Source organism: Protopterus annectens, chromosome 4.part0 (genome assembly GCF_019279795.1).
Source record: "Protopterus annectens isolate FY-2018-M chromosome 4.part0, PAN1.0, whole genome shotgun sequence".
Taxonomy (NCBI): Eukaryota; Metazoa; Chordata; order Ceratodontiformes; family Protopteridae; genus Protopterus; species Protopterus annectens.
In genome coordinates this window covers 498,179,460-498,251,548 of record NC_056733.1, presented here as the reverse complement: position 1 = coordinate 498,251,548, position 72,089 = coordinate 498,179,460, and positions in this window count along the sequence as shown.

The window sequence follows — 72,089 nt, the reverse complement described above, 5'->3', positions numbered from 1 at the left end:
GCTACTGTGGAATTAATCAGTCACATATTATGAGGCCAACCACAGAGCATTCAAAGCTGTGTCATGAATTCTAATGGCAACAACAAGACCTGCTGTGCTTCACAGCACTATGGCATGAGAAGTACTGCACCTATAGAAATAGCACTTGTGTATCCAGATAGGGTCTTGGATAACCTAATCCCACTCTCACCCCCCCAACAGGTACACATATTTATATATTCATGTACACTACTGTCCCTGTAATAACAACACTGCAGTCCAAGCTGCACTCTCTAAAGCTATACATACAGTTTGCATGGGATCTGTCAACATCCCAGGGTGTATTTTACACAAATGTCAGAACAATTTGCTCTCCACATACACATCATGTTCAATCATAGCTTCATATCAGGCTGTGTACACACTGAATGGTGCACAGCAACAGTTATCACACCCCACAAAGGGGGAGACACCACTGATAATGGGAAATAGTGCACTACTACCCTACTTAGTCTGGTCTGTAAGGTCATGAACCTTGATCAACTTATTTGATGTAGTTAGCACAGATATAGATGACAGTAAGGTTGATTCACACAGCATATCTTGACCTTGCCAGGTCTTAGGACACCATCACCCATACTGTGTTTCAGCTACACTCAGTAAACTAGGTGTATATTCCTATGTCACAGGATTGGTTGGCAACTGGACCACTGGCAGAACCAACACTACAGAAGGAGTCTGACTAATACATACACATCAAACCAGTGCCAGCTACAGTAATACAGGGTTCATTCCTGGTATTCAAGCTAGCCATTGTCCCATGTGTTTCACATGTGTAACACAGGTAATACATGGCAGGATGCTATACTGCTTTACAGTGCCATGTAGATGTATATGGCAAAACACATATATGTAAACCTTTCCATTAGCAAGTCTGCAGGGTCACAGGTCATGTCCCTTCAGGCTGTGTATGACTATATATGTGACATATATAGAGCATTAAGGTCTCTTGCATTAATGTGAACACATCCAGCCATGTGCTGATAGGTAAATACACCAGCAGAGGCAAACAGACATGCCCACATCAAGACAACATCCACATGGAGTATGAGCAATGTCAACACTTGACACACACATATATGGTGATAACATTAAATCACCAGTGTCAAATGTGTGTGAGTTAAACATGTCAGTGGTGTTCGTGTCATGCAGATTTGCAAAGACATATTTGTAATCAAAATAAATGTGATACACATGTATGTGCAGCTGTACTTCTGTACTTCTCTGTGAGTTGCTGTGACCTGTCTCCATCATTATGTCTTCCAGGTATGCCACATGCCAGGCTGCCACCATATACCTGCATGGAGGATGAGGTCCTCATTCCATATCTCCTTGACAATCATGAAACACTCTTCAGCCATGTGCCACAGGATGCACAGCACCGGGATGCCCAGTGGGATGAACTTTGCAGGAGGGTATATGATGTTGGCGGCCACATTTGCACTTATCAGCAGGTGCGCTGACACTGCACTGACTTCATTAGATGGGTGAAACAGCATGAAAACGCAATCGCCAGGGAACAAGCTGCAACAGCTGGGGGAGCTGCTAACCCAGCCCCCATTCACACGTACTGAGGAGCTACTGGCCAACCTGGGGACACCTGCAGAACTCCATCCACAAGCTTTAGCTGGTATTGTAGAGGTCGTGTCTCACAATCACTGAGCCAGGAGTTGCCTGGTAATTCACTACTGCACATATAACACAACTATATTTAATATAGTTACATGTTACTGTACAATATTTAACGTATCATCATATGCAAGGCATGTATGCACACATGCCACATACTATAGTTTGCTACTCTATGTATGCACATATGTGCATACTCCATAGTATAGTTTATTGTACTGGCTTATGTGCTAACATGCACATTGCACCCTGTAGCTATCACACAGGTGTGGATAATGATTTTACTGCTGTGACACTCCTATTTAGGTACCTCTGGCATTTTGCAGTGAGAGCAGCCTGTTGCTGGTAAGATTGTTGTTATTTATCAGGCTTGATAATGCACAGATCATATTAATTGCATGCTATCTACCATGTGGCCATTTAATACACGTACACATAATGTATGGTGGTCCTGTTAATATATACAGGTCAGACCTGCAATGCATCACAGTGGTTACCCATGTGGAATAATTGAAGACTATATGAAACACCTACACTAAACCTTACAAACTGTCATTGCCAGATGTGTGGACAGCTGTAAATACAACTGTGGAGGTGTGGTTCACTATAGGGACATGTACTACAGATCAGCATTACACATGTGGGGAATACAAACAGTACTATACAGAGAGCATATGTATGCACACACTCTTAATGTTTTGGAGCTGGAGTATGACCAGACCACAGGATTCACCATTTTGGATTATACCCTTGCTATGAATGTCACACAATGTCATGTGCTATCTGACATGTCCATGACATTTTGTGGGCTGACTGCAACACTGGTTAACTATCCTGCAAAACATGATATCTCACATCCCAAACATACCACCCTTTGTCTGCATAACCCTGTCCTCAGTGGAGCATATGCCATCTGCAAGTGTATGTCATATGGGACAACACTGACATATGAAATAGATGCCCATCACAACCATTGGACAAAACATGTTTACACATGGCCATGGAGGATGGCCAGAGACATGAAGCAACACACACAGTAGAAGGGATGTACATGTGTGCACACCATGTTGTACATTGGCTCAACACAATACAACTATGGCCTTTGTGTAATGGTGATATTGCAGATGTGACACACTAAACATTATACAGGCCTGTGCACAGCTTGTGCAGGCATGACATCAAACCACCACATAACATGTCTTGAACATCTTGAGTGTGTCACGGCATGAAAACTTTCACCTATACAGTATCCAAATACATATTTGTGTTGCACAACATACACATACAACCACATCAAGTCACAGATACAGTACATTCACCTTGCTGGTGTCAGACATCACTGTCATGGTTGTTCCTCATGTGTGTGAGGTACACAGATGGCACGTGGGACATGGAGTACTGCTAAATTAGCCATGTCTGGGCATAGTTGCCAAGCATCAGCAATATGGTTGCAGATGTCATCTGTATATCCTTTAGTGACCTGTGTCACACATTCCACATTAGGGTTTAGTGTGTATACACCTCAGTGATGTGGGTTACATTCCACATTAGATATGTACTGTATCTGAACACAGTCATGGCTATGAACTGTGTCTGTAACTCACACTGTATAGCAATAGTGAAGCCACATGATGCCCTGCAATGGCAATGCACATCAGCTCAATGTGCAGTATGTCACTGTATATCTGTAGGGTGGACTGACAATATTGCGTCAGCTGAAGGTCCATGTTAGTATAACATGTCCCTGCATTGGGACATCATTACCTCACTGCATATTTGAAAGGACACCATTGTGTTAAACATGTATGCATGTCATTCAACACTTCAGCAGAAGATATGTCATAATACATGTGATTGGCAAGGTCATATGCCACACATCAGGCAGGTGTACTGTTAACCTGTGCTGATCTGTGGCATCATTGTAAAGTAAGGACAGCCATGTCAAGCATGTGTGTACAGCCATATGCACATTGTCTGTAGACTCAGCTCAGGGGTAAACAGAATAATGTTGAACAGACATGCACTGTTTCAGGGAAGATATGCAAGCTAGGGCTCAGGCAAACATAGTTTTCACTCAACATACCCTTCTGGTCATGTCCTCCTCACACATAGGGGCAGTGGCCAACACAAAGTATCAGTGGCAGATGTACACAGGTCAGCAATCATCTGTTAAAATATGGGGTATGTTGCACAAAACATTCCAGTGTGGTGCAACGGTGCATAGTGCATGCACTGTATTGCAGGTTTGGGGCATAACCTACTAACACAAATGGTGCAACACAGGGATGTATTAACTACTACTATAATTGTGTAAGGTGCATGCCTTCTGCTATAACACATGCATGCTGCTGTATGCAACTCAGGGATGTATGATAACTACCACTATTATTGTCTAAGCTGAATGCCTCTGCCATATCGCATGCATGTTGCATGCCGTTGGTGCCATATCATGTGTCTGTCTGTGTCTGTCTCTGTGTGTCTGTCTGTCTCTATGGGTCTGTGTGTCTGTCTCTGTGTGTCTGTCTCTGTGTGTCTGTGTGTCTGTCTCTGTGTATCTGTACTGTGATGTATAACTTGTAATGTATAGTTCTTGTCTGCCCCTCACAGGTGTTGCTGTAGGTGCGTTGACCTCCTGCAGTCTACCTGATGTTAGTGTCACCACAGACTCTAGCAGTGATGATGAAAGTATGATTGAGGAACAGGCAGGGTTGTCAGGGGTTGAATCTGTGCCATTGGTTGCCATTCCACCTGTACCCTCCTCATCCTCGGACACAGTTCTCATGCCTACACATACCCCATCACCATTGGCCATAGTGGAAGGACAGTTGGAGGGAGGTAGCATGGAACAGGAATGTGTGGAGACTATGGAAGGTGTGCCTTCACACCATGATTCCAGCTAACTGACTGGTGATGTCCCACACAGGCATGTGCCCAGGGCTGCTCGTAGGAGGTCTTTTGGCCAACATGCCCCTGCAAGACAGAGCAAATCATCTGGTGTCACCAGACGAACGTTTCAGGCTGTAATGGAGGCACAGGCATGTGTTGAATGGCACAACAGAGAAGGTCTAAGGCTTCAGAGGGCTGCTGTCCGTTCTTTAACTGACAACATTCAGACAATTGCAAATGCTTAGCATCATCTTGCAGAAGTTTTGGATAGATGATTGGGTGACATGGTGGGAGTCCTTGACTGTGGCATGTCAATCCTCAAGCGTGGAATGTCTGTGTTAGAACATCTAGTGGGAGTGAGGTGTCGGGCACATGAAAATGCTTCTTCACATGCCCACTCCCATAGTGGCGGTAGGAGCAGCAGTGCAGCTTGTGATGTGCTGTCCACACCGGGACACAGCAGGCCATGTGCACATGGTCCTGGATGGTCCCAACAGGGACACGGTTCCAGTGGATATGTGTCATCAAACAGTACCCAATCTGGACCTCAGCCTGGTAGTGGCTGTGCAACCCCTGGCAGCCGAAGGTCACGTGGCTGTGGCCAGACACCATGAACTGTATAACCTGCCCTGTACAGTCTGCAGCTGTCAATATTACCCCTGTGTAGGCCAGCCACATGCCAGACCTGTGTGCATACATGCACACACACACCAGAAACAAATGTAGGGCACCTCAACACACACACGCATAACATCCACACATGCCCAATGAGATAAAAAGCCCTAACCCACACACATGATGTCATCCAATGGTGCAGCCTAGGCCTCTGGCAAACATTATCACCCTGTGCATATGATGATGCCTGTGCTGCATCCCTGTCATCCACACCATCGGTGCAGGGACATGCTCATATGGTCTTATGCACAGGGTGAACATACTATGAAGACAATTGTAGATTACCATTTTTGAGTAGTGTTGACAGGCAGCAGACATACCATGTACTATCGTTTTAGAATGCATTTTGTACTTTTGACAGTATGTATCATGTGTAACCACAGTAACTGCATGTTGATCTTGATGTTCTGCCTTCCTCTTTCAGGTGTAATTGCATGTGCCGGGGGGTGTCAGTGTTTTCAGTTAGTGTCCCATATGTAAATGTAAACCACTCACAGGTCTGTATGACAATACCTGCATGCACTTTGTAGTTTCCACATCACAGTTATAATCTCCCAAATTTCAAACATGTTTACTGATCTAATGATCCAAGAGCATGATAGCTGAGTAGTAAGCTACTGTGGCCAAAGCCGTCACATCCATAGTGGGTGACATCACAGGTATAGTTACCTGGAGTGGGGAGGAGGTAAAAGAGTGGTTTAGCAGATGACAAGGATAAAGACCAGCGGAAAATGTGGTTTCTCATTGGGAAGCAGTAATACCCACTCTCATGACAGGATGCAAACACACATACACACCCACACACTCAGGGATTCACAGACACAGTAACACACCCACACACTCAGGGATTCACAGACACAGTAACACACACACACACACACACACACACACACACACACACACACACACACACACACACACACACACACACACACACGCACACACACACAACTGCCAGTGTTGGGATGTGAACCCCTGCCTATGTGCAAATCATCATTATAATACTATGCAATTACAACACACGCCACAGAGATTACACATGTACAGGTAGTCAGAATGGCATAAGATCGAGGACATCAACAGGGATACTAGATTGCGGTGAGTGTATGTGGGGAGGTGGGGTTCATCAGTAGGCTATGGAACAACAAGCCTCATCCCAGGGCTTACACATTTACAGGTGGTTAGAATGCCCTTCTATGATTGATGACATCAACAGGGATACTAGATATCATTGAGTGGATGGGGGGAGGGGGTCTTATCATTTCACTATGGTAAAATACAGCCTCACTCCAGGGATCAGACAGTCACACACACACACACACACACACACACACACACACACACACACACACACACACACACACACACACACACACACTGTGGCATTCACAAAGATATACACCTATGTCACACACATACAGACACTTGACATATGTGAGATTGAAACCCCTGCCTATGTCTTGCCTTCTACACTTCACTCTGTATAGATGTCTACAACAGTCTACAGGAGAGTGAAAAATATTTGGGATGTATTCCCCACCATACATGACATATATGGACACACGTGCCAGTATTGTAAATCAAACACCTGTCTATCTCATGATAGGTATTACAGAGTTACAGCACTATATCACATGCTACGAAGCATACTGACTCTTTCCTTTGCCAACTGTGCTAATATATGCACAATGTATGCACAGGGGAGGTATTACTGTTACAGGTGTCAAGAGGTTTGCCTTCAGTGTCACCCTTACTGCATTCTAGGTTGTGTGTCTTCCCCTTCAATTAACAAAACCATAGCTTAGCTTTTACACAGGTTATTGTAGGAATGGTTGTAACACACCTGAGAGCTGTTCTCAGTAATCATTCATCTGCAAAGTAGCCCCACCACTTAGTAGTTATGTCCAAACATATGTCCATAACTAAAGTACAGCTTACTGTACTTTGAGCATATCACCATATACACTTGGCAATGTTGAGGCAGCATTGCAACTGCATGATGTACTAAGAGAACAGTCACCTTCAAACATCAGACACTGCACACGCATGGAATCTGAACACACATCAATACATGTACACATATGTAGTCTCCATCAGTAAGTGGACTAGCAGGTCAAGAGGATACATTCCACACTTTCCCCACACCATGCGTGAAACCTAGCTGAGCATTACACCATAATGGATGTAGTATTCATGTGCTGGCAGGACACACAACCACCTTCACTGAGTAGCTAAGTGTACATTTATGCCAACAGCACATATCAGCAAGATACACACACAGCAATATTCCATGGCATGATCCCACAAACTGTTAGTTGACAGTTCCACTGTTAAGCCAGGGCACTGTAATGGTCAACAGTGAGCACATCATATTTGCCACACACACATCATATTTGTCACACACACCTCATGATTACTGGAAGAGTGCCAGCAATGTGCTCTGTTTGAGCTAGGCATTACACTTGTTCAAGCATGTGCGAGGTCTGTGGCTTATAAACATCTCACCCCAGCACGTTCTGGCTATTGTGGTAATAAGGTTAATGTCCAGACAGCACACAGCATGCATGGCTTGCAATTGTTGACATGGGGTATATGTAGGAGCTGTGGGTCACACATGGCTGCACATGTCATGGACATATCACCTGTAACTACTCAGGAACATAGAGAGCATAGCTGTATTTCCCTGAGTCTGTCAATACAGGCCATGTGTGTAGGTCCTACAATCCTATTATTTGGGTATGTTTGTAGGCATTGCATTTGGTGGGCTTGTCTAATGACATATATGCTACATGGATTGTTGTATGATATGATAGGTGTCATGGGTGACAAGTAGAGTGGGAATATTACCTCTGTCAACATAGATATCAAATCTTATGTACTGTTAGCATTCAGCAGCCATTGACCTATCTTCCATGTGCATGTGTGTAATGAATGTAGCCACCTGTATGTACAAAGGACAACAACAGCTATGGTATTTTCATCTATGTTGTATGAGTGTGGAATGTACATATGCAGGGCAGGTACATCTAGATCATATCCAACCATGAGGGTGTGGTTTACTGGTGTACAGCAACAGTCAACTGTGTTACTGCTGACAGCATCTGAGGGACCCTGGTGTATGTACAACTGACCTGGTTACAAACAGTGGTATTATTGCATTGTATAACACATTATGCAACTGTGTCAGTACATGAGTACTTTGCGCAGTTGATGTAGGGCTAGGTACAGTCCACCAGTCAAAGGTTATTTGGGATTGTACCATAATATTTCATACTACATTTATGGATGTGTGTTGGTAGTCTGAGGACATGGTGGTGGATGTACATGAGGATACAACCTAGAATGCAGCTTTTGCCACTGTCACCTGTACCTGCGTCATCTGTGATGAATTATGTTGGAGTAGTGGTCTTTACTTGTGAGTAGCCTTTATGAATATGTGGACACCACAACCTGGAGTAGTCCATACCAGTGTTATGGCCCACATGTCTGGATCTGAGTTATATGGTGGTATTGCTATTGTGCACTACAGAGCCTTCAGCCAGGCATTCCTCACTGCACAAATGTCAGTATTCCCCATTGTAGGTTCTACATTGAGCAAATAGATTATGAAAGCCACACATCTAGCACTAGTTAGCATAAGCATCCAATGCAATTGTCTTGTAGGTGTCAGGGTGTTACTTCTGTGTTTAGGACATTTGCCTTGGAATGGCACTATATGGGTAAATGCAGCCTAGGTATTATCCACACTGCCTTGAATCATGGATGCATGTGATCTGTGACAAAGGATTGTTTTCTTTCAGTCATGTCATCCCGGAATGACAGACACTGGTCAACCTCATAATTACAGCAGGACATTGGCTCATTGTTTTGGTCAAGCATTTGCCACTCGTAACATAACATCATTGCAAGTGGCAGTATTGTGCTTGGTATCAAATGCTACATCTAAGGTGATGGAAAGCAGCAGACATTGTATAGATGACCAATGTCAGATATACTTAGTGGAGCGGTCCTGCTAATAATGACAGCTACAAACACAGCTGGGTGAGGACATCTTGATATCTGCACCTCAGTACCATTAGACAATGGTTCTCACATATTATGCTTGCACATGCCACTGTTCCAAGTATAATGCCACTGTCCACAACCTGATATCAATGTATGCCTTTCAGGGCAGCAATGTGTGTGATACATGCTGTACTTTGCATCCACCTGTGTGTCCCAGTTAACCAATTGTCTGTCACTTCCACAAATGCATGATTGTGTATACTTTACATATATATGGCAGTATTTCATGTACATGTATGCATGTGTAACACACAGCACAGACACAGATATATAATTTATGGGCCACATACAGGTATCTGTTAGTAAACCTGTATGATGTGCATATATACTGTCAGTTAAGATGTACATAGCTTTAAACCTGTGTGTTTACAATAGGAGTCCATTAAAATGTGTTCTGTACATCTAAGTGTATGAGCATGCCCACTGTGGCCCTCTGTGGTTAGAATCAGAGTGCATCCCAAACAGCCCTGTGCTACTCAGTGTATGAGCATGCCCACTGTCACCTTGTGTAATTAGAGTCAATGCATCCAAACAAGTCCTGTGATTCTATGTGTATGAGCATGACCACTGTAACCCTGTATAGTGATAGTAGTTGTCCATTCCACAGATGGGCATACTCCAGTTCAGGGCTTGTTGTGCTACAACTATACCTCTCAGGCCTACCTATGTCTTACATGCAGAAGATGTGTCTTGTTTGTGCATACAGGTTGTAATGGACTCCTAATTTAAACACACAGGTTTACAGCTATGTACATTTTAACTGTCAGTATCCCTGTTGATGTCCTCAATCTTAGAAGGGTATTCTGATTGCCTTGGCATGTGTAGTCTCTGTGGCATGTCTCACAACTGTGTAGTAATATAATAGCGATCTGTAGATAGGCAGGAGTTCTGATCCTACCACTGGCAACTGTGTGTGTGTGTGTGTGTGTGTGTGTGTGTGTGTGTGTGTGTGTGTGTGTGTGTGTGTGTGTGTGTGTGTGTGTGTGTGTGTGTGTGTGTGTGTGTGTGTGTGTGTGTGTGTGTGTGTGTACAAATGCCTACGTGTATGTATTTGTGTCTGCATCCTGTCATGAGAGCGGGTATTACTTCTTTCCAAAGAGAAACCAGCTTTTGCACTGGCCTTTATCCTTGTCATCTACTAAACCACCTTTTTCACACACACACACCCCCCCCCACTGCAAGTAATCAGTCCTGTGATGTCACCCAGCTCAGAAGCAGAATCAGGTTAAGTGTAATTGTATGGTTTCTGTTGCACATACCCCAACTGCATACCACTCTACTAGTTACCTTTATATAGGCAAGACTTGTAAGCACAGTACTGGCAAGTGTGTGTGTGTGTGTTTGTGTGTGTGTGACTACCCTGTAGCCAGGCATACACATGTGTTGTGTCTTTTAGCATTCTGCCCACCATGGTAGTCATCTGTGGTGAGTGGAGTCTACAAATTATTACATAGTTAGGAATAGAAAAGAATAGACAGTCAAGAATGACTACTGTTGGGTATGTTATTTTCCTGTGCCACTGTTGAGCAGTGACACAGATGTGGTCCCTGGAGTGTATTTCCATACCCATCATTCCCCCACCCAAACTCCACAATCCTCGGGGTATATTTCCTTAGCCATCATTCCCACCCCAAACTCCACATACACAACAACCATCCCTTCTCTGGTGAACTGATTAAGATTTAAATGTTATAATACAAGAGTTGCCTCTGTTTTGTGTACATGTCAATTCCTTTGGAACCCTTCTGTGTCACAAACGGTGTTCAGACATGTTTATCTATATGGCTATAGCTGTTTCTGTGTATATGTGTATATATATATATATATATATATATATATATATATATATATATATATATATATATATACATATATGTGTGTGTGTGTACAAATCCCATAAGTGCATGTATGTATTTAGTATTTATTTATAACAGTTGTACATATGTAGACTTGTCTATGTTGTTTCACAGAGTACAGTACATTCAAGGGTACTGTACATATGTACACAAAGTAATTGTCCCATTTGTTTTCAGTACTGTGGAATACCTGTAGTAAAATGTGTATTCTAAAAACCATGAAACATGTATATAACTTAGATGGCTTAGTGGTATGTCCAGTGACTATGGTATGCATGGTTCAGGTTTCAAGACCTGCAAGGGTTATTAATAATATAATTCAGAACTGAATAAGCCACTTTTAAGCAGGTGTAAATGTGTTTTTGTGACAGTAAGCAGCAGGTACACATGGTTAAAAGACATGTAAAACTTGCAGTACACTTGAAATGCCCTTCTTTGGTAATCCTGCTGATGTCATTCATTGTGACATACACCTTTGGTGAAGACATACTTCAGTAATGTCTGTGGCACGTGCTATAACTGCATACTGCTGTAGTGTAATAAACTAGTTAGGTAGGGGTTCAAATACCAGATATCACAGGTGTGTGTGTGTGTGTGTGTGTGTGTGTGTGTGTGTGTGTGTGTGTGTGTGTGTGTGTGTGTGTGTGAGACTTGCATCCTCTGTAGTGGTGGTTGTAAGTGTGGGCAATTATCACAATGTCAACCATACAGGGATAACAGATGTACATTAGCTGTGAGGCTGGAGTGCAAAGCCATACCCATACATGTGACATCAAGGCCAGTCAGTCACAGTTAACAACCCCACTATTACCCAGAGCACACACTCAACCCATGTGTCATACGCACACACATGCATAAGCAACAGCCAATATGTGGGTAGTATACTGCATATTGGCCACTGATAGTAACTATGCAGTGATAGCAGTAGGCTACAGAGGGCATATCACCCTGGCCATCTGTCCAATATGCACGTACATGCACACAGTGTACCTCCACCAAGTTCCCCTATGGACACCTGCACCACCTATGGTGCCTTCACATGTGACTCACAACGGACATACCATGTCTGCCAACATGCTTACATCTGCTTTACAGTGCCTTAATCACTCTCTATCCATTGGCCCTTGTTCTGCCTAGCAACAAAATAAACAATCTCTGCTAGGCCTGAACCCAGGACCACGCACAACATAGCCAAAATGATTTACCTCTAAGCCACCTCTGATATGCATAACCCTGCTGTATTCACAAACATATCATCCGGCCCAGTCATTCAACAGTACAGAGTATGTATTCTAACATGCAGATGCATGTGTGTGTGAAAATATATTAATGTTTACACAGATACAAATGTATGATATAGATATATATGGATATATATATATATATATCCACATATGTGTAAGCAGATATTTATATCTATATAGGTATATATGGACAATCATCTGTAGATAAGGTGGGAACATAGAAGAAACATATATGTCCACATGTACCATGAATGGGGCTGACAGGCACAAACAACATATGTCATGCATGAATAGGTATCCCCCCCACAGCAAAACATGTCTGACCTGCAATACACTACCAACTGTTACAGATCCCATAACCAGGACCTTACACAACAAGGCCACAAGATGTTAACAGTACCCCATCCCACCTGTATGATGTCAGGCTGGTATCAGTAACATATCATGCAGTACAGCCAGGCTCATAATGACTCTCATTTTGCAGTCATCCTTTGTTAGCCAGAATCCCATACTGTTGGCCTGTACTATAGAGATGTAGAATTCAAACAATAGTGGTCCCAGGACTGAACCCTGAGGTACTCCACCTGTCACTTGTCTGGGGATGGATTTGGAGACAGTTACACCTACAGTTTGGGTTCTGTCAGTAAGCCATGTGGCAAACCATCGAGTAGCATAGGGATGTATGGCTGGATTAGTGTGTTAATCTATGTTTCCAGATTGGTGTATGATATTGAAGGGCTTGGCGATGTCCACATAGGTGTTGTGGACTGCCTTGCCCTCATCAACAGCTATGCAGATTGAGTCAAAGCAGACAATCCATTTCAAGAGGCAAGACTGACCCTCCATGAGCCCAATCTGTGTGGGGTCCAGTGTTTGAGGGTTGCCAATGTCTGTGTTCCCTGATAATGCATTCCATGGCCATGCAGATCACGCTCATCACACTGATGTGACAGTAGTTGCAGGGATCCAAGGTGGATCTCCCCTTGAGGAGTGGGATAACTGCAGCTGTGCACCACTCAGTGAGCACCAGGCCTGATGCGAGGTTATGATTACACATGACAGTCTGGTCCCATGGATGATGTATTCTTAGCTGTGGATAGTGCAGTTTCTGCCTGTGTGGCCATGATTACTGGCCAATGGAACTCTGTTCATATTGCTATTGGCCCTTTTGGAGGTGAGAGGGGGTGACTGTTTCACTAAACCAATTCGCCAGGATATTGGCACAATCTGTGGGAGCAATCTATGTAATGCCATTCTGTTGCAGCTCAGAGCACTTCTCAGCATTGCCTGTTAGATTCAGGACATAACTATAGAATGGTGTGTGGTTGTCTGTGGAATCTGTGGTGATTTTAGTTACATAACCAGCTTTGTAGGACTCCATGGGGGATCTCAACAAATTACTTTGGCTGGTAAGGGAGTTGTTTGCATCCTTGGAGTATCCTTTTTGCTTCAACAGTGTCTACCTTCTGTTGTATACTCTGTTAATGGCAGGAGACCACCAGACTGGCTTGCTTATTTGGGAGGTGAGCATTGTGGTTCAATGTGGGATGTCAGGAATCATGCACAAGTGGATGTGCTCATACAGTACAGGATTCATCTGTAGAACTGTCAGCTCCTGTGTCCATGGGTGTCACAAAAAATGTCACTTCTGCCTTGTGTAGCATAACGCTGGCTTTGGGGAGGTCTTTTATGGACAACTGTATATACATTCCTTTCACATGTTCACTTTGATTAGCCTATACTGGGATTACTGTGGTGAAACCTCAGTCTCATGTACTGTTGTGATAGCTTAGTGGTTAGTTACTGTGACTATAATGTACAGTGTCCTGGTTTCATGACCTGCAAAGGTGAGGTATTTTTGTCTGGCCAGGACAGCAATTAATACATACAGACTAATTGTGGAAATTAGGTTAGTCACACTTAATACAATTCAAATGCCCTATACTGGCAATCCTGCTGATGTCAATCACTGGGGAGTACACCTTTGGCGAAAAGAGTACTGCAGCAATCTCTGTGGTGTATGTTATAACAGTGTAATGCTGTGGTGTGATATAGAACTCTGGTATGGGTTGTAGTCTCACACATGGGAGTTGTGGATTCTTTGGTGTCTGTTCCTATGCCTCTGTAGAGAGTGCTGCATGTCTGGCTAGTCACACTCACTACAATTCATTGGCCCTACTTTGGCAATCCTGCTGATGTCACCCACCTAGAAAAACACCTCTGGGACTACTGTAACCCAGTAATCTCCATAGTGCGTCCTGTTACTGCGTAATGCTGTAGTGTGATACACTAGTCTGGTAGGTGTTCTAATCCCAGACTTGCCAACTGTGTATGTGTGTCTGCCTGAGAAGGGAACAATGCTTTTTAGAGTACTCACACTCCTTACAATTCATATACTCTACTTTGACAAGTCTGCTGATGTCACCCACCTAGAAATACATCTCTGGGAATGCTGTTACCCAGTAATATCTGTAGCACGTCGGGTAACTGTGTACTGCTGGAGTGTGATTTAGAACTGTGGTAGGGTTCCATCCACAACCATGGCAGTTATGTATGTTTTGTGTGTGTTTCAATGTCTGTGCAGGAAGCAATGCATTATAGCCTACTCGTGCAGGACATTTACAATGACCTACTTTGGTAATCCTGCTGATGTCATTCCTTGTCAAATACACCTTTGGGGAATAAGTTCCCTAGTAATCCCAGTGGTGTGGCCTATAACATCTCCATGCAGTAATGTGATATAGATCTTGGTCATGGGTTCTATACCCACACATGTCAGTTGTGGATGTTTTGTGTGTGTCTCACTGTCTGTTTTGTGAGCAATGCATTTTAGGCTACTCACTTGCAGGAAGTTTGAAATGCCCTACTTTGGTAAACCTGCTGATGTCATTCCTTGTGAAATATACCTTTATGGGATGGGGTTCATAGGTTCATAGGTTCATAGGTTCATACTAGGCTATCTGCCCGAGGGCATTTACAAGCCTAGCCCATCGTTTTGTGGCTTACGCCACCCCTTTAGTATGTGGAACTATACCCATTATTTTGCTGTGCCTCTGTCGAGCAGTGACACTGAGGTAATCCCTGGGGTATATCTGCGATCTCCCATCCATTGGTCAAGATTTCTCTTGAACAAGGCCAGTGAGGTGCTCTGCCTCACATGTACCGGGATTTTGTTCCACAGCATAGGGAGTCTTTGGGTGATGAATCTATCCCTCCAGCACGTCCTATTAATAGCCGTGTCAAGGTTTAAGTCTCCCCTTGTGGCTCTGATGGATCTAGATTTTTGAGGTGAAGCATATTCATCAAATCTGGGTTTGACATGGCCTTGTATGTTAGGCAAAGGTCACCTCTGAGCAATGTGTTTACTGAATAGAGCTGGAGTTCTTTCAGTCGGGCAGCATAGGACAGATTTTTGAGACCCTTTATCCTTTTGGTGAGGAACTTTTGTGGCCTCTCCAGCTGCTGCAAGTGTCGGGTCAGATACATTCCGAATGGGGCATTGTACTCAATCATTGGTCTGATGAGTGATGAGTAAAGGGAGACTATGACCTCCTTGATCTAGATGAGAATCCCTTCATGATAAGGTGGGCAATGTAGAAGGTCTTCCTAACTACTTTAGCTACATGGGTGTCGAATGACAGACTACTATCAACCTGGGTCCCCAGGTCCCTGATAACTTCTTCTGTGCTCAGTGGATTGCCACCTATTTGGTAGCTAGGGGTAACCTTGTTTTTCCGAAGGGTATGACTATGCATTTTTTGGCATTTAACTTTAGGCTGTGGCTCTGGCACCAGTTATCCGTTTCTGTGAGACCCTTCTGAAGGATATCTGTGTCAGATGTGTTTTCTACTATGGCCCAGTTTGCAGTCATCTGCAAACTTTGTCAGCCATAACCCTCCTGTGTTTGCTTGTACTTCAGAAAAGTAGATGCCAAACAAGAGTGGGCCCAGGACTGAGCCCTGTGGGACACCACTTGTGACAGGCTTTGAGTCTGACATGGCGCCAGCAACTCTGACCCTGTGGGTTCTGTCACTCAGCCAGTTTGCAACCCATCTTGTGATGTATGGGTTGACATTTAAGCTGATGAGTTTTTCAATGATACCCGAGTGGGGTATTGTATCGAAGGCCTTAGCCAGATCGAGGTAGGCTGTATGGACTGCCTTTCCCTCATCAATGGCTTTGGTGACTGTTTCGAAAAAGTCAACCAAGTTTAAAAGGCATGATCTGCCTTTGACAAAGCCAAACTGGGTTGGATCCAAAGTCTGCAAATTCCCTATGTCTTTATTTATGAGGTCCATTATGATCCTCTCCGTGGCTTTGCAGATAAGGCTTGTCAAGCTAATGGGCGGTAATTTCAGGGTCGGTGGAGGCACCGCCTTTGTGAAGTGGTACCACAGTTGCAGTGCGCCACTCCCTGGGTACATATCCAGAGGTAAGACTTTGATTAAACAGCTGTCCTAGCTTTGGGTTTAATTCCTCATTGAGTTCATGGAGCACACAGCCGGGGACACCATCAGGTCCCATGGATGCTGTGCTTTCTGCTTTGGAGAGAGCAGTTCTCACTTGGGCGCTGGAGATGTTTGGGGGGCTGCAATCGTTTGGTATAGATATCTCTCCTTTTGGGTGGGAGGGGGGGGAGAAGTTTGCACTGAACCTGTCAGCCAGTATGTTGGCAATGTCTGTAGGATCAGTAATCTTCACATCATTTTGAACTAGCTCTGAGCATATCTGGGAGTTTCCTCCCAGGTTTCTAACATAGCTAAAGAAGGCCTTATGATTGTCTTTTGAGTCTTTAGCTATTTTTCTCTCGAAATTTGCTTTGGATGATTTTATGAGAGCTCTTAGTTTTTACTTATAGTGATCAAGGGTGTCTTACCTTTTAAGGATTTTGCTCTATCTTGTAGTAGCTTCCTCCTTTGTTGTAGAGTTTGTTTATGGCTGGGGTCCACCAGACTGGACGCTTGCCTTTGGTACAAAGAGTCTTTGTTTTGCTTGGGATTGCCTTATCCATGCAGTCCTGCAGGTGCTGGTAGAAGGCATTTGTAAGTGATTCAGCGCTTGAGTACTGTTTTCCGGCTCGGGGCCTTAAAGGAGACCACACTAGTCTTTAGAAGTGTGAAGTCGGCTTTGAGAAGTTCTTTACTGTGGTCTTTTTATTTCAAGTGGGGTGGGATGAGGACCTCCAGCGAGATTAGTTTGTGGTCTGATCTCACCAGTGAGGGTACACCTCCGGTGTTGAACATTGTGCTCCCATGTTCGTGATGATGAGATCAAGTATGTTATCTCCTCTTGTGGGATGGTGACTAGTTGTTCCATGGCATTTGAGTTTATGAATTCCAGGAACTTTTGGGCTAGGGTGTTTGGGCTTGAGTAGTGTTCCCAGTCTATATTAGGGTAATTGAAGTCACCTAGTATGATGGTGTTTGGTGATACATTTATCCCTCTAGTGTTTTCAGGAAGGCCATGTGAGGTTCCTGAGTTTGTGAGGGTGGCCTGTAACATGCTACAATTTGCAGAGCAGTCTTGCCTATGGTTAATTGCACCTGGATGGTCTCCGATGCATCGCGTTGCCACCAGTCTTGAGGTGTGGGTGTCCTTGATGAATATGGATACCCCCTCCTTTCTTGGTATTGTCCGGATTTTGGGGCCGGAACGCATGATATGAGGTAAAACCTGATAGCTGGGGTGCTCTCAGGAGCCTTGAACCAGGTTTCTGTCACAGCACAGACATCGATGTTCTCCATACTGAGAAGGGCCTCGAAAAGTGCATTTTGAGATTTAGACTTCTGGCATTGAGCAGCATTACCCTTAGTTTTTTCCTTTTTGTGTTCTAGGGTGGTAGGTTTAGAATTTGAGCCTTGCCTAAAAAGGCACTATGGGGTGGCAAGAGCCTTTGCCAATATCCGAATCCCAGGGTGACAGGTGCAAGCCGTCCCTCATGGCAGCGTGGCTTGTCTAGCATGTCTTCCCAGCTAGACAGACACTGGATCCCCTTTGAATGACACCAGTGTTTAAGCCAATTGTTAAAACTGATCATCTTATCTCTGTATTGTGGCATCATTCTTGGTGAAGGTAGGTTACTGCTCAAGGTCAGGGTCATACCTGCCTGGGCTACATAATCAGAGAGCTCCTCAATGTCTCTTTTCATGTAGTCCAAGGAGGTACGTCTCAGGTCGTTACACCAGCGTGGACAATGACTGTGTCATATTTGTACCTGCTGTTGAGAGACCTGAGTGCTTGCTATGTGGCGGATTCTAGCCGACAGGCAGCTTACTGTGACCTTCTCCTTACTCAGTCTGGTGAGCGGACGCCAGTGTGTCTGACTATGGAGTCACCAATGACTAGTGTGTCTGGCATTGTGTTTGGCCTTAAGGGCTGTGACTGTTTGACACTCTGACTGTGAGGTCTATGTGTTGCAGGTGTTGTGTTCTGAGGTGGTGGTTGTTTGGATGTCTGCTTTGGTGGCCTCTGCTGTTTTGGTAGATTTTTGATCAGTGCCTCCGAGTATGTCTTTGTGTGTTTATGTGTATGATTTGAGGTTGTAATGGTACTATGTGAGTCTGGGTCTATAGTGTGTGTGGTAACCTTCTCCTCCTGACTGGTCTTGCCAGTCCTATGTTGAGAGAGCTCAGCCTCCAGTTTGGCCGTATAGTTGCATCTCTCGCATGTATTTGTGTTTTGTGGGAGGAGAAGAGGGTTGTTCAGTGTACATGAGGCAATTGTAACATTGCCTCAATATTCCCAGGTTCACCAGCTGAGCAGGAGAGGACACTAGCAACTGATCCCTCGACATGCTAGAAGGAATAGATATAAAACTTTAAAAAGATTCCGGGGACGTGGGTGACCGAGAAATGGGGGGTTGCCTTTTTGGGGTACTATCTATGACAAGAGTGCCGTATCAAGGTAATAAGTACTGTAGGAGCAAGTGCTAGGTTTAACAGATAGAGAATAGTCTACTTGTAGTCAAGTAGAGATGATCTTTTTAGTTATAGGATACGCTGATTAGATCAGTAGTATAGTTCGAGGAAGGTAGTTTTAAGGGAAAATTTGAAGAGTGGACTTTAGGTAGCCCGAATAGTTTGAACCTGCTTAACCGGCACTGCCCTAGTGTGCAACGGTAGCAACTCCGCGCTAAATCGGCTAATCGCTGCTAATGCGCTAAAGCGTGCTTTATAGCAGGGGGCTGGAAAAGACAGGAAATGACCCAAAATGGCCAATAAACTACAAGTGACTGCCTTAAACCACTCCTCTGAGGACAAATGAAGGAGTTATGGAAATGACCCCTAGTGGCCAATAAAACTACAGTTTCAAGTCAGTAACCACCTCTACGGGGGGCAGGGAAGGGCAGGGGTAACCCAGTAATCTCCGTAGCACATGCTATAACTGTGGAATGCTGTAGTATGATAAACTAGTTAGATAGGAGTTTTATTCCGAGACATGGCAGGTGTTTGTGTGCGTTTGTCAGTCATATCCTGTGTGGAGGTGGCTGTGAGTGTCTAACCCCTGGACATGTTGAGGAACGGGTTTTGTAGTTTTCCTATATGGTGGCCATACTATATGTCACAATGTCCACCTCATGAGGATTACAGATTTCAATCAGCCAAATGACTGGGTTGGTAAGCCATACCCCTACATCTGGCAAAAGGCCTGGTGAACAAAGTAAGCAACCCTACTATTACCTAAAATACGGTCTGAGCCCATGTGTCATACACAAACACACTTGCCTAGACAAATCCCGTTGTGTTGCTAGTATCCTGCACATTGTTGACAGATAATAAGCATGGTATGATTGCAGTGGGCTGCAGAGGGCATGGCACCCTGTCCACCAGTAAAATAGGCACATAATTGTGGACAATACACCTTCACTATGTTCCCCACTGGATGTCTGCAACATATGTGGTGCCATCAAATGTGATCCACAGAGGACATACAATGCCTTACACACATGCCCTGTATGGACAGATGCCACTTTCACCAGGGAATACCTGTATCATGCTATCAATATAGGTGCAGGGTCAACCTGCTGTCTATTAGCAGGTCCTGCCACACCAGGCCAGGACTGGCACATCTGATGCAGTCTGTGTACGTAACATGTACCAGGCAAACCAGGTACACTTAAACATGTCACTGTACATTAATGTGGGATGTGCACATCCCAGGCAATGTCGATGTCAAGGACTATCAAACACAGACATGGCATGCATTGCAAAGCAATGGCCACACACAATAGTAACCAGGATAACAGGACAGTTAATACAGTACCCATCTGTGTGGGATATTGCAGACACTACACCCCTGAACCACACTGCAGACCATTGTCAGGTGGTCTGATGCCAAGGATTACCCCTAACCCAGCCTTGTACAGCCATCTTGCACAGCCAACCACTACACACCCATGAAGCAATGCACACATGCATGTTAGTACTGACACCTTGTGTCTGTGTGTGGGGTATGATGTTCCCAACCACAGTCACACCTGGTATAACCCCCATTGGTATACTGACTGATGTCAGACAAGTTCACATGCCCTAGCCCATAGAACCTCAGGATAACCCCTGTGGTGCATGTAATACTTGTTCATTACTGTAGTGTGGCAAACTAAGTAGTTAGGAAGTGTATTTGTGAGCCTGCCAAAGTGTGCCAATGTGTCTGAGACCCTTAGAGAGTGTGGCTGTGTTGACAATGACATCTGTTCATGTGGACAGCCATGTGTGCTACCCTAATGTATGTCTACTATATCTCTGTTGCAGATGTCGCTCACCAACACACATATATGTTCTTACAGCACACCAACATGTCAGTTATGTGGCACATGGAGTAACTGCATGCACTTGTAATTGTAATGGCTAGTCAGTCAGGGGTTTGAACCTCTGTACTGGTAGGTGTGTGACATAAGATGCTTAGGTTTTAGTCTCCCAGCCCTTCTCTGATGTACTTTGCCTCTGTCTGCCCCTCCCACACACTCTCTGGTGGATGTGGAGATGTACACCTGCTCAGCAGCAGCTTATGTTTTATAAGTGATGGTCATGATCAGGTGATGGCCTCTGCACCTGTTGCAGTCCTCCTCTAGCTGATTGCATGTGGAACAGCTGTGGTGACATTCCCATAACCAATTGCATGGAAACACAGCACAATATCTTGGAACATCATGTTGGTGTTTGCCCATGACAATCGCTGTGAGTGGAACCTGGATCTGGTTTGGTAAACAGCATCACAGATGAAATGTGGATATTCCTCAAACAACATACACTGTGGAAAATAGCCTAAAGGCAGGAGGGTGATGTGCCAGACATGACTACAGCACGTAAGTGTAGCTATGCTTCATTCAGAGTACTGCCAGTTTAACAGGTTGTGTGTGGTAATGGCTAGTCTGCATGTTTTAATAACTGACAACACAGTGCTCTGTTTGTGAGGAAACCCCCATCTGTAGGGTCAACTGTGGACTGGTCAGTGTGTGGAACCATTTCTTTTTTGTGTTACTCACGGAACACACTTCTGTGAACTGCAGAAGCATAATATGAGGACTGCAGTCAGTACACGGTGACAGTGATGAGAGTTACTGGCATCGCATCCCTGATTGGACATACATCACATGAAACAGTGGTATGACAGTCACCGTCTGAGGTTATCACAGTGACATGCTGATAATGGGCCACTGTTCATAGCTGCAGTCACAAGTCATCTACGCTTTCGACAGATGTCATGCAGTATATATGCATGTGCTGTGCTCCCTCTGCAAATGTAGGACATCTGTTGTCTTGGGTTAATGGTAATATCTATGCATGCTGTTATAAGTAATCCTGACTGCAGTTGACTATTACTAAGCCTTATCTGTGTTAGAACTGCAACACCATAGGCTGTATGGGACTGCAGGTCCTGGCAGAACCACCTGTCCCACTTCAGCTAGCCATGGCACCAGGCACCAGCACGTCTGGGGCCCAGCCTTGGACCTCCACCTCTGTTGGCTCTGCACAACCTTCTGGTGGAACCGCCACTGAGGATGGGGCTTGCACCCCCTGGGAGCAGGTCCGGACAGGAACTTTTCAGCCATTGTACGGTCCAGGCTATGATGTGTAGGGAGCTCCATAAGGGGTTGTGAGGCCAGCTATGCCAGCTCAAGGGCAGAGTGACACAATTAGAGGGTGAGCCTGCCCCTCCTAGACAGCACAGCCACCTTTGGGGCTGTGAAGGTGCAGTGGTGGCTGCCCATGGGTGGGGACCTCCGTCCCACTGTTTCAATTTGGGGGCTCATGGGCTTGTGACTGCCAAGCACTCCTCCCTGTCCAAGGAGTCCCCCCCCCACATGTATCATATACCACTCCTGTATACTGTCTTGTCTGTCTTGTCTGTCATCCTACCCAACCTATCTTCCACAAGCATACCTACTCTCCTTCCCCAACATCCCAGTCTCACCTTACAGAAATGGAAACAAAAAGCCAATCTGTTCCCAGAACAAAGTTTGCCCCATACATAGCTGTCCATTTCACACACATGTCCACTGGACACATGTAACCTTTTTAATTTGCATCACAACATACTACTGTTGTCCTCACCCCTCTCTCAGGCACACAATCCTGGTATGCACATGACTCCTAAAGGTTCCAGGTACATGTGATGCAGACTACCCCAGTGTACACATGACACTACCGGTCCCTCTATGGTTACCCAATTTAACTTTTTAATGATGATGATGTTGCACACAGCACCTTGCAAGAGTACTGTTCTAACATTATGATTGGACAGGAACTGTTTTGTTAATGTAAATAAAATGCTCAAGGTAATGTATTTGGGCAATGTACAAATGTTTGCGTGTATTAATGACACATGTCTGTCTGAGGGAGTCTTGATATTACATAGGACAACACCACTACATAATACATGAGTTGCTGGTGTTTTCCTTCTCATTCTTTTTTAATGCTTTGTTGTCATGTGGTTTGTTCTTGATATATCTATATATATCTATATCTATGTATGTATATATCTGGAGATAAATACACACACATACATCTACATAATGAAATACATTTCCTATACTGTTGAATGACTGTGCTGGATAATATGTTTGTGATAACATCAGATATCTGTATATCTGCCATGGCTTAGTGGTAAATCACATTGGCTGTGGTGTGCAGGGTCCTGGTTTTGAGCTTTGCAGAGGCAGTTTACTTTGTTGATGGGCAGAACAAGGGCCGTTGGATATGGAGTGATTAAGGCACTTTTAAGCAGTTGTGAGTGGGTGAGTGCGGGTTTGAGTGATGGTAAGCAGTGGTTACTTTTGTTTACAGTTCCTTACATGCAGTTACCTTCTTGATTGCTTAACCTGTGTAGGCAGCACTTACTCCCATGCAACCAGGCTGAAACCAGCTCACTGCTGCTTAAAAGTGCTTACTCCCACTTACCCCCACGTTAATTTCTTTAAAAGAAAAGAAAAAAGGGGTGATAGGAAAGTGGTGAAAATGGGGCACAAAAAGGGAAAGACAGTAGGCAAGGTAGCTAGAGATGTGCAGGAAGGGTGTAGAGAAGGTCCATAGCTGTCCATTTCTTCTATAGCAATGGCTGTGCATATGCAATAAATTTGGCAGTACATTTGGACACTCAAAACCCTGAGAGAGGGGTGAGGACAACAACAGTATGTTGTGATGCCAATTAGAAATGTTTACATGTGTCCAGTAGACACATGTGCAAAATGGACAGCTATATATGGGGTGTGCTTTTTTCTTTTATTTTTAGGTGAGAATGGGATGTTGGGGAAGGAGAGTAGGTATGATCAGGGAGGATAGGTTGGGTAGCATGACAGACAAGACAAACAAGACACGTTCAGGGGTGGTATATGACACGTGGAGGGGCACCTTGGATGGGGAGGGGTGTTTGAAAGTTGCAAGCCCATGACCCCACAAATGGATACAATGGGACTGAGGTCCCCACCCATGGGTAGTCATCACTGCATCTTCACAGCCCAGAAGATGGCTGTGCTGGGGGCTGTGTAGTAGGGGCAGGCTCACCCTCTAGTTGTGCCACTCAGCCTTCAAGCTGGCGTAGGTGGTCTTGAATCTCCCTGTCGAGCTCTCTATGCACCATGGCCTGGACCATTCCTGTCCACTCCCAAGTGGAGCCGAGCCCCATCCCCTGTGGTGGTTCCACCCAAAGGTGGTGCTGGGCCAATGGACAAGGAGGTCCCAGGCTAGGCCCCAGATGTGCTGGTGCCCAGTGCCATTGCCAGCTGAGGTGGGACAGGTGAATCCGCTGGGATCGGCCTTCCCATACGATCTATGTTGTAGCATGTTTAAAGCAAATATGGGTTAGTAACAGTCAACAGCATTCACGATTATTTCTAACAGCATGCATAGGTATTCCCATTACCCAGGGCACCAGGTATAAATTAGTTGCAGAGCAGGCAGAACACATGCATATATGGGTAAACAGTGGCCATTACAACAACATGCAGGTTTCATTGATGGCAACAGGCCACCAATATGGGAGTATTTTAACATGGCACATGCACAGAAACAGATGTGAATGTTTGTAAACCAATAGGACATATGTCCCAACAAATGGTAGGTGTGTAGACATACCAAATGAGTTGTGTAAATCGGTTATTTTTGCACATATGGTAGGAGTGAGAGAGAGAGAGAATACAATTAACAACTAATATATCCTTGCAGTTTTCACAACATTTATAGTCACTGCAGTGGTCTGTCCCTTAAATGTATTATTATACTACCCAATGGCGTAATATTTTACAATGGTATGTTTGTAGATTAGTATGTACGGGACCTGTGTCTTACATACAGGCTTGACAAGATGCAGGTGTTAATGCAACATGTTTTGAGACTGCTCTCATACATTTTGGGTGAGATGCTGGGATGACAGGTATGTTTGCATGCGCATTCTCTGACTATGTACGAGTCTGACTATCAGTTATATGTCATTAACAGCTGCCTAACATTTCTTGGATCATCACACTAATTTGTCAGGGGAAAAGGGCAAAAGGCAGGTGATGTGGGCCATTTATCAGGACATACTGGGCAGATTGGAACAGTTGAGGGGTATGAATATGCATACCACTCTCTATTTGAGCATTCTAGCAAAATCTGTACAGTTGTTAAGCATAAATATGCATACAGCTTTCTCTCTGAACATTCTAACAAACTGTGTGCAGTTGTGTTGAATGATTATACATACAACTTACTAGAGCTCCTGGGATCCAAAGCCCTGCTGTGTGTGACAAAAGCATTACAGTTCAGATCACTGTACACTATGCTATCAGGCAATTGTTGTGAGGCTTTGCAATGTATTTTGTCTAATATGATTGACCTTTTTGCATTTCCAACATTGTTATACAGCACTTCATACACATTTTATCTGCATACCACAGTGTGGGTAACACTGCTTACTACAACAGTGCTATTTAATAACTGCAACAGTACAACAACATATGACTGCAGAGTAAACAGAAGCAATGCAGGGGTTACACCTTTATTCGCAACATATTACACAATTCTGTATACCGGTACAACACTTTCTGAGGCTCTTACATTTCTTTGTTATGACAGTACATACAGGCTATTTACTAACCTGCCTCTCAACGCATCCTTTGCAGCCTAGCATCATAGGCTTGCTGGTTCGCAACACGCTCATCTGCAGCTGTCAGAGAAGTACAGTGATATTTACCTATACCTATCCATAGTATACAGAAACTAGGCAATTATTAACTACATAGTGGAAGGAGTACTTACTTAGTTCTGGGGCATTCTGCATCTGCCTTGCTTCCTGGATCCACTGCTCCAGGACATCCCCCTCTGCCGCTAAAGGTCTGCATGGTGGTGCCTGACCTGCTCACCAGTCCAGGGGATACCTGTGGCACTAGTGAGGTCACAGGCGAGACTGTCCCAGGCCTCCGTTTTGTACTGCGAGCCCTGGTACTGGCCCTGCAGTAGTCTCCTGTCATGGTGCTTTACCAGGAGCCATACCATGAATTTGGACACATGGATGCCCCAGTGCTGCGCTCTAAAGTGAGTGCCTTCTCCCACTCCAGCCATTCTGCCTGCAGGGGGATGCTACAACCAGTTATGAGCCGTATTCCCAACTCTTTGGTTTAAGTAGGGCCGGATTCCCGCACTTTTCTGTAATTGACCGGTTTCAAAAAGGCTAAGCCATGGGCACACCTCCTTATGTCAGGTTGGCACTGCTTAAAGAGGTGTACCTGTGGGCATATTGTATTGGCTTCCCTACACATTGCTTACAATTACTTAGTTGGGCTGTGCTGCAGTTAGCATTGCTTATTGGTTATCTAGCATTATATTTGCCTTTTGTCAATGATTTCTTATTCATTACAGGTTATATTATATATGTGTCTGGTATCTGTGATTCATGTGTACATACACTGTATGGGGTCCTGGGGACTTCAAAACTTTATTACAGTGACACCTCAACTCTATGTTTACTGCAGTACTCCAATTCTCATATTTATGGTCTGTGGCGGGTTATAGAACATTACACTGTACATAGATTAAGTTCACATGTTTGATTTGATTTCCATGTGGTGAGGATTAGTTTGCTGATGCCTCCTTTATATGTATTGCTATCATGGCATAGTGGTTAACTGCTGTGACTGTGATGTACAGCATCTTGAGTTCTAGCCTTGCAGAGGCTGTTTATTTTGTTGCTGGGCAGAACATGAGCCATTGGGTACAGAGTGATTAAGGCACTTTAAAGCAGTTGTGAGTGGGTGTGCACAGGTTTGCGCAGAGCTAAGCAATGCTAAACTCCGGTTATAGTTTCTTACACTCAGTTAGCTTCTACTTTTCCTAATCTGTGTAGGCAATGCTTACCCCCATGCAAATGCACCTAAACACGCTTACTTGTGCTTATATATGCTTACTACTGCTTATCTATGCTTAAACCTTCTTACTAGTGCCTTATTCATTATGACACTGACACTTCACTCCAGTTCACTTTTAATTGTTATTATGCAGGTTATACAGCAGACGGATGCCAAAATATGTTCATATACAGATTACCAATGGAAAATGGTATGTACTGCAGTGGGATTCGAACCAGGAATGTCAGTTCATTAGGCGGATGCTCTAACCACTACACTATTGCTGTGCTGCTTTATTTGCATATATACCCATATACCCATGGATCCTAGTTCCCCAATCACCCACCCCAACACTTCACTGACACAGCAGTCATCCATTCTCCAGTTGGATACATGGTGTATCCACACCACTACACATTGGCCCACTCCCTACTCCTGTAGACCCATCCCATGGGTTGACTTACTCCATGTATCCTCAGACATACCACCCTTTTAGTCCACAAACATTGGTGAAATGAGTGACCAATAGGACACTGTTCACAATTTTTGGGTTGTCCCACCTGGGACACATATCTTTATTTCAAGATTAGACTCTATACTTCATTACATTGTTACTGCCGTTAACAAGACACTACAATAAATTAATAACTATGACTATGGGGTAATGCACATGCTACACATGAAAGCTAATAATGTACGAATTCAGTGAAATTATATTACAAATAGGACTGGTTTAGTGACTGGTGTTGCCGTAGCAGGCAGATCGCAGGAATGATTCTACTATTTCATAGTGAGAAAGTCCTCACATTTTATTTTTTGAGAACAGCGCTATCTTCAGACAAAGTACACACTTCTGCATTTTTGCAGATTCGTCCCTTCATTCTTATGCACAACCTATTATTCTATCTACTATCAATGTTTTTAGGAGCACTTTCATGTTATTTATGTCTGCAAAAGGAATGAATGTGGTACAGGGAATGTACTTCTACATATAGATGTATGCATGTGTTTATGCATATATACTTATAACAAACTCACTGACCTCCACGAGGTGGTCCAATTAGAACCAGTCCATCCAACCCTGACACGCCTGGATCCATAATTTCATACCCATGGTTCCTCCACCCCACCCGAGTTCAACATACATGCAAACCATCCATTTTCTGGTTGCTATCACAGCCATAACACACCTCCACGCATTGCCCTCTCCCCAGCATTAGGGACCCTACAAGTGTGTTGTCCCAACTCATGTATCATCAGGCTCTCCCACCATTTGGTCCTTGAACATACCTGCCCTTGCTTTTGCAAAGGTCATAAGTCCATACAACCTAGCAGTTTTTGGGTAGTCCCACCAGGGAATTCCCTGTAATCGTTTGTAAAGTAGACTTAGCAGATCGACAGTGTTACTCCCACTGGTAGTATCCTGCCTGTGGTTTGAGTAGCAGTGATTTGCTCACCCCTGCCCAGCTTGATATGACATAAGCTGACAGCACTAAATAACACTGGAGTTACTGTTGATTTCCTTCTTATTCTTTTTGTATGCTTTATTGTCATGACGTTCATTCTTCATATATATATATATATATATATATATATATATATATATATATATATATATATATATATATATATATATATATATATATATATATATATATATTATATATATATATATATATATATATATATATATATCAATAATATATCTGTACATACACATGCACGTACATCTACATAATTATATACATTTCCTATGCTGTTGCATGACTGTGCTGGACGAAATGTTTGTGATAACATCAGATTTATGTATATCTATCATGGCTTAGTGGTGAATCACATTGGCTGTGGTGTGCAGGGTCTTGGGTTTAACCTTTGCAGAGGCCATTTATTTTGTTGCTGGGCAGAACAAGGGCCATTGGTTACAGAGTGATTAAAGCATTTTTAAGCAGTTGTGAGTGAGTGTGTGCATGTTTGCACTACAGTAGGCTGTGCTATCTTCCGATTACAGTTTCTTAAATTCATTTAGCTTCTACTAAGCTTAATGTGTGTGGGCACTGCTTACACCCACACAAATGCACTTAGACGTACTTACTGGTACTTATATATGTTTACTACTGCTTATTTGTGCTTATACCTGCTTACTAGTGCCTTATTCATTATGACACTACCACTTTGATTAAATGACATTAGTTAAACATTTCATGCAGTACTCCAGTTCAGATTTACATGTTATTATGTAGGTTATACAGCAAAAAGATGTATAAATATGTTCATATACACATTCCACATGGAAAATGATATGTACTATAGTGGGACTCGAAATGTGAATGCCTGTTTGTTAGTCAGATGCTCTAACCACTACACTATTGACATTAGTGCTGATTCTGCATGTTTTTTTCTATTTGGATGATTTTGATGTGTAAGCTACGCTAAGCAAAGGGCAGCGACGCGCAAACACACTGCGCTTCACTTACACTCTCAATAATGAAGCAATACAAATGTAAAATAGGGACACGGGGAATCTAATTGTGATAGTTCTAGGGAGAGGGGCTCAACATTCCACTGCATGCTTGTGTGTTTACTAGTTTGATTTTATTTCAGTGTTCATGGACACTCTTGTATGCTTAGCATACATTTCAGTATCCATGTACACTGAATTAATTGCTTAGTATTAGAGGCGGGCTCTAATAGTAGGCATTGTAGGTTGTGCAACTGTGGGGGCATGTTTAAGCCTCCATAGAGCAGTTAAACACACTCCCTACACTCGCACACATTTCCTGTGCACGTCGAGGGTGTGGCAGCGCACACTCATAAATATTCATGTGGTGCTGCTGCACCATCTGTAAGGAGGACGCTCGGTGCAAGGCTAAAACTATCCTTGCTCTGAGCTTCATGAATCCCGGGGTATGTTTACATTGGCTACATGAATCCAAAAGTTTGGGATTCAGCAATTCTAATGAGTTTACAACTCATTTGCATCTTCATTGTTCTTAGAGGTATGAGTCTACAGCATAAGAAGGTAACAGTGTGGCAAGGTAACTTGAAGGTGAGCGTACTTGTGTATTTGCAGAACACAGAGTACTGACATACCTTTAGATTTATCTACACAAAAGGTTTCTGATATTGCTAAAGTATGGATGTATTTTCCAGGTACATGCTAGATTTGTTCATATGTTATGAACAGAACTATTTATTTGCAATAGGGGATTAAACTGTTATCTGTATGTACTTTTTAATATTCACACTTGGTATAGACATGTTCCATGCATTGACTTTCACAAATAGACAGCCTTATTAACTCTCATCGCAAGTGTTATCGTTAAAACTAGTTACCTTACAGTCCTTTCTATCTTATTCCATGGCAATCTAAAATGCCACAATGCAAATACATTCTTAGCGGACCATGTAGGCTTTATTGAATCTGCGCCATTCTGTAATTGTATAACAGCATAGTGCTGTATACATGTGAACATTCTGTATGGGGTGTACTCTACACTGCTTCTTTTTACAGTGTTCTTTAACTGTCTTCTTTTAATGTACTGTTTCTGGTTCCAGTAATGGCTCAAACAAAGTGTCTGGACCTGCCTACCTACCTTGTTAAGTGACATACATGCATGCACACATAAATAAATAAACAAATAAATATCAGCAGACTCTTTGTGTGGCTGAAATGATTTACTTTACAAAATGTACTTTTGAGTAAGTTGTTTTTCTGCATAGACAAAAGATAAAATACTACGGACGAGGCACCATGAGACACCAGAATTAGTATAGTGGTAATAAAACATTATGCCTGATAACTGGCCTGCTAGAGCCAAGGCACAATATTTGTCTATAGTGATGACCTGGCTTTAATTAGGGATAAGAATGAAGAGTATCTGTCTAGGGGATAATAGAGGACTGAAAGGCTGAATGCTACCTAGACTACATTTCCAGAAACAAGTGTATAGGCAGACATAACTCCACTTCTCAGCTAAGTGTATTTTGCTTTGAAGCATGTCTCAGAAACATTGTGGCACAAACAGACCAGAACATCCTATAACCATCTGAAGTGTTATTATAGCATAACACTTTGTATAACATGTTTAGAGATATGATTGTAGAACAGTACACCTGAATATGATGTTTAAATCTGATAAATCTATAGGATCTAACAGCTGAAGATATGAATACATTTTTCATTGTTATATGGATGGTGATTTGTGAAATGATTTGAGATCTGGTTTCAAAATAGCACTTTCAGAAGGGAGGAAAGGAAGGTTACTCACTAAAGGAGCATTCTCATATTGTGACAGATTTCTGTTCTTGTCCTGACAATTTAGAGGAAATAATTAAAACTGTAATAACTGGAACAACCAATGAACACAGGTAAGCAGAGAATGTAAGCATGGAAAATGAAATGAGACTATATTATGAGCATTGTAGGTCTGCATTACCAAAAAAATATAAGATAAGCAGCAAAATTAGATCCACCTCTCACAAATGCAATGGTCCAGATAGCTGCACATATGCCTGTCACTCACACAATATTGCAGAAATGCATAAGATGTTTTCTATATGAGGATACCAAACTTGAATAGTTAAAAAGTTAATTAAAAATACATCAGGTGACATTCAGAGGCTCACTCTTCACAGATGCATAAAGGGAGTGTGTGACTTGTGCCCCTATGCCTATATTTAAATGTGCAAAGCACAATGAAGAGGTGCTAATTTTTGAAATTTTGAGCCTGTGAGGGAAAGTCCAGTATACCTTCACATATTTTAATTTGTGATAAATGGTAAGAAATGAGTGTAGTTATGTGTGGAGTAATCCAATGAACATTAAGTCTGGAATGCTGTCATGCAATTTTTTCAAGGGGCAGCAGGTCCCTTGTGTAGAACATGTGCAAATCTCGCAAGATATTCCATGAGACTCTTTGCTGGCTGAGCTCTGCACCCTGGTCCATAGCTTGACCAAACTGCTTTAAGTTTTTTCTTTTTTGTAAATTCTCTCTGAGGGTGTCTTTATGACACCTTGTTATAACTTTTATAAGGTTGGAAAGAGGGAAGATAGGATAGCTAGAAATAGGGGAGAGAGTAGATAGGTGGAGGAGGGAAAAGATAGCCACTATGTTTTTTGGAGAAAATAACCCAGTTTTTCCATTTTTATTAAATAAGGGAAACTGAGGAGGAGGAAGAAGAAAGAGCAAAGAGAATTTGGGGGAAGAATTAAGGATTTTTCAAGACAGTGCACATAAAACACAGACACAAACAATATGTTGGGCTGACAGTGGGGGGGGGGGCAAATGATAAAGATGGCAGGCCTAGAAAAAAGGGAGACAGAAGAAGGCCAAGAGGCAGCATTTACCTTAGACTGGTGGACCTTAAATATCATCCAAAGCTGATGGATAAGGCTTTAGAGTCACCCTGATGGTGTTGGGGTTGAGGCCTCTGGTTTTTCAGTGGCCAGAGCTAACCAGGTCAACAAGTCTTGCACCCCTGTAGCAGAGACTGATATGAACCCCAATGCCTCTCCATGCTGACAGCTTCTAGCAGGTCCTGAGGCCCATAGTCTTAGTTAACTCTCAGCAGGGCCCCCACCCTGTGAATCAGTCTGTGGGCAGGCAGGTGAGGTGGATTGGGCCAAGGTAACATAGTGACCTCTGGAGCTACAGGAAACAGAACATAAAAGGGAAAGGAAGAAATAAAAATAAAATAAAATTAAGAAAAAGGGAAAGAGAAATGGAGACAACAAAATGACCCATAAATGATAAGTACCAAATGCCATTATTTAAATTACACCAAAGTGAAAGAAATAACATTTTATTGCTCAATATGAAACTGCCATTAACCAGTTATACACATCTTGCACTCAGTAATGCAATTACTGAATGCTGACAAGTACTGGTTGAGGTTCTAGTTTACTTTCATTAGTTTTACTGCATCTGTTATAATGACTGCATAACTGCATTGATTTCTTCAGTGAAACGCTATAAACAATCTGCAGTGAAATAAAGTAAAAGTAAATATTGGCAAGTATTGCTTCAGGATAAGGTATGCTTTCAAGTCTAAAGTAATAATCACTGACAAAGTGCATTTCCTTCCACTTGCCTGACTCATTACAATAAAGCCACATAAATATCAGTGAAAATATATATATATATATATATATATATATATATATATATATATATATATATATATATATATATATACTGACCACTTTGCTACTTATTACAGTCTGACATTTTAAAATGTGTTACACATTTATGGGGAATACCTTTCAAGTGTTCCTCATTATGAGGAATGTACCTCATTTGGGGTCTTAAAAAAGTTCATGTTCCTCAAAGTTCCACATTGAAAGGGCCTGTCACACATTCCGTGTTAGGATTTTTTTTAACTGATATCCATGGTAAATTTTTATTTTTTTAAATTTTGTTTTCCAGAAAAGTCCGATTTGGAACAAAGCCAATTTTCAGCAGAGGCCCAGGGAGAAATGCTCCTGATACATGTCTTTGTAATGTGGGAAGAAACCGGATCACCCAGAGGAAACCCACACAAACACAGGGAAGACATGCAGACTGCACAGAAGGCACCCCAGCTGAGAATCGAACTGGAGACCCGCATATTTTAACCATACTTTGTCCTTCCTAGTTGAAGCTGTTAGTGAGCTGTTAGTATGTTTTCCACATTTTGCCCATCTGTTCCATATTATAAGGGCTAGTGTTTCTCATTATGGAGATGGAAGGTTGAGAGCTATGTTATGGAGAGCCACTTTATGTTTACGTTATATACATATCCATTAGTCTGCTTTGTTGAGTATTGCACACTTATGGGACTGAGAGACCAGCCGGTTAACTGCTGTGTATTGTAAGCAACTTTCTCAGGAGTTGTGGAGATATGAGATAAACAGAGATAAAGAGAATGGTTTACTGATCCTTAATGTGTGTGCATTGTGCATTAAAGAACTGCAATATGTCATGTTTCTAAAATGTTTGCAAATATAGCTTAAGGTATGCCAGCACCTTAGCCCCCTCCTCCCTTTATCCTTCATTGTATTGTGTACTACATTTCTTATTTTCATTGGAAATACAGAATGGTACTCTATGAACATATATATATATATATATATATATATATATATATATATATATATATATATATATATATATATATATATATATATATATATATACACACATATATATATATATATATATATATATATATATCTAGGGTAAGTCATAAGGATTATGTATTTTAAAATTATGGCTATAAACTTTAGCTGCTATACATCATACAATAAGTTTGCATTCCTCTACTGCAATTAGTGAATGCTGTACAACTTAAAATAAATTGCTACAGACTGCACTGAATATTGTCACATTCAGGGACACCAAATACCTTTGTTGGGAGTAAGGGGACTAATCAATTGTTCTATTTATTAGTGAAAATAATTGCCACCGTGGCAACCTCAGCAAATAGTTTCAGGAAGGACAGACTCTTAAGCCTGTTGCATTGTCTGCAAACACCTTTTTTCAGTGTCCAGTCTGAAATTATTTCTTTTAACATTAATCCCTGAATATGCATCTTTAGCATTTCTACCAGTTTTATGATATTGGCATGGTATCTTCATTATTAGTTTTTTTTTTTTGTCATTAATCAGGTCCTACAGCAAAAATAATAATTAACATAGTTCAATAACTTTCTGAAACTCCCTCACCCTATATGATGGATGTGGTCCCTTGGTATGTCGCTTCTGTAGAATGTGAGAAAAGCTGTGAACATCTACAATTCATTTCCAACAGGAGTTTACATGGTACTGTATCATATAAACTAAAACAATGAGTAACAAGGTTACACAGACAAACCATTCAGTAAAAACTACGAGAAACATCTTCCCAAGCTAGATTTTTCACTGTGTGATTGCTTAAAACCTCTTATATTAGAAGTAACATGGGATATATGCAAATAACCTCTGAAAAACATTATGTATTTTAGATATATAGCAGTTCAGAATGCCTATGACTGTTTTTCCTTTTGAAGTTTGTTATAGACAAATTCAGGCCAATAAAGCCAAACCTCACTAGTTGAGGGCATGCATGTTTCACTCTGGCCAAGCTAGATTTTCCACTGTGTATTTGAGGTGACATGGGCTATTTGCAAATGACCCATTAAGAACATCAGGTGTTTCAGCTATATGGCAGTTCTGAATGTGGAGTATCTCTTTACTGGTCTGTATTTGTCCCTAACAGATGGGAAAAGGAAAAAAAAAACTCATGGACATTCAGAGCTGCCATATAGCTGAAACACCTGATGTTCTTAATGGGTCATTTGCATATATCCCATGTCACCTCTAGTACTGTAACATATAAGTAATGAATTTTAATGTGCATTCTTGACTAAATATTTCACCAATCAAACTGGTCATTTGCATATATCCCATGTTACCTCTAGTACTGTAACACATAAGTAATGCATTTTAAAATGCATTCCTGACTAAATATTTCACCAGACAAACTGGTGAGCATATTAATCCAGCACAAATAATTCCATCAGTAGAATAAAACAGTCTCACTGAACAGAAATGTATAACAAATACAGCAAAAGAAAAATTATTAAGCAAATAATTCAAATATTAACATACTATGGTGACCCTACAAAACCTATACTACACCCATGACCATTAATCAGTCTCACCGACACAGTTATATAATTTTACTACTTTTTCTGTATAGATATGTACATACATGTAATGTACACAAATATGTGGTGTTTGTATGTGTATATGTATATATGCACCCCCACACCCCTGCTACTTAAATATACTAACTCCGAGATCGCAATACAGTGGGGAAACAGGTAAATTCCATTCTCCCCACTGTAGTGTGCTTCAGCACTGCATTGGTTCCTGTTTTGTTTCTTTTTGTTTCTTTACTGGTTCATTGAACCAATTCGCAAAAGTGCACTTTTGTTTAAGTGCACTTTCGCGTAAGTGGTCCTCTACTTTTCTTTTCGAAATAATGAAATTTTGACAAAGAAAAGTAGACCCATATATATATATATATATATATATATATATATATATATATATATATATATATATATATATATATATATATGGGTCTACTTTCTAATCTCAAAATACTGAAATCTCGACTTTCAGTATTTTGAGACTAAAATATCGAAACCACATAAGCACTAAACTACACAATCATGAACACTCACAAAATCAAAATAAATAAAACAAAAAAAAATCTAAAACCCACCCCTCAAAACAAAACATAAACAGTACATAACGAAAATCGGAAACACCACCATGCATTCCTGCAGAGGGGCAAGCCCTCCTGCACCCCCCCACCCCCCCTATTTATATATACCAACTCCATGGTCGCACTAACTCTAAAAAAATACAAAAACACAAACGCATTCTTACCTGCCCTACACTCCAATTGCAATCATATTTACACTCACTAATAACACCCACACACACTACAGTCGTACTAAAATCACCACATACAACTCTGACATATATACAGTCCCAATTATGTACCCCAACATACCCTTAAAACTCCCCACAAAAACTAAAAACAACCACATTTCTACCCAATCCCTTAAAAATTAAACACTTACCTGAATCGCCATACATAAACAAACATCGGCCGCCATGACACAATATCCTTAAAGAAACAGTACACAAACACATATACACCACACTACACCTATCGTGCATTTGGGAAACTAAGATTCGACAAAGTGCAGTTTCGGAAAACTGCACTTTCGACATTATTGTCTTGAAATACTGAAATTCAGGATTTCAGTATTTCGAGATATGAAAGTGGACCTATATATATATCTATATATATATATATATATATATATATATATATATATATATATATCTATGGGTCCTCTTCAAAACATCTAAAACCCATAACATCTAATTTCATAACATTGAGACCGGAACATCTAAAACTATAAGATTGAGTTTCATAACATCTAACAGTACAAATCACATGAAAATAAAATCCCCTCCACATATAATGACATATAATGACGCCAAACTACCAAACACACTTTTTACTATGTTTTTGCAGGGGGGGGGGGGCGTGATACAGTGGGGTTAGGAAATTAACATTTTCCAACTGTAGTGCGATCTTGGAGTTGGTATTTACAGGGGGGGGGTGGGGGCTTGCATAAACATAGTAAAAAGTGTGTTTGGTAGTTTGGTGTCGTTATATGTGGAGGGGATGTATTTTCTTGTGACTTGTAGTGTTAGATGTTATGAAATTTGAAATTCAATGTTATGGGTTTTAGATGTTTTGGGTTTTAGATGTTCTGGTCTCAATGTTATGAAATTAGATGTTATGGGTTTTATATGTTTCAAAGTAGACCTATATATCTATATATATATATATATATATATATATATATATATATATATATATATATATATATATATATACATACACACACATACATATATGCTTACTAAAACCAGAAACTCTTGATATAATGACTCCACCTCCCACCTCATCTCGTCCATTATTCTCCTTAGCACCCTTAGCAACTTCCTTCATCAGATCACTTCTTAACAAACTCAAACCCTGCTCCCCATCAGCTGACAACTCCCTCCATTATTTCTCAAACATGCAGCCATAGCATACCCCATATCTATTCTTATCAATAGATCCATCCAAGAAAATACAGTACCAGATATCTGGAAAAATTTTTTTTAATATCCCTCCACAAGGGAGGAAATTCGACAGAACCCTCAAATTACAGGCCTACTGCCATATTATCCCCCTTATCCAAGATACTAGAAAAATATATACATAGACAAATACTAAACCACCTCTTACAGGCAAACCTAATTACACCCAAACAGCACGGTTTCCGACCCTCGCACAGTACTACCACTGCCATCCTATCTGTCACACAATATTGCTGAAACCAGAGATAATAAACTCATGTCAGCTCTATTCCTTGACCTATCCAAAGCATTTGATACTGTTTTCCATCCCATCCTCCTAAACAAACTTTCCAACCTACAACTCTCTACCTCCACCACCTCCTGATTTAAAAGCTACCTCTCAAACAGATATCAGTCTGTCAGATGGCAAACCTCCTTCTCCCCTTTCTGACTTGTTATGACCGGGGTTCCCCATGGTTCTTTCCTGGGCCCCCTAGTTTTTAATATATTTACAAATAACCTTCATGTCTCCTGCCCCTACTCTACCTTAATACAGTATGCAGACAATTCCACAATTATTAACACCTCTGACAATATACAAAATCTCCACAGTGTCACTCAACAATCTGCACCTAGTAGAACAATGGCTAACTGAAAACAACCTGCTTCTCAACCCCAAAAAGACCAAGCTCCTCCTTTTCCTTCCAGAACATCATTCTAGCTAAAGGCAACTTCACCATCTCATCCTTAGCTAATACAATTATCACCACTGACTCAAACACCAAATTGCTTGGCATTAGTAGTGTGACAGTGGTGAGGTCTGCAGTGGGAGTGACGGATGCGTTTAAGGTGGAGGTGGGATTACATCAGGGATCAGCTCTGAGCCCTTTCTTATTTGCAATGGTGATGAACAGGATGACAGACAAGATTAGACAGGAGTCCCAGTGGACTACGATGTTTGCAGATGACATTGTGATCTGTAGTGAGAGTAGGGAACAGGTGGAGGAGACCCTGGAGAGGTGAAGATATGCTCTAGAGAAAAGATGAATTAAGATAACCAGGACTAAGACATTACATATGTGTGTGAATGAGAGGGAGGATAGAGGAATGGTGAGGATGCAGGGAGTAGAGGTGACGAAGGTGGATGAGTTTAAATACTTGGAATCAATAGTTCAGAGTAATGTTGAGTGTAGAAGAGAGGTGAAGAAGAGAGTACAGGCAGGATGGAGTGGGTGGAGAAGTGTATCAGGAGTGATTTGTGACAGACGAGTACCAGTAAGAGTGAAAGGGAAGGTCTACAAGAGGGTAGTGAGACCAACTATGTTATATGGGTTGGAGACAGTGGCATTGACAAAAAGGCAGGAGTCAGAGCTGGACGTGGCAGAGTTAAAGATGTTAAGATTTGCACTGGGTGTGATGAGGGTGGACATGATTAGGAATAAGTATATTAGATGGTCAGCCCAGGTTGGAAGGTTTAGAAACAAAGCCAGAGAGGTAAGAATACGTTGGTTTGGACATGTGATGTGCTGAGGAGGGATGCAGAGTATATTGGGGAAAAGATGCTAAGGATGAATCTGCCAAGCAACAGGAAAAGAGGAAGGCCTAAGATAAGGTTCATGGATGTGATGAGAGAGGACATGCAGGTGGTTGGTGTGACACTGAAAGTTGCAGAGGACAGGAAGAAATGGAAACAGATGATCCGCTGTGGCGACCCCTAATGTGAGCAGCCGAAAAAAGAAGAAGACTCTAGATGACCAATTAAAACTCTACCTATATATCTTAAACTGTGTCAAAAAGTCAAATCAAAAACTAGGTTTTCTATACCGCAACAACAAATATATACCTAACATATCTAGACCTATACTGGCACAATTATTTATTCTACCATCCCTGTTGTATGCTGCTCCCATACTTACTAACCTTCAAAATAATCTCTTAACCAAACTAGAAACCACCTATAACAAGTTAGCAAAATTCACAGCCAGTAATAGCTACAAATTTCATCACTGTATATCCCTGAAAAGCTTAAGATGGCCTGAGGTCCCCCACATGTTATAAATATCACAACTACAAATTGCACACAGCATCCTAAATAACCCCTACTTCTGCCCTTACATCCATAATTACATCCTACACACCCAATCGTGACCTCAGAAGCACACAACAAAACCTTCTGCAGGGGACCAAGCCAAAAAAAAAATATTGGAATATACTTTACAGTCATTCAGTTGCATATTCATGGAACAAACTTCCATTGTCCCTTCCCTCCACTACCAAAAGTGGCAAATTCAAAAAGCTTCTAAAAATTCATTTCCAACATGCATGGAAATTACATAATAAATTTTTGTTCTTCTCTCAATTAACATATCTGCCTGGTATCTACCTAAACTGTCTACATATATTACTCTCTCTGCAGTTAGTACCTTGGCTATTAAATGCATCTTTGTTGTACTATGCCATAATGTTACTCTGATTTTTTTTTTTTATTTTAGGCATTGCTACATTCTTTGTAAATAACTTAATGCTAACCAAATTTCTCAAACATATTGTTACTGCATTCTCAAAATGCTGTATTTTTGCCTTGTATGTATTCATACTGTATATTTCTCTCTGTTTTTGTACAGTTAAGCATCTTACAATTTGAATTGTTAGTTTTTTCTTATTTTTTATTTACTTTCCTGGAGCTTTTCTCCTTGGGTCTCCGCTGAAAAAGGGTTCTCTGGGCCCAGTCAGACTAACCCAGTTAACAAATGTAAAAATATAAATAAATGCATGTTATTTCATTCTCATTTGAGTGAAAAAAAACAGGGTTACCTTTGATCAAAAACTCATTGGATCTAATCCTCATATATAACTGAATCAGGAACCTATGGTAGCCTGTAGAAGATGACTGTTACTTTTGTTTCAGAGCAAAGGAATTATAATAAAAATGAATGAACTGAATGAACCCTGACTTTTTCATAAGTAGGTGCATTATTATTATTTATATGAACAGAGACACAAGTATAGCTTCTTATTTTTGACCTTTTGATTCTCTTCATGTTTTATTTATATTCTCTGAGTTTTCCATTGTGCTTCTGCATCGTGTGCAGACATCATCAATGATTCTTTAATTTTCATTAATTATTTATCATTTGACTTTTTGATTGGTCAATTATGGCTTTTAAATCTGGAGTGAATTAGTGCATGTTACCCTGATGAGGTTCTACAGTTAAGAACAAAATGGCTTTGTGTACTAATAAATTTGGACTCTGTGATTACTTGCTGATTACTTTTGGTTTTTGGATCTTCCAAATCTAGGTTAGCTTTTTATAGGTTCATAGGTTCATAGGTTTATATTAGGCTATCTGCCCTAAGGCATTTATAAGCCTAGCCCAAAGTTTTGTGGCTTACGCCACCCCTTATATGAAAAACTACTGTGCCCATTAGTTTGTTGTGCCTCTGTCCAGCAGTGACACAGAGATGATTCCCAGGGTAAACCTACGATCTCCCATCCACAGGTCAAGATTTCTCTTGAACAGAGCCAGCGAGGTGCTCTGCCTCACATAGACTGGGATTTTATTCCACAACATAGGGAGTCTCTGAGTGATAAATCTGTCCCTCCAGCACATCCTGTTTATATCCGTGCTAAGGTTTAAGTCGCTTGCTCAAGTGGTTTTGGTGGATTTGGATTTTTTGAGGTGGAGCATGTCCATTAATTCCGGGTTGGACATGGCCTTGTATGTCAGGCACATGTCACCTTTGAGCAGACGGTATGCGACTGAATAGAGATGGAGTTTCTTCAATCTGGCAGCATATGACAGATTTTGGAGTCCCTTTATCCTTTTGGTGAGGAACTTTTGGGGTCTCTCCAATTGCTGCAGATGTCGGGTGAGATACATCCCGAATGGGGCACTGTACTTGATCATTGGTCTAATAAGTGAAGAGTACAGGGGAACAATGACCTCACTAGATCTGGATGTGAATCCCTTCATGATCAGGTGGGCAATGTAGAAGGTCTTTCTAACCACTTTAGCAACGTGAGTGTCAAAAGAAAGGCCACTGTCAACCTGGGTCCCCAGGTCCCTGATAACCTCTTCTGTGCTTAGTGGATTGTCACCTATATGGTAGCTTGGGGTTACCTTGTTTTTCCCGAAGGGTATGACTATACATTTTTTGGCGTTTAACTTCAGGACATGGCTCTGGCACCAGCTATCTGTTAACGTGAGTCCCTTCTGAAGGATATCCGTGTCCGATGCACTTTCCACTATGGCACCCAGTTTGCAGTCGTCTGCAAACTTTGTCAGCCAAAGTCCTCCCATGTTGGCCTGTACTTCTGAGACGTAGATGCCGAACAATAGGGGGCCAAGGACCGAGCCCTGTGGGACACCACTTGTGACCGGCTTGGAGTCTGACATAGCGCCAGCAACTCTAACCCTGTGGGTTCTGTCCTTAAGCCAGTTTGCAACCCATCTTGTGACATATGGGTTTACATTTAAGCTGGTAAGTTTTTCTACAATACTCAAGTGGGGTATTGTGTCGAAAGCCTTTGCAAGGTCAAGGTAGGCTGTATGGACTGCCTTTCCCTCATCAATGGCCTTGGTGACTGTTTCAAAGAAGTCGACCAAGTTCAAAAGGCATGATCTGCCCTTGACGAAGCCAAACTGGGTCGGGTCCAATGTCTGCAAGTCCCCTATATCTTTGTTTATGAGCTCCATTATGATCCTCTCCATAGCTTTGCAGACTAGACTTGTTAAGCTTATGGGGCGGTAATTACCAGGGTCCGTAGAGGCACCGCCTTTGTGGAATGGGACCACAGTTGCCGTATGCCACTCCTTGGGCACGTATCCTGTGGTAAGGCTGATATTAAACAGCTGCCTTATGTGGTGGTTTAATTCCTCATTTAGCTCGTGTAGCACACAGCCGGGGACACCATCCGGTCCCATTGATGCTGTGTTTTTAGCTTTAGAGAGAACAGCTTTCACCTGCGCATTTGAGATGTCTGGGAGGCTACACTCCGCTGGGATAGTTATCTCTCCTTTAGGGGGGGGGGAGGGGGGTGAAGTTTGCACTGAACCTGTCTGCCAGTATGTTGGCAATGACTGTGGGTTCAGTGATTTTTGTATCATTTTGGACTAATTCTGAGCATATCTGGGAGTTTCCACCCAGGTTCCTAACATAGCTGAAAAAGGCCTTATGATTGTCCTTTAAATCCATGGCAATTTTTCTCTCAAAATTGGCCTTAGTTGATTTTATGAGTGCTCATATTTTTTACTAATAATGATCAGGGGTGACTTCCCTTTTATGGATTTTGTTCTATCATATAATAGCTTTCTCCTCTTATTGTAAAGTTTGTTAATGGCTGGGGTCCACCAGACTGGACGTTTGCCCTTTGTGGAAAGAGTCTTGGTTTTATTTGGGATTGCCTGATCTATGCAGTCATCAAGAACACAACATTAGTCATCCAGATGTCACTTTGCAGACAGGCCAAATTGTTATTCTTTTACTTAAAAATGAAAAACAGTAAACAGACATTAGCAGCATCAGAAAAAAAGATTTCATTATTGAAAGGCAACAAACTTGCTCTGTCAACAAGCAAATTCAAAATCAATAAGTAATAATGCAGTGAAACACTCACAGGATAGCCCTATATGTGTTTCATAATGCCTGTTATTCTACACTTTAATCAAAGTCTTCCAGCATATTGAGCACTTTGGCTGCTGTCCACTATATACAGTACAAATTATAGGCAATACCTTTTTAAAAGAAGTTTTTAATTTATGGTATAAGGAAAATGTTTGATATATAGTCTAATTTGTCCAAGCACCACTTGGCATATCCCCCAAGTAGCACTGCATGCATCATGCATTTTTTGTGTAACTTCTTAGTAATAAATGTCATAGTTGTGGACTACATGCTATCCCATTGCCTATGCAGCCAAATAGTGTGCATGAGCTAGATGGAGGTGTTGCTGTGCTATTGCCATTGGCTGACCTCCACTGTCATTGTCACTACTGGGACAAATGATGGAGGGAGCTGCACTATCACTATCCATGACTAGCTGTAGCAGTTGTACACCAGACCACTGCTGTATTATAGATTCATGGATTGTTACTAGGCTAATGACCCTGGTGGGCTTTCTAAGCCTAGCCAATTTTTCCTAAAATAATAATGATTTACAGTGTCCAACTAGGACTCTGAAGGACAGGCATTTATAAGCTACCTCTGTCAATAAGGGGACTGGGTGCCAGGCCAGCTGTAAATTTCTTATTCCCCATCTGCTTGTCTAGGTTGCACTTAAATTTGGTAATATACAAACTCAGCTTCACATGGATGGGAAGCCTGTTCCATAGGAGGGACAGTCACTAGGGTACATACCCCTCTCTCCAACATGTTCTGTTTAAGTCACAGACAAAATTATAGCTCCCTAAACCTTATATTTTATGTACTGTTTGACTTATGAATATGCTGGAGATTCATAAGTGTGGGGTTTGTGGATGCCAGCCATAGATCATCCCTCAGCAATCTATAGGAAACTGAGTAAAAAGAAAGGGCTTTAAGGCACTCTGCATAGGGTAAGTTTGTTATGCCTTGCATTCTTTTTGTATGGATTCTCTAAGTTTGCTCTAGTTGCTGTATATGCCTGGTCAGGTACATATCGAAGGGAGCATTGTACTCTATGACTGGTCCAATAAGGATGGAGTACAGTGGGATAATGACATCTTTGGACCTAGATGCCATGTCTTTACTTCTAAGTTGCACAGCATGAAAGGATTTCCTTACTAATGTGGTCACATGGTGGTCGAAGGTGAGTCTACTGTCTATGTGCATATCCAGATCCCTGACCACTGGGTCAACTCTTAGGGGTGTATTATTAACAGGATAATTAGCCTGCTTGGTTGACTTCCAGAAAGGTACAATTATGCATTCCTTAACATTGAGTTTAAGACCATGGCTTTGCTACCATTTGTTAGTTACAGATAAGTTTTGTTGAAGAATGCTAGTGCCTGCAGGATAGTCGATGATAATTTCCAGCTTGCAATCATCTGCAAATGTAGTCAGCCATAAACTATCAGGATTTGCTTCCTTTTCAGAGAAATAGATACAAAAAGGAGTGGGCCTAATACTGAGCCCTGAGGGACTCTGGTAGTGACTGGTCTCTTGGTTGAAGTAGCCTTACAGCTTTAAGAATCCAGCAGACCAAGAGATCCAGTGCAATATAGTAAATACAAAGTAAAACAGACATAAGAATACAGCAGATTTAAGTGAGTCCATATACTAATGTCATGACTAAGCAGATTTTAGCTACACAGAGTCCAGGGGAATGATATTAGTGTGAAAACAATGCAGTACAGTCAGACAACTAATATATAGGAGGAATGAAAAAGACAATAATAAAACAACATGGTATGAAACCGTGTAATTTACTTAAACAGGTACAGTAAGGAAAGACTAGGTTTAAGAGCAGCAAAGTTTAAGAGAGAAAAGTTAATGAGCCAGTTTTGAACCAATAAGAATCAGTTAGGGTCAACTATAGATATATATATATATATATATATATGTGTGTATATATATATATATATATGTGTATATATATATATATATATATATATATATATATATATATATATATATATATATATATATATGATAAAATAAGTAACACAGATAATACTAAATGCAACACAAAACCATTTAGAACTGGATAAAACCATGTAAGTAGATAATACCTTAAGTATCTCATCTAGTCAATACAATAAGAAATTGACTTAGATATGGAACAGGTTTTACCTGAGTTAGTCTCCTTGAAATAGAGGAAACAATGGCAGCCACTGACGTTTATATAGAGATGTATTTTGTAACATTCCTCAATTTGTAGAACATAAATTTAAGTAGTCAGTCAGTCAAAACTAACACAGGGAAGGTTTTCTAGCAACAAACCTTTAGAACAATCCCTGCTACTCTTTGTCATCAAAACGATACAAAAAAATAGCAGTCACAAATGAAGTTATGAAAGGGGTCTCCAAATTATATAAAAGGGTCAGGTAGCACTTGAAAAATGTGCTTGATTGCTGATGTTGCTTTCTCTTAGTTGACACAATTAGGTAGTGATAACTATAGCAGATCAAAGGAAACTAGTGCAGGCCTATGACGTGTTCTGCATTTTGTAGCAAAATAAAGCTAAAGAATTAGCAAACTGAAATATATGCAGAGGAGTGGTCACGAGCAACCAAATATTTGAAACACTCTCTGCTTCCCTTCCTCTCAGCAAAGGCAATCAAAAATAGCAGTCACAAAGAAAATTACAAAACTAGGCCGCAGTGTTCTGTAAATCAAATGAAAAGTGCAGGTTTAGCTGAATGTGAAAGTGTCTATTTTAGTTGAGGCGGTTAGCAATGTAGTCTATAGCAATTCAACACAAAGTTGTACAAGGCTGTACAAAATTCTCCAATTTGTAGAAAACAATGCAAAAAGTCAGACAATTTGATACAGGGACAGGGGACTGGCCTACAGTAACCAAATATCCACCGCACTGCCTGCTATCTTCCTCTAACCAGTGGCAAACAGAAACAGAGATAGTAGCCCCAAATTAAATTACCAAAAACAGGTCAACAAAAATGATCCAAAACACAGAAACACGTAGAAAACATGCTAAATTCCTCACAGTGACAAGCGATCAGGACTGAACCCTGGAATTTTGAGGTAGAGATTTTACTAATATGCCAGTGTGATGTCATATTTATAATATTTGTGAAAAAATGTGAAAGCTCTTTCCTCTTCTCTTTATATCTGGCGACACCTTCTTTATCTTTGTCTCTGCTGTCTGCTTAACCTCATTTTTGATTTATTGGGCACATGCACCTTCCCTGATATCATGTCCTCCATACAGTACTTAAACTTATCTTTGCATCCTCATATTCTTCATTCTCGAAGAGATTTGGACATCTGCTATAGCTTATGTGTATCCTGAGAGTGTAAATATTTCTGATAGAATACACTTGCATTTTCTGGTTTTAAACAAATGTTCTGGCTATAGCATGACTGTTTATTTGCTATTTTGTAACTCTGCTGAACCACATATAGACATAATGTTCTAGGTAGGAGCAAGTTTAATGTTATATTTTTTTCTGCATATTTATTTTTTCTTCTGCCATGTACCCTCATTTATATAGATCTACATTCCATTCAGATGCAGGATACTGTTTTTTATTCCATATTGGGGATCTTTTCTCCATGTTTCGCATTTAAAAATGGCTTAGCCCAAATGAACTCATTTAGATATCAAATATATTAATGAAATAAAAGTAAAAATAAAAAACAATATCTGCTTAACTATCATGTCCCAAGATCATTAGTAATATGTGTAGTAAAAAAAATAAACATTAAGGTTCATAACATGACCTCTATGAGTCCTAACAACATCTCAGTGGTTTATTTCAGAAAATTAATGACAATTAAACCAAACAGTCTTTTATTAAGTGGTTCCACCTACAATCTTAACCAATTATCTCATGCACTGTCCGTTCCTGAATATAAAGAAAGGTCTCATTTAAAGCAAACAACTTTACACATATTTGCATTGTTTATATAGTTTATAAAAGTATAGATAGTACAATACTGAAAATTTTCTGTATCACTACAGTTAATCTAGTTTTCTTTGATCTAGAATGCTCAAGTGAAGTTCATGCATTCAGAATATGGTGGCATTGTTCTGAAGAAGTGATAGAAGCATTTGTCAAAGAATTTACTGTGCAAAATACTTTTTTTATTATTGTACTTCTTCACTGTTGCCTTCTGGCCATCTACCCTCACTTCTCATGGAGTCATGAAGCTGCCATCAGAGATTTTTGTGGATAGTCATCCAATCCAATTCCTGGTGACTGATGTGATCATCTGCCTGATGGTGGGGGCACTCTATGCCCTCATTTGGCATGTGTATGCTCCTACAGACATGCCTACAAGAGCTACCATCATAGTTTCATAGGTTAGTACTAGTCTACCTGCCCTTATGAACCATTTTTAACCTAGCCAAATTTACCAACCTAAAGGTAGGAACTCCAAGTCTATATCTTGTCCTGTGGCTATTTTTGTCGTGCAAGCCTGCCCCTAAACAGAAGCAATTTGGTCAATGAAACTGTTAATTCCCTCTCTCCTCACCCCCATAATGAGGCCAGCATCGGGTACTCACCCTCCACTGCATGGATCTTTCATCCCAAGAACTACTAACCCAACTCTGGTCATTTGGATTGTAGTCAGGGCTTAACCTATCTATACCTCAGAGCCAGCAGACTGAATATTTTGACATTGCTAAAGCCTTTCATCCTAATTATTAGCATTAAATGTCAACAGACGTGTAGCTCTTGGGGAAATCATTGATGAAGCAAGCAGGTGATACCAAAATGTCTAATGAATACTTTAGATATGGGGTGCAGGGAAATCTGGTATTTATGGGTTAAAAATACATTTCATTACTTTGTCAATAGTATAAGACATGATTTGATACATTTGCTTAATTGGTTACACTAGATTACCAAGTGCTAGATTTTTGCCCATTGGATGTGTAACTGGTAAGTCAAAGTTTTTAAAAAGTATCACATTAAGGCGAAATATCATATGGTTTCATTCAGTTTTCGGCTTTATTCTCTTACTGGATATCATGTAATCTGAGTTTTATTGCCAAAATTACATATACAGGATGCTGTCTCTGTTCACAGTGCTTTTGCTCCAACCCCATTACGTGTATCATCTTGCTCTCTTAACATAGACGTCACTGGATTATGACAATTCTCATACCACATGTAATATAAATGGTAAACAAAACTAATTAAAAACCTTGGTACTATAGGTTCATAGATTAGTACTAGGCTATCTGCCCTTGTGGGTCATTTTAAATCAAGCCAATTAACCCCCCCCCCCATGTGAGAATTAAATCCTACACCTTGTGTTTGTAAGGTAAACACCTTAACCATTATGCCAAGCTCCCAAAATGTGTGTGATACTGATTTCAGAAAGGCATTCTCAGAATCCCAGTTAAGTAATGGTACTAATGAGTTGCACAGGGAAAGTAGTACCGCAGCCAATACACTTATGTCATTTGTATTGGTAAACTATTAGTGGGAGGCTGGTTTAATTGTGGGACAAAATATGTGCTTTCATGTTCCATCATACTGCAGCAGCAGGGATCAAGACAATGGTGAGACAACTTTAATCCAGAGGAAAACCCCATCCTCGTGGATGCTCTGAGGATATACAGGAAATGTCTATTTGGCAAATGGATGCCAAAGCAGGTAGAGAGAGCTAAGGCATGGAATCAAACAGTGGTTGATATCAGTGTGGAGATACTATTATAGTAGGAGAAGGAACAGCACATTGCTTCAACATAGTAAAAGAGAAAATGACCCAGTGGGACATGCAAAGGCCAAAGATAGGCTGAATGTAGTTGCCCGTAGTAGCACTGGTGAAGGTCCCTTCACACTCTAGCCATTAACAGTAGGCTGCTTTTGGCAGCTGAATGACTGCCAGAGATAATGCCCTAACTCTCATGATCATGACATAGCCTGAGGAAAGTGGGACACAGGAGGACAGTGTAACAGCAGGACTATTAAACCCACAATGAGTGACACTAACTCACATACTCAGTAAAATGAGGACACAACACTGTAGCTGGGGGAGACATCATGTATCTTAACATTAGGCAGCATAACAACCGAAACACCTTGAGAAGATGTTAACCACTGTTAGGGGTGTAAGATAAATATAGTCCACAGTCACTTCCTGGTACACACAGGTCCATAGCTATCCAGCAGCAGATGTGCTGTGACATAGTTCATTCACAGGCCACTGCCATAGCTCTCAACTGTCTAGAATTTTGCAGAATGTCCAGATTTTTCTCTCATATTTTCATACACTCTTCATAAAATGTGTAGTTTTCTAAGAAATCACTGAGGATTGACTTAATTAAATAATGATGCACATTTAAGTTTCAGTCTTTATATCCTTCAGAAAATGCATGATAACACAAGTCATGTTATTTATCCCAGCAACATTCTGTTTATAAGAGCAATGTTTACATTATGTCCCTATTTTTGGGACTTTGCCCCCGCCCCCCCTATTAATTTAGACTTTGCTCAGATTTCTTGTGCTAAGAAGCTGAGAGGTATGGCCACTGCCATATAGGATCATAGGATCATAGGAAGTTACTAGGCTATTGACCCCGAGGCCTTTACAAGCCTAGCCAAGAATTTAGCCCATGTTCCAGCAAGTCAGCATCCTATGCCACTGTCCAGCAGGGACAGAGGTGGAATCCCAGGAGTGTATTTTCTGTTTCCTATCCAGTTATCCAGGTTGTGCTTAAAAAGGGTTAATGAGGTACAATGCTTTACGTTGAGAGGGAGTCTATTCCACAAAAGGTGGAGTCGCTGGGACACAAATCTGTCCTGCCAACAAGTCCTATTGATGTCATAGACCAGGCTGAGGTTACACGTGTGGGTTAATTGAGTGGAGCTTGATTTGCGGATATGCAACAATCCCATCAGGGCAGGGTCTGAGATGGCTTTGTATGCCAGACAGAGGTCACCTCTGAAGAGTCTGTAAGAGACTCTCTCAAAGCACTCTCGAGGCACTCTCTCGAGTCACTCTTGAGGCACTCTCTTGAGGCACTCCTAAAAATGGAGAACATCGATATCTGTGCTGTAACTGAGACCTGGTTCAAGGCTCCAGAGAGCACCCCTGCAATACCAGGCTACAACTCTTACCACACTTTTCGGCCACCAAACCAAGACCGAAACACTAAAGGTGGAGGAGTGTCAATATTTACCAAGAATATTCACACCACCAGGCTAGTTGCCCAACACAATGCTTCTGAAATTCTCCAGGTGCAACTAACATTAGGTAAGACTGCAATCCAAATTGTAGCTTGCTACAGATCCCCCATCATACCCCAAGATTCTCACTGCACCTTTCTAAACATAATGCAAAATATTAAGGTAGAACCAAACATCCTAATACTGGGTGATTTTAACTACCCTGCCATTAACTGGGAAAACTACTCATGTACCAACACCTTTGCCCAACGGTTCTTGGAATTCATAAATTCCAACACCCTGGATCAACAAATCCATAGTCCCACCAGGGGCTCCAATATCCTAGACCTGGTCATTACCAACATGGGAAATTGATGCTCCACACCTATGGTCACCCCCTCGTTAGTCAGGTCTGACCATAAGCTAATCACCCTTAACATCCACATCCCACCCCCACCCCCAAGTAAGGAAACCTCCATAAAAAACTTCTCCAAAGCCAACTTCATGCTACTCAAGTCAGAATTGAAAAACTTCATGACACCCATGCAGACGGGAACTGAAAGTTCAACTGCTGTATCCTACACTAAGGCACTGTTCGAGCACATCCACTCATGCATGAATCCCAAATAGAACCAAGATGCTCTCATCCAAAAAAAAAGGAAGCCAATCTGGTGGTCCCCTGCCATAAACAAACTTTACAACAAAAGGAAGAAACTATTGCAGAAAAGAGGAAAATCCCAGGATGCAAAAAACTCCCTTACCAGCCTCAGTAAGAAACTGAGATCCCTCATAAAATCCTCCAAAGCTAGTTATGAAAATAAAATTGCCAAAGATTCCAAAGACAACCACAAGGCATTCTATAACTATGTCAAGAATCTAAATGGCAATGCTCAGATCTGCTCTGAGCTAAAACAGAATGGCATTAAATATACTAATCCCAAGGATATTGCCAATATCCTGGCAGATCAATTCAGTGCCAACTTCACCACCCTCTTACCCTGTAAATGGCCCATTTCAATACCGGAAGATTGCCAAATTCTGGTTATAACGGCCACACAGGTAAAAAATGCACTCTCCAAAGCTAAAAATACAGCATCCATGGGACCAGATGACATCCCGGGCTGTGTACTACATGAACTACAATATGAACTGGCACCTCACCTAAGTGTCATGTTTAATCATAGCCTCGCCTTAGGTTTTGTGCCCACTGAGTGGCGCAGAGCTACGGTTATCCCACCCCACAAGGGGGGATCCACCTTGGATCCTGGAAACTACTGTCCCATCAGTCTGACAAGCCTTATCTGCAAGGCTATGGAGTGTATTACCATGGAACTTATAAACAAAGACATTGGCAACCTTCAAACATTGGACCTCACCCAGTTTGGATTCGTGAAGGGCCGATCTTGTCTACTGAACCTGATTGACTTCTTCGAATCAGTCTCCAGAGCCATGGACAAGGGTAAGGTGGTTCACACAGCCTATCTAGACCTTGCCAAGGCCTTTGACACCATCCCCCACTCTGGAATCATAGATAAACTTACTAAGCTGGGCATTAATCCCTACGTCATCCAATGGGTTGCTAACTGGCTTACTGATAGAACCCACACTGTAAAAGTAGCCACCTCCAAGTCCAGCTCCAGACAAGTGACAAATGGAGTACCTCAGGGTTCAGTCCTGGGATCACTCTTGTTTGGCATCTACTTCTCTGAAGTACAGGCCAACACTAAGGGACTCTGGCTAACAAAGTTTGCAGATGACTGGAAACTGGGAGCCATTATTGGATCCCCAAATGATGTGGATACTCCACAAAAGGGCCTTACAGAAACAGATGCTTGGTGCCAGAGCCATGGGCTCAAGCTCAATGCCAAGAAATGTATAGTTATCCCCTTTTAGAAAAAACATGTACCCCTGAATTACCATATAGGTGGTAGTACACTAAACACCGAAAGTGTGATAAGAGACTTAGGGACACAGGTGGACAGTGGTCTCACCTTCGATAACCAGATCACCACAACAGTCAGGAAATCCTTCTATGTGGCACACCTCATCACTAAGGGCTTTTCATCCAGAAAAAAGGAGGTCATTGTCCCATTGTACTCATCCCTCATTAGACCCATTATAGAATACACCGCCCCATTTGGCATGTACCTCTCAAGACATCTGCAACAACTGGAAAGGCTGCAGAAATACCTCACTAAAAAAAATCACAGGCCTAAAGCAGATGCCCTACGCTGACCACCTTAAAAAACTCCAGTTATACTCTGTCGCATATCGTATACTCAGAGGCTATCTCTGCTTAACATACTAGGCCATGTCAAACCCAAAGCTGTTGGACATGCTACACTTAAAGAAATCCCAATCCCTCAGAGCCACATGCTCCAGGGATCTAAACCTTGTCATCACAATAAATAAAACATGCTGGAGAGATAGGTTCTTGACCCAGAGACTCCCCAGACTCTGGAATAGATTGCCCATACATGTCAAGCAGAGTGCCTCTTTGACCCTCTTCAAAAGGAACCTTGATGATTGGATGGAAGAAAGGAAATTCACCCCAGGGATTACGTCGATCGCCCTGTTAGACAGGGGTCCAGGGAAGTAAATAGTGTGGGACGAAATAGCTAGGGAATTGTTATGGCTAGGCTTGTATAGGCCCTAGGGCTGATAGCCTAGTACCAACCTATGAACCTATGAACCTATGAGAGTGAGTAGAGGGACAGGGTTTTTATCCTATCTGTGTAGGGTAAATGTTTGAGGCCCTGGATTCTCCAAGTGAGGAACCTTTGTCGTATCTCCAACTGCTGCATGTGCTTTGTGAGGTACATGCCAAAAGGGCCATTGTACCCAATGATGGGTCTTATAATGGAAAAATACAGTGATGTTATGACCACCTTGTAACTGAATGAGATACCCTTACTAATGAGGTGGGCCATGTAGAAAGCTTTCTGTACAACAGCGGCAATATGGTGGTCAAAAGTCAGTTTCCTATCAACCTGAGTGCCCAAGTCCTTCACGACTGATTGTGTGCTTAGGACCTTATTATCAATGGGATAATTTGTGGTGACATCACTCTGCCCAAAAAGGATGATGATAATGCATTTTTTGGCATTCAGTTTGAGGCCATGTTTCTGGCACCTTCATTTGTTTGGTTGAGACCCTCTTTGAGGATGTCCACATCACTAGGGGAATTGATGACAGCACCCAGCTTGGAATCATTTGCAAACCTGGTCAGCCATAGCCCATTATATTTGGCCTGCTCCTCTGAGAAGTATATCATAAACAGCAGAGGCCTGAAGATTGATCCCTGGGGTACATTGCTTGTTACAGGTCTACTACTTGAGCTTCCCCTGTTTTGACTAGGTGGGTTCTATCAGTGAGCCAGTTTGCTACCCATCTGGTAATATATGGATTGATGTCTAGTTGAGAGAGTTTATCTTATATACCTGATTGGGGAATAGTTTCGAAGGCTTTGGCCAGGTCAAGGTAGGCAGTGTGCACCATCTTCTCCTTGTCTATGGCCTTGGTGACTGCCTCAAAAAAGTCAACCAAATTTAACAGGCATGACCTCCATTTGACAAAAAATAACTGTGTGGGATCAAGTGTCTGGAGGTTGCCAATGTCCTTGTTATTGAGATCCATGATAATATGCTCCATGGCTTTGCAGACCAGGCTAGTTAGGCTGATGGGTCTATAATTTCCTGGCTTGGTGGATACTCCACCTTTGTGCAAAGGGATGACAGTAGCTGTCCTCCACTCAACTGGGATGAAGCCGGTACTCAGGCATTGGTTGAATAAGGTGCCTAATGGTGTTGCAAGTTCCTGCCTGAATTCATGTAGGATGCAGCCTGGGATTTTATCGGGTCCCATGTAGGCTGTATTTTTTGCCATAGAGAATGCAGTGATGACTTGTTCCCTAGAGATAAGGGGAGGGGAGCAGGTACTGGGGATGTCCTGTTTTACTGATGGGGGGACAGAGGAGTGAAGTTTTCACTGAATCTGTTTGCCAGCAGGTTGGCTATATCTACAGCATTTGTGTATGTGGTGTCCTTTATCACCAGTTCTGAGCAAATCTGGGTGGTACCCTTGAGATTGCAGACATATGTGAAGAAGACCTTATGATTGTCTTTAGTAGATGTGGCCAGCTGGACTCAAAGTTTGCTTTGAAGGATTTCACTAGTGCTCTTATTTGTTTGTTCAGGCTAAGGAGAGATTGCTTCCAATTAGGCACCTACTTCTTCTTGGTCCTGGATAGCAATTTGTTCCTTTTATTATAGAGTTTATTTATTGTAGATGTCTACCAGACAGGTTTACTCTTCCTTGAGTAGGATGATTTCATCTTGTCTGGTATTGCTGATTCCACGCAGCTATATAAATGCTCATATAGTACTTTGATATAGGTTTGGACATATCTGCCAGTACCTAAGGAGGGGGAGGGGGCTGTGAAGCTGTTTATACCTTTTCTCAGGAGGCTGTAAACAGCTTTGCAGAAGTTATTTTGTTTGACCCTAGCTGGGGGGGGGGGGGGGGGGGCAGTTGAAGGAGATGGTAACTTCGAAAGTGACTGCTTTGTGGTCAGATCTTACCAGGGATGATGACACTGTAGGGATGATGCAGTGGTTACTCATGCCGGTTAATACCAAGTCCAAGATATTTTCACCTCTTGTTGGGATGTTAACCAACTGGTCCAAGGCATTTGCATTGACGAAATCAAGGAATCTCTGGGCATTTGTGTTTTGGCATGAATATTTCTTCCAATCCGTGGTTGGATATCTATGGTTGGATAGTTAAAGTCACCCAGGATCAGGGTAAATGGTTGAATCTTGATAGATTTGAAGAGGTCCAGATAGGTGGAGTGGGCATCTTGAGTCAAGGTTGGAGGCCTATAGCTAGCTATGATTTGAATAGGGGTCTTGTCAATTGTTAACTGCACCTGGTGTGTTTCCTGTGCATCAGATTGTTTGACCAGCCTAGAGGTGGGTATGTCTTTTATTTATATTGCAATTCTGCCTCCTTTTGTTTTGCTGCCCATGGTTTGGGGTCTGAATGAATGATTGGATGAGTAACCGGGTATGGCTGTGGTGCTGTCCGCAGCTTTGAACCAAGTTTCTCTAACTACACAAATGTCAGCTTCTTCCAGGGTTAACAATGCTTGCAATGAGTGCAGTTTCATGTTTAGACCCCTGGCGTTTAGCAGAATGATCTTTAATTTAGGTTTTGATGAAATTTTCATGTTGGTAGTTTTGACCTCATGGCATTCCATAGAAAGGCACTATGGGGGAGTTAAGAACCTTTGCCAGGAGCCTGAAGCCCATGGGAGACAGATGGCAGTAAGCGCTTTCATTCATTATGGATGTCTTCAGACTGTATAATGTGTTACAAAAAATACAATCATTAAATACACATGATCTATGATGTCACATGACAAAATTTTTTTCCTTTTAAGGAAAGCAATGAACTCCTTCATGTCATTCAAACCAGGTGTTACTGTGGATGTGTTGAATCAATAGTTTTGTCATCTTTTTGTGGCTCTGGTTCAGTTTAATTTATTTTCATTAGTTGTTTCGGACTTTTTGCTTGTTTGTTGTTTTTTGTTTTGGAATACATGGAGAGCCAGATGACTTCCAGCTTTATGACCGTGACTCCAGGTGGAATTTTAAGAGATAAACAGAGTGGTTCAGAAATTTTGAATCAAGAAGGGCGTATGAATAGGTTTGCTTCTCAGAATGTTTTGGGAGCTGCCAGTAGTGAAGGAGGCTTCGGAAGATTTGATGAGGTGCTTAATGGATGGTTAGCACCTCCAGCTGATCCATTTGAAAGCATCAGAGACCAGCCAGTGGTAAATCTTTCAACAAGCCCCAACTTTTATAATATGTTTAATCAGCTTGAAAAGGATCTTTTAAAGTTAAAGAGACTGCAGTGGGACAATGCGTATTTTCAAAGTTGCCTAAACACACGAAAAGTGCCTAAGGGGCTACGAATATCAGTAATGCCCATAGGAACCGATGTACCGGCTGATTTCATTAAGAAATGTGTAGCTTTCAGTGAGAAAGCTGGGCTACAGTATTGTAGAAATGCTATTTGAGCTCAATGCTAGTCGAATGAATGAGCTAAATAGCAACATTAAGTCCATTTTTTTCAAGTTAAAAGACAGTCTTACTTCTGATAATTTCAATGGTAAGTTTTCATTAATACAAGAAAAACTTAGCAAAGAAAATGAAATTAAAAAAAAACAGAAAATGCAGAAGTTTTTAAGAGATAAGGAGGACTATGAGTCTACGGATGTCAGCAGTGATGGAGCAGAAGGGGGTGTGGCTAATATGCAACAACGAACGTCAGAGAATGTGAGGAACAAGGCAGCAGAGAGAATCCAAACAGAAGATAACGCCATTAGAAAATTCAAGCATTTGGCTCAGAGAAATGAGCCTTTTAATACTGCAACTGGCATTGTAGAACCAAATCCAGCGGCTAGCAGCAGAACTACCAGCAATATGGACAGCAAATCTAATAAGGATTTTTGGAGAGAAGGGAATGTCCAGATAGTGAACATTTATCAGCGGCAAGGCAATCCAAGCAGGACTTGGGTAGAAGTAGTGTCAGCACTGAGAAAGAACTTTCAGTACAAAAAGAACTGGGAAAAGAAAAACTTTCCAAAATAAATTTCCAAGGTACTGTTGATACTGCTTTTGTAATTGTAAATCTATCCAGCCTTGTATTAACAGATGAAATGTGTAATGTATTGAAAAAAGGATGGAATTTTGTTCCCTCAAAAAGGGTGGATAAGTGTGACACCATTAATTGTTTAAGGGATTATGTTAGGAAGTTGAATTTAAAGGTGTTATTCCCTAACAATGCTGTTGATTCTAGGATGTTCTGTAGGCCTAGTGATTAATATTAATTAAGGAATTAGAGGTGTTCCAAATAGTTTGTGAGCAGCAAATAATTGAGATGTTTGACAACAAGCCCAAGTTCAAATTTTTCAACCTTATTTGGACCCAGATAAGTTATTATATGATTTATTAAATAATGATGTCATTCTTGTTACAAAAGCTGACAAAGGGAATGCTTTGGTAATTCTGAATAGGAATGATTACATTATTGAAATAGAAAACATGTTATCTGATATGTCTTTTTATAAAAATACAGTTTTTGCAGAAGTAAAAAAATGTTTTTCTTTTATTGATGGCCAAATAGAAGAGTGGTTTGTAACTGGGCACATAACTGATGATACTAGGAAGTTTTTGTATGCTCATTCTCCTAAAATGAGTCGTATTTTTGGCCTGTCCAAGATACATAAAGATTTGGACAAGCCATCTATGCGCCCTATTGTTGCCAGCAATGGCAGCAAAACTGAAGCCTTGACTATTTTTGTGGATAGGCATTTACAAGTATTTGCCACCATGGGTTCTTCTCATATAAAAGATTCATTTGAATTCAAGAATCTATTAGGCAATTTTGTAGTGAAGACAATGATATTGTAGTCACCCTTGATGTAAAATCATTGTATACCATTATTCCCAATGATGAGGGTATGGAGGTTGTTATGCTTGAAATTTTGAATTCTAAGAAGTTTTCTTCCAATATGGTTGGTCTCCTTATGGAGATGTTAGACATTATTCTCAATTATAATTTTTTTGCGTTTAATGGTAAGTTGTTTAAACAAGTAAATGGTGCAGCAATGGGTGCCACCATCGCCCCTAGCTACGCTAATATTTTTATGCATGGATGGGAAAAGTGTCATGTGTTTGAAAGTAGCTATATGAGATATATTGCATTTTTAAGCATTTTATTGATGATGCTTTTTTAATTTGGAGGGGTGATGTTAAATTATTGGAAGAATTCTTGAGTTATCTTAATAATGTTTGTTCTTTTTTAAATTTACTTCTATCTATGATGGGGTGACTATTAATTTTTTGGACCTTAATATTACCAAGGTTAATGGCAAGTTGGTTACAGCTATTCATAAGAAGGAGGTTCAAAACAATTCTTTTTTGCATTATGATAGTATGCACCCCAAAAAGACCAAAACAAATATTGTCAAAAGTCAACTGACTAGAATACACCATCTAACTGATGAAGATCATGCTTTTAGTAAGGAATGTATGAGTCTGTGTGATAAGTTTATCAGCAGAGAGTATCCCAAAAATGATATAGAACTCTGCTACACGGACATTTTTAAGAATAGGAGTGATGGGGTAGTAATAGCAAAAAAGAAGAAAATAAAAGATTTCAAAACTTCTATGCAAGTTACTAACAGTGTTGATGCTCACACTATAAAAAATATTATAAAAGACAATTGGAAAATTTTAAAGTGCAGCACTGAAGTAGGTCAAAAGGTGGGAGATGTCCCAGTCTTTTTTGTAGAAAAAAGGTTGTTGTTGTTGTGTCTTTCAGCTTTTCCCGGTTAGGGGTCACCACAGCAGAACTCCGGTCCCCTAATGATTGGCAGTAGATTTTTATGTGTCGAGTTGCCAGCTCTGACGCATAACCTTCAATGAAGGTACACCCATTCACGCATGTCTCCACACAGAAGACGGTCTAGCTGAGAATCGAACAGGACAACGTATTTCAGAGTCAGTTAAACAGTAAAGTGTTAAAATGCAGCAATCCAAGAATGTACAAATGTTTAATGTGCAGTTTGTGTGATTTGCTGTTGACTGAGGTCAAAGATATTAAAGTGGGTACTGCATGGGTGCATATAAAAGGCAGATACACTTGTAAATCAAGATTTGTAGTGTATTTGATTGTTTGTATGTCATGTACTGCATTTTATGTAGGGCAAACAACAAGAGAATTAAATAAAAGAATGTATGAGCACAAGTATTCTGTAAGTGTGCAAGATGATAAAAATGCTTTAAGTAAGCATTATAAGGACAACAAGTGCAAAGTAAATTTTAAGTTTTGTGTTTTGGATGAAGTTTTGGAAGCAGATAAAAAAACGGATGCAGAAGAAGAATTGAGTTGGAAGGAGTATGAATGGCAAGTAAAACTGAATGCTTGCCATCCACCTGGTTTGAATGACAGGAAGGAGTTCATTGCTTTCCTTAAAAAGAAAAAATTATGTCATGTTTCATCATAGATCATGTGTATTTAATGACTGTATTTTTTGTAACACATTATTCAGTCTGCAGAAGTCCTTAGTGGATGAAAGGGTTTACTGTGGATGTGTTGAATCACACGTTTTGTCATCTTTTTGTGGCTCTGGTTCGGTTTAATTTATTTTCATTAGTTGTTCCAGATTTTTTGTTTGTTTTTTGTACAATCTAGGATATTCCTGCTAGTAAAATTAGCACTTTTACCACTTAACGCTCAGCACTGCCAAATAATGACTATATGACTTATAATGACATAGAAGGGTTCTGTGTTGATGAACTAAGTAATTAATCTGATGTGCAGTCTCCTGTGAATATGCACCACATGTCACAGACAGCAGTACATCTGCAGAACAAGTTCAGCCTGAAGTTCAGTTTGATGTTCATCAAGGCAAACCACAAGTACTTACCCAGTAATGATTTCTAAGATGAATTTCTTCTATGCAACATCTGAAAGACAGTAAATGGCAATACCCACAAGAACAATAACATACTAGTTTCCTTTCACTTTATAGCAATGCCAACTTAATCTCTCAGGTGGAAAACTGCACTATGTATGCTTCAGTAGACCTTCCTTTGAGTTACTGCTTGCATTCCTGTCAGGTAATAAACACCCCTTGCCCACCCCTGCTGCACAGAACTAATTCTGCATAAACTCATATTAACAGCTTAATTAAACATGTGCTTAAGCTTTTATCTTCTACATGAGTCTTTATGCCTTTTACCATTAACCTTACTGCTTATAGTTGACAGGTGGGCATTAATTTGGAGCTATGCTGCCAGTAAACAAAATACAGAAAACAATTTAGTAATTCTCTTGAAAAAAAAGAAAATCTTTAAAAATGACAGAATGCCTGATGTACAGTGAAAGAAGACCAAGAGACCATACACTACACAACATACCCACAGGCAGCATTGTATGCATCAAATATTACCCGTGTCATTTTTTTTACCAGAGCTTCTGTCTGAATGTCATCACCCATAGTTGTGGACTAGACACCATCTCCTTTCCTCCACATTCTTATAATGTGCTCAAGCCTGCCACATAGGGTCTTGTGCTACTACCATTGTCTGGTCTCCATCACTATCTTAACTGGTGGAAGGAACAATAGTGAGCGCTGCACTGCCATCATGGAGCAGTTGCACACCAAGCTGATGAATAATCATGAACATATGGTGAATATTATGCATGCATTTAAGAGGGGAATAAAGCAGTGTATCCTGAGATTCATCTAGGTAATGGAAACAGGTTTGCATCAGACCAACGACTCACTCAAGAGCAATCTTTATCTGGACCAGGGCAGAGTTGATACATGTGTCAGTAACTCCCCTAGGGTTAGAGAGTAGTATCATTACAAAGGTTTAAGTAGGTAACCTGTATAACTTGGAAATGTAAAAAGGATGGGGAGATAACAAAAGAAGGAGGGTTTACTACCAAATGAGCCATTTTCCAAAGTACATGTGTATACACTAGATATAAATAATTTCCATTTACCAACAAGGTGACCATGGGATGCCCTGCCATGAAGGAAGAGGTAGCAAAGTGAACTTGTGCCCCAGGTGCAAGAATCAGTGGCACTGCGAGGATGCCAGTCCAAGACTCTGGTGATGCCCCTCCACCCAATGCCCCCCCCCACCCATTCATCACACACTTCCTGGCAGTTTATGGAATGGTAGCCCTTCCTGATTTGGTACTGTTAGCTCTGTGGTCCAAAGTGGGCCCTAATGGCAACATTTGTGCAACCTACTGCACCACATACCTCAGGAGAAGTACCTCAGGAAAATGTGCCATCTCAAAGGAGGCATGTATGATTTGGGTACTGTCCTGATAGGCAGATAAATATACTGATTAACACATACTAAGAGTATTTTTAGGACCTGCTAAAGTATCCTCAAGGCAGAAGCCTGAGATATACCAACTGTGTCCCCAGTTTGTCCAGAGAAGCTCCCTGTTTGAAGAATAGTGAGGGCTATACATACCCTGGTATTCACAGGTATAGGAACACCATTCACTGTCTCCCCAAGTGCTCATATGTAGGCCATCCAAACTCACTAAGGCCAGAACTATATCCCTGTCTGCTCTGAATCTATCAAGATTTTCTTAGCAAGGTTAAAATGACGTCTTTGCCTATATTTGCATCTTCTCAGTTGGTGTGCTCTGGTGGACTCCTGCAGTTTTTATATGACCATGACAAGAAGTTTATACCAGGAAATAGTCAAGCTAGCAATTACAGCAAGCATTACTGCTGATGACAAAGTAGATAGAAAAGGCATGACTTTGACTATTAAAAGGCTTTTGAGCAGAGCACACACAAAAAAAAAAGAGAGAGAGAGAGAGATTATGAATCACACAGATTAAGGGGAACTATCTTATTTACATAAAATAATCTCAGAATTATCAGTCAATCCTTTTTGCATATCATTTTGCTCTCACTTGCATAAGGTTTTATTCAACATATGAAATCTACTGGTCTGAGTGTGCACACTGACTATGAATCATGTCTGACGTGCTAAGGTGCAACCAGTTCAAAATCCCACTGCACCTAAGCACATCAGCTGTAAATACTACTCTCAGAATGTTCCTTTTAAAATCAGACTAACTTAATAGATAAAATTGCTGAAAGGCAATCTTAATGCATCTCTGGAAAACAAACAGTTGTACATTGAACAGCAGCAGCAATCACAATTTACTGAAGGCCACTATCTCCTAGGATTTATGTAAGAAGTTAGGAATGTATTAACATACATATATATCTCATGCTTTTACAGCCACTAAATTAAAGTCTTATCAAATTCTTCATCAGACATTCATAAATAAGCATGCATTTATAGCATTATTATGGCTTATATTACAAATTAGAACCCACTTATGCATAAAATCAAATTATCTGTTCAACATTTTTCTAATTAAAATTGTGATGTGCAAATTATTATTTAAAACCAGCTTTAGTAGTCATTTCTAAACAAAGTTTTTTTATTTTTTTATTTTAACTACTTTATTGTTATTTTCTCTAAATAATTCTGCATTTATTCTATCCTGTGGAAGACAATCATAGGGATTCAAGAAGCTTGGCTCAAGGACAGTTTTAGCCTTGCGCCGAGCGTCTTCATTACAGATGGCGCAGCAGTGCCATATAAATATGTATGAGGGTTGGATGGGCTGGTTCTAACTGGACCATCCCGTGGAGGTCAGCGAGTTCGTTATAGGTATATATGCATACATACATACAGACATCAATATGTAGACGTACATTCTCTGTAACACATTCATTCCATTTGCAGACATAAATAACATGAATGTGCCCTTGCAAACCTTGACAGTAGATAGAATAATAGGTTGTGCAGAAGAGGGATGGGATGAAACTGCTAAAATGCAGAAGTATGCACAATGTCCGAAGTCAGTGCTGTGCTGACAATAACCAAATGTGAGGACTTTCCCAGACATGGAATCATTCCTGTGATCTGCCTGCTATGGCAATGCCAATTGCTAAACCAGTCTATTTGTAAAAGAAATACACCAAACACGTACATAATTAGGCTCTCATGTGTAACATGTGCGTTACCACATAGTCATACATATTAATTAATTGTAGTGTCATGTTAACGGGAGTAAGGATGTAATGAAGTATAGAGTCTAATCTTGACATAAACACATGCGTGTCCCGTGTGAGACAACCCAAAAATTGTGAATAGTATTATTTTGGTCGCTCATGTCACCAATGTTTGTGGACTAAATGTTTGGGAGTTCTGAGGATATGTGGAGTGAGTCAACCGATGGGATGGGTGTATAAGAGTAGGGAGTGGCCAATGTGTAGTGGTGTGGATACACCGCGAATCCGACTAGAGAATGCATGCCAGCAGTGTTAGCGAGGCATTGGGGTGTGTGTTTGGGGAAACAGGAGCCATGGGTATATGGATATATATGCAAAGAAAGCAGCACAGCAATAGTGTATTGATGAGAGCAACCCCCTAATGAACAGACATTCTGTACTGAATCCCACTGTATCACATACCATTTACCATCGGTAATCCATACATGAACATATTGCGGCATCTGTCCGCTGTATAACCTGCAAAATATCAATTAAAAGATAACTGGAGTGAAGTGTCAGTGTCATAATGAATAAGGCACTAGTAAGCAGGTCAAGCATATATAAACATCAGTAAGCATGTGTAAGTGTGTTTGCATGGAGTATGTATGCTTTACAGACACACACACACACACACACACACACACACACACACACACACACACACACACACACACACACACAAATACATATATATATATAGTTGCAGACATATACACACACATATATATATATATATATATATATACATATATATATATATATATATATATATATATATATATATATATATACATATATATATATATATATTTATATATATATGTATATATTTATATATATATATATATATATATATATATATATATATATATATATATATATACATATATATATATATATATATATATATACACACACACACACACACACACACACACACATATATATATATATATATATATATGTGTGTGTGTGTGTGTGTGTGTGTGTGTGTAAATATACACAGATATACAGCTATGATAGGAAATAGCACACAAGAATGACATATGTTCACAGGCTATGCCAATCGAAGTGAGGAGCCCAAGCAAGAAACATGAAACACATAGCATGACCTTCCAACCACCCTGTAGCCGCTCACGGGAAACATACACACAAACAATGTAAAGAGTCCACTTCTCCCCAGACCACAGGCAGGATACAACCGGGGGGGGGGGTACACAGTACACCCGTGGATTCTAATCTTGGAAAATAGACTGAAGTGTCCCTTGCGGGACACCCCAGAAATTGCCAAGACCAAAAGAAGGTGATAGACTGGCCATTCTGGCTACGGTGTATACATGCTCGGAATACAAGGGTGGGAAACACTGATGACCCATGGGTTGAGACAATTGTATGAAATGGGTCCCGTGAAGTGGAGAGTGGGCAGCATGTAGTGGTGTGTCCAGAACAGACCAGGACCCAGAGTAAGGATTGGTGCTGTTAAGTAGGTGCGGGTGGGGGAACTATGGGTAGCTACTTACAGGTCTAGGTGTGCAGGTGTTGGCTGATGTGGGCCTATATGGACAGCCCTAGGGATGTAAGCGAATGTGTTCATTTGACAGAGGTGTCACCCAACAAGCAGCCACACCCTCTATGAGTCCCACTGCAGCAAAGTGTAATCTATGCAGCAAGGAACAGAATGACCAGCTGTAGACATATATATGTAGAGGTATGTGTGAGTATATCTACCCATTGCTTACATAGAGATAAGCCTCTCCCTCTCTGTAGTACAAACGTATACATACAGAGACAGAATACAGATACATGCCCACATATAACTATATACATATGCAGGCACCCATAGACCCATATGTTGTGAGATATATAGATATGTATATATATATATATATATATATATATATATATATATATATATATATATATATACTGCGGTGGTGGTGCTGTGGTAGCGTTGTCACCTCACAGTAACACGTTGTCCCATTCAACTCTCAGCTATAGTGTCTTCTCTGTGGAGATATGCGTCAATGCACTTACCTTCGTTGAAGGTTGTGCATCAGAGCTGGCAACTCGACACGTAAAAATCTGCTGCCAATCATTAGCAGACTGCAGTTCCACTGTGGTGACCCCTAACCGGGAAAAGCCAAAAGACACAACAACATATATATATATATATGTGTGTGTATATATATCTATATACAGCAAAATATAAATATACATGTATGCATACATATACAGATATATCTGTATATAGTAATGTAAATACATATATATATATATATATATATATATATATATATATATATATATATATATATAGATATGTGGCTGGAAATATGCATGTGTATATAGCTAGGATATGATACAGCAGTTACGAATAAGATATGTTCACAGGTCGTGCATATGGGGGTGAGGGGTCCAATAAACAAACGTGTAACACATAGCATCAACCTCCCCCACCCCCCCAGCTAGGCCAGTGAGACATACAGACACACAATAAAGGTAAACACACCACTGCTTCCCAGACCACTGGCAGGATACTACCAGTGGGAGAAACATGCCAGGTCTAATCTTGAAACCTAGACATCGATGTCCCTTGTGGGACACCAAAAATTAGTGATGGGAGGCAGTCCCGGTAATGACTTATCAAACCAGCCTGTAGATGTACATTGACCAGTAGGTTGTGCAAGCCTGATAACCCATGGGTTGACACAATGTACGACATGTCTCCTGACACGGGGAGAGTGGGCAGTGTGTAGTGGTGTGTTTATACCCCACCTGCACCCACAGTAAGGATGAGTGCTGTAGAGGAGTGGCAGGTGGGGGAACTATGGGTATGCAATTATGGGCCTAGGCATGCAGGTTTTGGCTGGCAAAGTCATATTAGGACCGTCCCGGGGATGTAAGTAATATTCAGAAATGGGCATAGCTCACACCTATACCTCTCAACCCCTAAGAGCACATCCACTGGACAGGATATAAACCATTGGAGGAACAAATAGGAATGTCCCAGATTTCGACTCGGTTTCTAACTCTGCCCCACTTAATCCCTCCTAAAACTAGTGACATTTGGAGGAAATGTGGTGAATTACACGTAATGAATAACAACAATTAAGAGTTATAAACATCATTTACCTCAGAAAATATGTATGAATTCATATGCTCTGAGTCTGTCAATGTGTCAGGTTAACAGCACCAATAGTTTAAAAGTGTCCCTGAAGTTGTTATGCCATGCCCCTGATTCAGTTTGTATATTTCCCCAATCGTATGAGAGGTCTGATAGGGACAGAAAGCACATATTCCACTGACAACCTTATAAAGATGATAGAATATGAGGTATGCAGTAGCATGACTCAGCTGAAGGATGTGGTTTCCAAACCCCAATTCCTTTTTTTTTTATTGAAGAGTGACAGTTCCCATGTATTAGCCAGATGGGTGCAGATTGTAAGAGGAACACACCAATAATATGAATCAAACTCTGGACAGGCCGTGGATTCCATACAGTCGAATGGCATGCTGTCGCCTAATGGGCAGCCATTCCTGATGCTGTAGGCATGTAATCTGATGTAATAGGCATCACAAGGTAACATCGTTGTTCTCACTCCCATGCAGGGGTGTCAGTGTCAGATGTAAACACCAAATGCAGTGCATTTGCAAGTGTGGGAGCAAGCGGGTGTAAGCCTGTTTGGGCGCCAGTATGCGAGTATTACACTGGTAAAGCAATGTAGAGGCTAACTGATTGTAAGAAACTGTAACCAGAGGTTAGCATTGCTTAGCACCACACAAACCCATGCACACCTGCTCACAACTGCTTTAATGTGCCTTAATCACACCATATTCAATGACCTTGTTCTGCCCAGCAACAAAATAAATGGCCTCTGCCAGGCACAAAACCAGGACCCTGCACACACAGCTATTGTGATTTACCACTAAGCCATGGCAGATATACAGACACTGGACCTATCACAAACATATCATCCAGCGCAGTCATTCAACAGTACAGGAAATGTATTCCATCATGTAGATGTATGTGTGAGTGTTTATGTCCAGCATATAGATACATACATATATAACCAACGTCACCTCCTCTCCTCGAACAAGAAATAAATCACTGAAATAAACACACCTCCGCAAGCATATACAATGAAGGGTCTCCTCCAAAGAACTGCCAATACTGGTCGTTCCACAAAAAATACTGGTTCACGAATAAAATTGAATGAATTTATTAAAACACCAAACAAAGAGCAAACACAGTGGGATTGAGCGCGCTTTCATCTATCACATTCAGACTTCATCAGAATCCATAGCATAACTAATTAACTGTCCTTAAGTACTTTTCCACTCAATTGGATAATTGATAGAATGTGTGTCCAATTATACAAATGTTATTTACAAAAATGCTGTACAGCAATATTGTTAATCAGCATAAATATGAAAATAAATCATAAATAGGTAAATATATATTGCTCAGATATGAAAATAAAATGTTAAAAAATATATAGTAAAAACTATGTATGTTAATAGTTCCACATTTGAAATAGAATAAAATACTACAATAATACATAAACACTAAGTATCTAGTAACTATTATATTGTAATTACTATATTGTAAATGCATCTTATAATGATATCCATGTATATGAACTCATATGAGTTCATATACATGGATATCATTATAAGATGTAAAAGTACTTAAGGACAGTTAATTAGTTATGCTATGGATTCTGATGAAGTCTGAATGTGATAGATGAAAGCGCGCTCAATCCCACTGTGTTTGCTCTTTGTTTGGTGTTTTAATAAATTCATTCAATTTTATTCGTGAACCAGTATTTTTTGTGGAACGACCAGTATTGGCAGTTCTTTGGAGGAGACCCTTCATTGTATATGCTTGCGGAGGTGTGTTTATTTCAGTGATACATACATATATATAGATATATCATGAACATCCCATGTGACAACAAACCATTGCAAAGGAATGAAAAGGGAAACACCAGCAGCGCCTTTATTATGTAGTGGTGTCATCCTATGTAATATCAAGACTCCCTCAGACAGACGTGTCAGTCATATACGCAAACATTTGTACATTGGCCATATACATCACTCTGTGCATGTTATTTACATTAACACAACAGTGTCCAATCATTATGTGAGAACAGTACTCTTGCAAGGTGCTGTGTGTGACATCATCATCATGATAAAAGTACATGGGGTAACCATAGAGGGACTGGTAGTGTTGTGTGTACAATGGGGCCATCCGCATCACATGTACCTGGAACATTTAGGAGTCATGTGCATACTAGGATCATGTGCCTGAGAGACAGGGGTGAGGACAACTGGAGTATGTTGTGATGCATATTAAAAGGGTTACATGTGTCCAGTGGACACATGTGTGAAATGGACAGCTATGTATGGGGCAAATGTTGTTCTAGGAACTGATTGGCCTTTTATGTCCGTAGGGTGAGAGAGAGAGTAGGATGTGGGGGGAAGGAGAGTAGGTATGCTCATGGAGGATAGGTAGGGTAGGATGACAGACATGACAGCATACGGGGTTGGTATATGAGATGTGTGGGGGGCTACACCTCGGACGGGAAGGGGTGTTTGGCATTCACAAGCCCATGATCCCCCAGATGGAAACAGTGGGACGGAGGTCCCCAGCCATGGGCAGCCACCACTGCACCAAAACAGCTGCAAAAGTGTCAGTGCTGGGGGCTGTCTAGGAGGGGCAGTCTCACCCTGTAAATGTGACACTCTGCCCTTGAGCTGGTGTATCTGGCCTCTAAACCCCTTATTGAGCCCTCTATGCACCACATTCGGGACTGTACAACAGCAGACATGTCCCTGTCTGGACCTGCTCCCAGGGGGGACAAGCCCCATCCTCAGTGGCAGTACCACCAGAAGGCGGTGCAGAGCCAACAAAGGTAGAGGTCAAATGCTGGGTGCCAGATGTGCTGGTGCCCAATGCCACGGCCAGCTGAAGTGGGACAGGAGATTCTGTCGGGACCTCCAAACCCATACAGCCTATGGTGTTGCAGTTTAAACACAGATATGGCTTAGTAATAGTCAACAGCACTCAGGATTACTTACAACGGCATGCATAGATATGACCATCAACCCAACACAACAGATGGTATACATTTGCAGAGAGAGCACAACACATGCATATATACTACATGACATCTGTACAACGTGTAGAAGATTTGTGACTGCAGCTATGAACAGTGGCCCATTATTGGCATGTCACTGAGAGCCCCGGACAGTGTCTGTCATACCACTGTTTCATGTGACATATGTCCAGTCAGGAATGCGATGGCAGTAACTCATCACTATCACCATGTACTGGCTGCAATCCTCACACTATGCTCCTGCTGTTCACAGATGTGTGTTCAGTGAGCAACACAGGAAACAAATGATTACACACACTGGCCAGTCAATGGATGGCCCTACAGATGGGGGTCCCTCACAAACAGAGCACTGTCTTGTCAGTTTTAAAACATGTAGAATAGCCATTACCAAACACACCTTGTTAAACAGGCAGTTGTCTCAATGAAGCATAGCTACACTTACATGCTGTAGTCATGTCTGGCACATCACCCTCCTGTCTTTAGGCTATTTCCCAATGTGTATGTTTTTTGAAGAACATCCAGATATCATCTGTGATGCCGTTTACCAAACACCAGATACAGGTACCACTCACAGTGACTGTCATGGGCAAACATCAACATGATGTTCCTAGATATTGTACTGTGTTTTTCATGCGAATGGCTATGGGAACATAATCGCAGCTGTTCCACATGAAATCAGCTAGAGGAGGACTGCAATAGGTGCAGAGGCCATCACCCGAACATGACCATCACTTATAATACACATGTTGCTGCTGAGAAGGTGTACACCTCCACAGCCACCAGAGAGTGTGTGGGAGGGACAGACAGAAGCAAAGTACATTAGAGAAGGACTTGGAGACTAAAACATAAGCATCATCTGTCACACACCTACCAGTACAGGGGTTCAAACCCCTGACTGACTAGTCATTTTCTATTACAAGTGCATGCAGTTACTCCATGTGCCACAAAGCTGACATGTTGGTGTACTGTAAGAACGTATATATGTGTTGGTGTGCGACATCTGTAACAGAAATATAGTAGACAATCATTAGGTGTAGCACATATGGCTGTCCAGATGAATCAACACAACCACACTCTCTAATGGACTCACATTGACACTCTTTGCCAGGCCCACAAATACACTCCCAAACCACTTAGTTTGCCACACTGCAGTAAAGCACAGGTATTACATGCACCACAGGGAATATCCGGAGGTTCTGTGGGCTAGGGCATGTGAACGTGTTTGACATCTGCCGGTATACCAATGGGAGTTATACTGGGAGTGACTGTGTTTGGGAGCATCATACCCCACATGGAGACACAAGGTGCCAGTACTGACATGCGTGTGTGCATTGCTTCATGGGTGTGTAGTGGTTGGCTGTGCAAGATGGCTGTACAAGGCTGGGTGAGGGATAATCCTTGGCATCACACCACCCAACAATGGTGTGCAGTGTGGTACAGGGGTGTAGTGTCTGCAATGTCCCACACAGATGGGTATTGTATGAACTGTCCTGACATCCTGGTTACCATGAAAACAAAAATAATAGTGGAAAAGTAAAACCACACAAACTGTTTAACTCAAACCAAGAAAACAAAAATAATAGCAGAAAGGTAAAACCACACGAATCATTTACCATTGTGTATGGCCATAACTTTGCAATGTATGTCATGTCTGTGTTTGATAGTCCTTGACATGGAAATTGCCTGGGATGTGCATGTCCCACAATAATGTACAGTGACATGTACAGGTGTACCTGGTTTGGCTGGCAAATGTTGTGTACACATACCATTATCTTCCGATATGCCAATACTGGCCTGGTGTGGCAGAACCTGCTTATAATCAGCAGGTTGACCCTGCACCTGCATTGATAGCATGATACATGTATTCCCTGGTGTCAGTGGCATCGGTCCATACAGGGCACATGTGGATCACATTTGATGGTACCACATATGTTGCAGGCATCCAGTGGGGAACACAGTGAAGGCACATTGTCCACAATCAGGTGCCTATTGTACTTCTGTATAGGGTGCCATGCTCTCTGCACCCCACTGCAATCACACCATGCCTACTACCTGTCATTAATGTGCAGGCTACTAGCAACATAGCGGGATATTCTAGGCAAGTGAGTTTGTGTATGATACATGGGTTCAGGATGCATTCCGGGTAATAGTAGGCTTGCATACTTTGCTCACCAGGCCTTTTGCCAGATGTAGGGGTATGGCTTGCCAACACAGTCACTTAGCTGACTGACATCTGTACTCCTTGTGAGGTGGACATTTTGACATATAAGACAGACACCATATAGAAAAACTACAAAATCCACTCCCCAACATGTCCAGTGGTTAGACACTCACACCCACCTCCACCGGCTCTGACAGTCAAGCACACACACACACACACACACAAACACACACACACACACACACACACACACACACACACACACACACACACACACACACACACACACACACCTGCCATGTCCTGGAATAAAACCCCTACCTAACTAGTGTATCACACTACAGTATTACACAGTTACAGCATGCACTACGGAGATTGTTGGATTACAACAGTCTCAGAGGTGTATGTCTAGGTGGGTGACATCAGCAGGATTGCCAAAGGTGGTCATGTGAATTGTAAAG